This window comes from Parasteatoda tepidariorum, chromosome 3, assembly GCF_982258835.1.
Source record: "Parasteatoda tepidariorum strain Cologne lab strain chromosome 3, Ptep-v5.0, whole genome shotgun sequence".
In the NCBI taxonomy this organism is placed as follows: domain Eukaryota; kingdom Metazoa; phylum Arthropoda; class Arachnida; order Araneae; family Theridiidae; genus Parasteatoda; species Parasteatoda tepidariorum.
This window is the reverse complement of record NC_141757.1, coordinates 98,101,458-98,163,910: the sequence shown is the minus strand read 5'-3', so window position 1 is coordinate 98,163,910 and position 62,453 is coordinate 98,101,458. Positions and strand designations below refer to the sequence as shown.

Below are 62,453 nucleotides of genomic sequence, written 5' to 3'. Positions count from 1 at the left end.
AGAATTATAAACCGTTAAAATTGCGTATTATAATAGAAAGTGAGAATCCAATTATTAGATCAAATATGTATATATATAAGTTCAAAATGACGATAAAACAAAGGAAAATTACAGACATATGAAAAAAAGGGGGGGAAAGAAAAATAATAAAGAATAACAAACAACTGGGAGGAAAGAAGAAAAAAAATCCGGAAAATAAAAGATATAATCTCTTTATCAGCCCACACGATTATATTCGCAAAAAAGAGTGCTTTCTGATATTGTATCAATGTAGCCGAAGTAAAATATATTAATACAATAGCGTGAGGAGCACTCAAAAATATTTTTTACAAAAATTACAACAAATAAAATAGAACACAATAAATAAAAATAACACGTAAAAACAGAAAATAAAAGAAAAGAAAAAACCGAATAAAACAAAATCTATAAAGTGAGTAGCGAATTCAAATGTACTTACATGAACGGGAAATTTTTCAAGAATGATTTAAAAAATATTTTCGAAACAAGATTGCCAGATTGCAGAATATGAAAACAAAAGTGCAAATTGAGCGTAACTAGTGGAGTTTTGTTTTAAAGTGCCGTTCTTACTGCATTGCTGAAGTGCGTTTGATTTGTTAGTTACCAAGGATGGACCCGAAATGGATGTGCGCAAGGTAATATTATACTGGATAATTTTAAAAATTGATCATAAATAGTTTTAGAAGATAGATGTTTATTTAAGAAAAAATATAAAATAGAAAAGAGAAACATAAATTGCCTGTTTTACAAATAATTTTAGCCGCGGATTTGCACGATATGGATTAGCACATAGAAAAATTATTTAAATTATCAAGGAAAAAAATTTTAATAGATAATTTTAACACGGATTTGCCCGAAATGGATTTGCACATGGAAAAATTAACAAAGAAAAAAATTTTAGTAGATAATATTAGCCACGGATTCGCCCGAAATGGATTTGCACATGGAAAAATTTTATAAATTAATAAAGAAATTTTTAGCAAACAATTTTACCCACGGATTTGCCCGAAATGGATTTGCACATGGAAAAACTGTATAGATTAACAAAGGAAATAATTTAGTAAAGGAATTTTTAGTAAATAATTCTAACCACGGATTTGCCCGAAATGGATTTGCACATGGAAAAATTATACAAATTAACAAAGAAATTATTTAGTAAATAATTTTGGCAATGTATTTACACATGGAAAAATCATAAAAATTAACAAAAAAATTATTGTAAATATATCCACAATAATATACGATTAATTCAATGATTTTATAAAAAATTTTATTACTTCAGTTGGGTATCCATTGTTTTTTATCAAATTTTGAAAGAGTTTATCGATTTGTTTTTTGGATAAATAAATATTACTACATATTCTTTTAATTCTGTTCATTTCATTAAAAGTGGTATTTAAATAGATGCACCTAGAAACATTAGAATTCCAAGTAACTAGTTTATTAATATTAAAATCATTTCTTTTATCGTATAAACCAACATAGCAGATATTTTCAACTTTCATAATACCCAAATCCAAAAAATTGAAATTAATATTATCATCATGATTACGAAGTAAGATTAATTCTTCAGGGTATATATCACTCAATAAAATAGTATAATCTTGGAGATTAAAGTTAATTAAGTCATCAATATATCTAAAAACAAATTTAATACTAAGAGTATAATTTTTTTCATAATAATGCAAAAATAAGTTAGCTAAGAGAGATGAATAATTAGATCCCTGTGGTATTCCATTAATTTGAAGAAAAATATCCCTTCCATTGTACTTCCATCCCTTCCATCCCTTCCATAATTACTAAAAAGACAAAAATTAATCAGAATTTCCCAATAATCAAAATCGCAACAAAGTATATTTTTAAAATCATAGTAATAATTCAAAAGGACATCTTTTAGTTTAGAAAGGGGAATGCTATTGAAAAGATGCTGGAAATCAAAAGTCGCAATAGAATTAATTTTATTATGTTTAATGAAATCTAAAATCGGTTGATTATTAGTGATAATCCAAGAGAAACCTTCTTTAGTAATATAGTTAATAATCTTATTTAAGTAGTTAGAGAAAATGATGCCAGGTTTAGTTAAATAAGTATTAGACCCACATGTGATAGTTCTAAATTTTACTGGAATTTTATGAAATTTAGGACTGATAGTTAAGTAAGGAAATTGTATATTGCTAATTTTAATTTTTAATCTCTTGTGAAAAGCTAAATTTTTTTTAATTACAATATTATTATTGAAATTACTAAGTTCAAAATTTTTACTATTTTTTAATTCCGTATTTAAAAGTTCAGCATAGAATTTTTCACAGAATATAGCATAATTATTGTTAGCTTTGTCTATGGGAGTAATTACAAAATTTTTTTGAAGTTGCTTAATTGATTGAACAATATTAGAAAAATTTGTTGAATTGTTATTCTTATTTAAATTATCCTTATTATTGAAAATAAAGTTTTTAAAGTAATAATAAACTCGCAATTTCCATTCTGTTAGCATACCTAAAGGTAAAGAGAATCTATTTGATATCTTTAAACAAGAACTATTGAGATCATTAAGAAAGTATTTTAGAATCTTTTTGATTGATATATGGTAAATGGGTCTAAATTTTATGCCTTTTATCATTAAATTCCTAAGTTCCAAGTTTTCTATAATATTTAAATTACCAGTAATAATATGTTTATGATGTTTATCAACAAAATCAAAATATTTATCCTCCTCACAGTGACATTCATAATCGGATATATTAATACTCCCTAAATTTTTGCTTATATCATTATAGTTAAATATGGTTCTACCAAGAGATTTGTTATATTTAAAACTTTTAATTATGTTAAAATCTTTTAATGGAAATAAAGTTTTAAAATTTTCAAAAATGTTGCGAAATTTGATCTTATCGAAAATAGGATTTTGAAAGTCAATAACGAAATATAAATTATCTAAACTTTTCTTTTTATTAGGCAAAATTTTGCTAATTTTGGCTTTTATAAGATCGAAACAAAGAATTTTGAAATCTATTGCGGATATAATCGTGTGAGCTGAGGAAAAGATTATATCTTTTTTTTCCGGTTTTTTTTAATAAAATTTCATTCTTTGTTTCTTTTTTTTTAAATATATATATATATATATATATATATATATATATATATATATATATATATATATATATATATATATATATATATATATATATATATATATATATAAACTATTGTTTGTTATTTATTTACTTATTATTCCTCCCCCCCCCCTTTCTTTTTATATGTCTATAATTTTTCTTTGTTTTATTCTTCATTTTGAACTTATCTAATGAGTTCTGTTTACTTGCAGCTTAAGCGCAATAAATGAAACTCATTGTTTTTCTTAACTTTCTTCGTGTTTTCTTGTATTTATATATATATATATTATTATTATTATTATTATTATTATTATTATTATTATTATTATTAATACTAATAATATTCTTTTTCATTATTATCCTTATTCATTTTACTTCAATCTCCAGTAATTTCTACTAACACAATATTTTTTTTTATATCATGGGCAAAATTGTAAGTCACTCAACCGAAATTTTAAGAAGCAAGCAAAAAAACTTTTGTGATAACAACCAAAAAAATAGCTTAGCAAAGCTTATTATATGCAGGGTGTTCCTTAATCACTACTCTTAACGTATACTTTTTTACATCCTTTTCAAAGAAGAAAAAACATACACTCATTAGGAGCCGCAAATTAATATTCAAATGAGAAAATGCGTTCGAAATTTAACGAATCAATTCAGAGAAAGACGGGACTGAAAACATAAAAACCTTGTTTGCTTGCTGGGGGAACAGAGGAGTTTAAAGGTGGTTATTAGGCGACACCTTTGAGTTTGATTAGGCAAAAAACTGAATTTAATCTTTTTTTTCACTTCACTTTCCTCACTGGTGATTCCACAGCTTAAATATTAATCTGTGACCCCTAAAATACACTTTTTAATTTAATTTTCGGTAAGTATTCTAAAAATTTATATTACCGGTGATGACTACTATAATAAATTGCTTTTTTTTTATTTCGCTTTCCTCACTGTTGATTCGATAGATTTCCAAAGCATTTTTGCTCCATTCTAGATAAAATATTAATTTGCGATGTCTAATATGCATACTTTTTAAATTAATTAATGATAAGTATTCTAAAAACTTATTTTACGGACGAAAATTATTAAACTATCTGAAAATATTCCTTCTACTTCTGAATTCCGAAACACATTTTTTCCCTTGCTTTTTAAAGAATCCAAAATAAAAATAACAAAATGAATTAAAACTAAGAGATCACAAGAATAATTCCTGTAAAAAAAAATACAACGAAGATCTTTTTTAACTATATTTAGCGGGTTTTTTTTTACATATATAGTTATATATATAATACTACATAACTTTATAGAAAACTTGTCAGATATTTAGAAACTTCGATATGCCAGAAGCTTATTAATGCTGAAATTTTCAAACATATGAACATAAAATCTATAAGCATGTCATGTTTTATACAAAAGAAAATAAGAAATTACGAATTTTCACATTTTGGTCACATGGCCCTAAAAAGGAGAAACTTCGTTAATTCGATTTATATGCTAATACTTTCACAAAGAAACTAAATGTATTTAAAATCTTTGCTTGAATAATACATACTTTAAAGTTGAAAAGTATAATATATGAAGAATAAATTCGTGATAACCAAAATTTTTAAACAATAAAATTTATAATATTCATACATTGGTTCACCAAACTGAGTTTATTGCTAATTTAATTAGTAAAATGGTAACTTTTCCCTTAAAAATAAAAAAATATTTAAATTCAATACGTAATGTAATTAGTATTTTATTTTAATACTAATGGACTTTAAACAACTAAAGTGTATTACTATTTTTAATTTATTTTTTAAATTTTTATTATCTATTTTACTGACACAGTTACAAACAAGGAAATATTACCTGAAACAAATCTTTTGCTTTTATTGTTGTTGTAGTTCATTTACGCACTAGAGCTGCACAATGGGCTATTGGCGACGGACTGCGAAACATCCTTGAGGATGATCTGAAGACATGCCATCACTATTTATTTTAATCCCCTGCAGAGGGGATGGCACCCCCGCTTCGGTAGCCCGACGACCTGCATGCGAAGTCGAGCACTTTACGGTAGAGCAGTTTAACGAGGACCCATACCGCACACCGTTGGTCCCTATGCAGACTTATCCTAGTGGTCACCCACCCGCACACTGACCGCAGCCAATGATGCTTGACTTCGGTGATCTGCTGGGAACCGCGTCTTAACAATCAGTTCACTGCGGTATTTGCTTTTATTCATAAGTATATTATGATCATCAGGTATTTATTAAAATTACATACATTTTACTGGCTTGTGTGCTCAGTTTAGTTTATAATCTATAAACCTTTATCAAGTACAAGAACAGATAGAACAATTCAGAGAAGGTCATCACGAAGATCCAGGGTAAAGGCGGGATTCGAATCTGCCACCTCCACGCTTCGCACAGCGTTTGGAGGGCGATACCGCTCAACTATGGAGAGATTAGACATAAAATATAAAACAATGGCTTTAAAATTTCTAAAAAGTAACAAAGAACTCGAAAATTGAAGCAATGGCTCAGGAGATAGATCGTTCGCCTTCCTTAAAGGTTACCAAAGTTCGAGTACCTACGACGATTGGTCCATACGAGTTCTACTCCCTGGTTGCACCTAACACAACGCTGGCATAAAATATCCTCAGTGGTAGATGGATCATGGGTTCACATCCTTTTACAATCGGATCGTGGGAGGTTTTAGTGGTTTTCCTCTCGTGTTCTCCACCTAATTGAATACCGGATAATCGAATAACCCATTTAAACAAAATTTAAAGCAACCAAATTAGTTTATATGAAACCAACGTTAAATTTATTCGTTTAAGCGATTATTTATAACTATCAGTCTCGCGTAATTAAATGAGAAAAAATGCAGGTAAACTTTTTTTTAAGAAAATGTTTCACCAGCTAGAATGGAAATTGCGTTTTGCAAGTAAGAGAAGACGATGTGCGGTCCCCTCAATAGGGACTTCCTAATCCAAATAAGTCAAAGGGTTGTTTAAATTTTTTAAATCCTGTTAACAGTTATATAGCATGCAAGGAGCAGTGGTGGTTTAGGAGACAGAACGTTAAACTCCCAACGGAAGTGGACCAGGTTCGAATCTCAGCGGTCGGTTAAAGATTGATGCGAATTCTGCTCCCGGCTCTCGCCGACCACTGTGCTGACGTACAAATATCCTCAATGGTAGACGAGTTAAAGTCCCCTTGCCGTCAGACTAACCGTGGGAGGCTTTCGTGGTTGTCTTCTCCATGTAACACTGGTTAGTTCCATCAGAAAGTCTTCCATGAAAGCTAGTTTGCCCAATGCTCAACCCAGGAGTTCCCTTGTCTTCTGAATTTGGTTCAAAATTCAGGGTATATGCTACATATTAGATTTTCAAAATCATGACTATTTCCATGATTAATTCCAAGAATTTTTCATGACTTAACGAAGCTACTATTTTCACTGACAAAAACACAACAATAAATTTAAAAAAGCATTATAATAACATTCATAGAAATGATGGGTAAAACCAAAACTGTTATACTCTGCATCTTCATATTTATAGATTTTAAATTTAAAAAACAGAGTAAAGAAAGAGTTGAAGCAATAAAATAGCTGGCTGAAAAAAATACAAAAGCAAATAATTTTGTCTTCTTTTTTCTGCAGAATTACATTCTAAAGATACTTTTCTTGTTCATCTGAAAGAAAAGCAATACTCCTGATTTTTCTGCTATCATTTTGGAATAAAAAAATTCGCCAATGACTGACTTGCTTCAGCTAGAATTTTAAATTGATAAAATAAAAAAAAATAAATAGTAACAAAAATTCTGAAATTACAGAAGTTTAAAAGATAATTTGCTCTAGAAATGCTTTTTCTTTCATTTTTTGAAAGAACACCATAATTTTTAAAGAACACGATAAAAACATTTCATATTTTAATCAAATATTTGTTACAAATTCAGATATTTTGTTACCAATTCAGATATTCGGAACACCGTGAAATTAGGGCAGAGGGGTAAATTCCATTTTAAAAATTAGATTTTTCGGCAACCTAAATTCATGACTTTTCATGATTTTTTTTTAAAAATAGTTAAAATCATGACATTTCATGACAAATTTTGTTCATCACTGAAATTCATGATTTTTCATGACTTTCCAGGTACGCGGATACCCTGAAAATTACAGGTAATAGTAAACTCAAAATTGAGTCAGCTATTAAACGCCGGTTATAAAATAAAATTATTAAAAAATTTAATTAAAGGAATTATGTACCAATTGCAAAAATGGATATGAAGCAAAAAAAGGATGACTTCATTTGAAGTATTGGGAAATTTTGATTTAAACACTCTTTGTTCATTTTCAATACAAACAATAAATTTTCGACGTTTCTAACGGATTGCACTTCACTTACGAGTGAAAGTTCCTTATTGTTTAAAAAAGATTAGAAACTTTCCTCCAGTATCGGCACTGATTGTTGTTTTATTTACAGAACGCAAGTTGAAAGTATATAGAACTCGTAAAATAAGTTTAAAAAATATATATATAATTTTAAAGAGAAGAAAAATTATTATTAAATTAATTTTTAAGAAATATTTTAAAAAGCTGGAAAACAAAATAAGGAAAAGATATCTCGTCATCAGCTCACCCGATTAAATCCGCAAAAAAGAGAGCTTTCTAATATTGTATTAAAATAGCCAAAGCAAAATATATCAATACCATTGTTCTTTTCCATTGGCTATATTAATACATTAAAAAGCACTCTTTTTTGTGGATATATTCATGTGAGCTGCTAACAAGAATAAATCTTTTCCTTATTCTGTTTTCCGGGTTTTTAATTTCTTGTTTTAATTTTTTAAATGTAAAACCATTTTTTAAAAACTATTTTATTTATATTTTTTTCTTCTCTTTCAAATTATATATTTTTTCCATGTTTTTTTTTTTAATATTTTACACACACACAGATATATATATATATATATATATATATATATATATATATATATATATATATATATATATATATATATATATATATATATACGGTCGTTTGGTCCCTTGAAATAACTACAATATGTTTTTAATGTCGGCAAGGGAATTTGCCAGTTTAAAATACGATCTAAACGAGCATTAATGAGAAATAAGAACGGCGAACTGTGGTCCGCCTTTTTTTATACCTTACAATATCGTTTATACCTTACCTAGAGAGCTCAATGTTTACTTTACTTTTTGCACATTTTATACCCATGCACATTTTATAAAAACTTTTATACCTATGAACTCCACATTCAACAAAAATCCAATATGTTAACATCCCATTCATTAAGTTCCATTTTCATAATAATTATTTAAAATTCTTGCAATCTAAATAGCCCTCAGTGAGTTGCCCTTACACGTTCACTGCTTCACGTTGATCTCAATTTATGAATGACAAGAAACGTTATTGAATTCTGACAAGCATTAAGATTGATCGGGGCATTTAAAAATCAGTTTATTTGAAAATGAAGATGCAAGGCAGAAAACGACTAACACATTTTAGTCCCTCTAAACAAATAAACTAGCTTATGATGATTTTTTAAAGATTTCTTTTTCCATTACTTAAATACAATGGAACCAGTCTAAAGTGACCCCTTTCCAGACCAGTTGAAATGGCCACTATATAGAAATGCTCTCTATATAAAGTCTTTTTAACAATGGTTAGTACATATTATGTCCATCGGTAAATATACATACAGAAAAATTTACAATTTCAATTAAAAATTATAATAACTTATTTATTAATTTAAAATGTATGCAACATAGAAAAAGTTAACTTAAAACTTACCTTTTTTCTTTTTTAATTCAAATAAAGAATTTCCCTATTGATTGCAACTATTTTCTCTACTTTGAAGATTCCAAATCGATCATAAAAAGGTACGTTTATTCCAAGAAAATGCATTGCGTTTGATTTCATAACTTAAAACAGCATCCTTAATTAATTAGTATATTTAAGGTTAAGGCCTCAAACCATTAAGATTGAATCCTATTACATGAAAATCAAATAATTTTGATCCAAAGTTATTAATGGTCACATTTTTTTGTGCATGCATCGTACAAACAATGAAATTAACAAAGATAATCATTTTGGTACTTTTTAGTTTTGAAATATACATCTGTTAACTACACTATTAGTATTTTTCTTACACTATGTCCAACTATGTAGTTTGAAGGGAAAAAAAAAATCTGCAATAAACAACTACTTCTTTTAAGAAAATGTAGTGACTACTAACCACTTATAGTAGCGGAATTTTGATGGAGGATTCTTCATTGAAATGATATGCACATATTCTTTTAATTTTGATTATATCGATACAATATGTCATCCAAAGTGATAAATTAGAGATTATTTATAATACTTATACAAAATATTTATAAGTACCTATTATATATAATTATACATAATAGTTAAATTGAGGCCCAATCACAACTAATTAAGATCTTCATATGCAATAATTCCCATTCTAAAAAAACTCAGCTCCATATAACATTGTCATTACGTCTGCTGGTGGCCTTGTGTGAAATTTGCACCAATCAAAGTCAAAAAATTAGTTACAGTTGAATATTGTTTCGTTACTAAACTAACATTAAAAGCAGTTGCCAGTAATCATTACAAGCTGCAAGCTGGTGTTTTTTGTAGTGCGTTATACTACAAGCAACAATTAAAGAAGCAGATACAGTAATTTTGTTACATGTAGTCAGTTAATTCCAACCACTTCCATTGTAAATAGGTTACATTTTGTTGTTGGAAGGTTAAAAATGTATCTGAAAGTACAAATTTGAAGAAGAAAAAAATATAACACATTATAAAATTACAATGCCTTTTTAAGTTTAAAAAAAATTCTACGACACAAAACTAAAATAACAATAATAAGTCCCAAACAGATATTTCATACTAAAAATGACATAGTCCAAAAAAGGATTCAACAATAAATGATTTATGAAAATAACTGAGAGGAAATAACAAAACATTCAATAAAATTAAAACATTTTTTTACATATAAATTTTATTAGTGTCATACAGTTTGGATCAAACGTACAAAAATTAAAGTGTCTCGCAAATTAAAATTGGCCAGCCAAATGTCTGTTATCAAATATTTATATTTCATATAAAATGTGATTGCATGCAAGTTTAGAATGATTACTTTATAGAATCATTTTAATGTAAAGATGACATAGTGAAAATATTTCTGGCACAAAGTTATTTTGTACTTGTGTTGCAAAATTATTAACTTTCTCCAAAACTTTTCAGAGTCAACCTGAAAGAAAATTTTTAAAAATATATGAGAGAGATCCAACAATTAAATTTATTTAATTAATCAATATCTCAGCTACAGTAAAAATGCCTTAAATAGATTAGTTCATTTTTTCTAATCAATGATTTTGTGTTGCATTTGGTCTATGTTGTTTAAAAATTGCATCTAACAAATTATTAACAATAATTAGATAAAAAGTTTCATTTATAATTTTAAAAAAACTTAAGAACATAATAATAATTTTAAGTTAAATCTTACTCACCATTAAATTAATTACATGCAATGATTTTTTTTTTAATATAAATATACTTACAACAAATTGCTCAATCTAAACTTTTAGGAGCAGATTTTAAAACAAAAATCATTTTAATGTATAAAACGTTTAAAAAAAGCATGCAGTAGATAAATTTGAAACCTTTTAAATTTTTCCAGTATAGTGTGTTTTAAAAATAAAAAAAAAATAAAAATCCAAACACAGAGGTACAAACTTATACAAAATTACAAATTTATATTAATACACTGAGAATTCCCTGACTCTAATGTTGACGTTTCATTCTTATTTTAATTTTTTTTTAAGTCAAATTCTGATGCTGACCAAAAAATTAAGTCTAGGCTCTTAAAACAAAACTTTTCAAGAAGTAATATAGAGTAAAGTTTATAAAATAGAAAAATACTTAAAAAACTAAAAAAAAGTTGTGAAGGACTTCTTTATGATATTTATTTTCAACAACAATGACTTTTCTTTTAACTAAAAGTGTTGTAGCATACTAACTTCCTTTAAAAATTTCTCTCAAAACTCTTCTCAAAATTAATTTACAACAGTAACAAATAAAAATTAATTATGTATTTAATAAAAAGATCATTAAATAAAAGAATATAAAAACTTATCTAATTTAAAGATTAGGTAGCTGAACCCACCTTTTATTTATTATTTTTTGGTTTCATGAGATCAGTAAATTGTCAGAAATGCTGCCTTTTAGCAAGACATTTCTTTAACACACGATTTGTCACATTACTTTACATTTATTAAAAACTTTAATTTCTATAAACAGTTATTACTATTTTTAACACATTAAAAATACTTTCACAAAGAATATTTCAATTACCTTGCTTCATCTATTTGACTTTGTAAGCGATCCTTCATGGATACATTTTTGGCATTCTTTTTAGACTCTTCGAAATCTAAAATTTTATTTTTATATCCTGGTATGTTATTAAATATCCTAATATGCCTTCCAACTGCTACTAACAAATGCTGGCCATCCGGAGGTGAAAATAGTAGAGATCTTATAAGATCTATTCAGGGAAAGAAAAGATATTTTAAAATTGCTGCAAACTATGATAAACAAAAACTTCATTTAACTGTACACATATTTATATTGTAAAATATATTTGAAGAAACAAATAATAGAAAATAAAACTTTCAAAAACAATTTTTAAAAAAAATTCTGGTAATTTCATTTAAAGTTCTGTAAAATTTCACAGCTGCCAACTTGTTAAGACTGGGTGGCCACAAACATTCAGAAAAAAACTCCAAGACTTATGCAGACTGATTTTATCATATTTCCCTAACTTTTGTAACAGGTGGCACAGATTTTATATCATGCCATATACAGAGATGCCAACTTGCTCCGGACAGCAAATATATATTTTAAAGTGGTAGTTTATCAATTGTGATTCTTGGTTTAATAAATTCAATTTAGTAGATTTTTACTCACCATTATTTCTAAATAATTCGTAGGCTTATATAATTCACCACTTTATAGTACTTATGTCATGCTATACCTCTTAAAAAGCAAGCAAAAATAGTCAAATATTTGCAAAATTTACTTTGTAGTTATTTACCGTTTTTTTTTTTTTTTTTTTTTTTTTTTTTTTTTTTTTAAACATTATTTTGACTTGTCCGGAGCAGTTGGCATCTCTGCATATAGATTTTTTCAACATAATACATAATCAAAACACTAATTTGAGCCATTAGAGAAAATTTATTTTTTAAGATTTTTTTAGGAAAGACTTTCTTTTAATTATTACTAGACCAATGTTTTTTTTTTTTTTTTTTTTTTGGAAATATATGGAAAAAATATAAAATATAATTATTTAAGAGTTTTTAGGTACCCTAAACATAAAATAATTATATCATTGTACTCAACATTTAGTTCAATTTTCTGATTGATAAAATTTCTAGACTTTTTCCTGTTCTCCCTGATTTCTCCCTGATAGAACTATAAGAAAAAGTACACAAAAATACTTTTATTATGTATACATAATAGCCCAATAAAAAAAATAAGTTTCCGAATCAGCAGAAAAAAAATTTTCTTTAGTAAAAAAATAATAGTGATTTCTCTGTACAAGTAATGAGAGGAGCATTGATGCTTGTGCATTGATTTCAACTTGGATAGGTGGAGTTGCTCACTTTAAAAATGAAACAGAGTTTTATTTATTTATTTTTTTAAAGATTTCAAAAATTTTCGGCGTTAGACAAAGATATTAACAATTTATAAAAATTAATTAATGTAAGATTACCTCTTAAAAACAGCTATAAATTTTTTAAAAAAAGAGAATGGTTATTTTTCAAACAAAAAAATTTATTTTTTCATTAAAATAAAATGGACAACAAAACATGATATTCAAGAGTTATATACTCCATATGGTATTACCGAATTTAAAAATAAATAAAAATATCTCACAGCATGGTAGAAAAAAAGCATAATCACACTTTTTATGGAACTGATATTTAGACGTGAAACAGTTCCTTATTATTGTTCCCAAATAGGTATTTACAGGTTTCTGGAATTAATTGGATTACATTAAAAATAAATATCCTGTAGAATGGTAAAAAAAGAATAGTTGTACTTTTTTTTTTAAATTGACATTTTTACATGAAACAGTTCATTTACAGGTATTAACACTTTATCACCCATATGGAAGATGGTGTTTTATAGTAAAAATTGTAGTGTTGCTACAACTCTCTTATTACAGCCTGACTTTTACTGACACATTACTTACTATTTTTACATTTATTTTCTTAGACTGTACTGCTAGATATATAAAAACCTAGTTGTATAGTTTCCTTTTTATAGGTATCAGCCTGCCTATTTCTGCCCTGACTGTCTGAGATAACCTCTTTGTTAATAAAATAAGCAGTACCGGTCTGCCAAATTTTGGGTAAGGACATTGAACCTAAGAGGAGGAAAAAAACAGCGGAGAGGATCTGAGGGCTAAGACCTAGAGAGAGCTGAGATGAATTTTATTGAAAAGAAGCTGTTTTGATACAAATTCTGAAGAAAATATACATCAACCCTGAAACTATTGCTGCAGCAGGACTGAATAAGCGATATATATATATATACTCAGAAGACCTGATATCTATTAATAACCTGATATCTACAAATGATTTCTTAGCTCCACAAGTGAAGTCAAGCACATGTGAAAGATAAGTTACTATAATTCAATTGACTCTAATTCTAGCAGTGCATTCCTTTTCTTTAAGTGAACACTCTAAATTTGCATGTCACATATTGATTTATTTTTGTTAAACTTGTTATGCCTTATTATGCCACATGGTCAATTGATTGTAATGAGTGTATCATGATAGATAGGTTAATTAACATTAAAATTACAACATTAACATAAAAAGAAAATTTTCTCCCTTGTGATCCTTATTTCTGGGCATATTTTTTTATCTTGCTGTATTTTTACGTGTTGGTGACGATTTGGGATAGGCCATAGTTGTTGAATACATTAGTACTTAAGTGTAGCCATGTTTAACTTGCTACCACATTCACATCAAAAATTTCAATAAACAATTATTCCACTATACTTTACCCGAATTGTCACCACAAAATTGCTCTTCAAGAAATTTTGAAAATTTCATTTTGAAATGTGACAAATTGCACCAAGTTTTTCAAATGCATCTTAGCACACAAACAATCGCTATATTATAACACATATAAATCAAAATAAAAATGCAAAAATTCAGAATAAACAATGCAATTTCATATAATTAAAAATCTTGCCTGGATGAATATCTTTAAGCTCAGCTTGAAGTTCTCCAGTAACACCAGAATATATAAGAACATCAGATGATGTAATTGAGGCAAGGGCAATTGTTCTTCCGTCAGGGGAAAGGGCAATAACACATTTTGAATTTATTCCATGCTGGCAAGTTTTTAATAGGTATGGCTCTTGACCTTTGCTGTATTCAACTATAAAACATTGATATGCCACATTTAATATAACTCAGAGACATTGGAATCAAATTGAAATTATTACATCCAAGATTAAATTTTAAAGAGAAATGTACATAAAACAATAAATAGCAAAATACAATGAAATCTAATAAAACTCATCCAAATAGTGGCAATGATTTCTGAAAATTTATACATAATTTAAGAAAGTCATGAAATTAATTATTATATTAATCTTCTAACACCTCTTTTTTTTTTTTTTTTTTTTTTTTTTAAGTTGCAGATATTTTGATATCCAAATGCATTTTTTAAGACAATTGAAATATGCTGATTTAAAATACATGTCTTTTATCTGGATCAGATGTACTTCTGCAACCATTTATAGTTCATTAAAATTGTTTACCATTATATTAGTACTTATGAACATAATAGATAAAAATTTAGAGAGTTTAAGTCACATGACAAATATACAGAGTTGACATTTTGTTTAGAAGAAACCTATTTCTTCCAAGACAGGAAAAATGGAAAAAAAACAAAGAAAAAAAAGAAACTAGGCAAAATGTGAGAAACTAAAAATGACCAACTGCAATGAATTGTATCATAATAGCCTAAATTTAAACTAATTCATTTTAATATCAAACTAGAGAGCATTTTCACATCAATTCTATTTCAAAAAATAACTATTTTCTCAGTTTTTTTTAAATTTAATGCAGACTTTTAAAACCTAAATATTACATTATTTAAGAGTTAGTTTAAGTATTCGTACTTAGCAGACTTTTTATTATTTAACAGCATGTTTATTACTTAACAGAATTTAGTCTTTAATTATAATAATTAGTAAGCTATTTTGCAACGGAGAATTAGTAGCGTGTATTGTGATTAATAGTATGTATATTTAGTAAAATATGCATATCAATAAAATTTTGTAATAATACTTTAACAGTTTTTTTTTTTTTTTACATTGTTACAAAATTACGATTTACTATAATCATTTATGTAAAAAAATGAAGAGCTACAGTTATTTTAAATACTAAAAAAATTCATTAAAGGTGTTGCCTTTTATTTTTCACTTTTAAAAATGACATTTTAACTAACTCAAAGATTAATGTTAAATATTAAATCTCGATTGCAATTGTACACTGTTTAAAAAAAAAAATACTTTAATGTTTGATATATTTGTTTGAAAAAGAGTTTCTCCCACACAGGTTGAAAGAAACCTCTTTTCTAACTGGAAGGTTCTTACCACGGTTTTTTTATTACTGTGGATATAAGTAGATTCTGCACTTATATTACATAAAAAAATATCTAGTTTAAGATATAACAAACATAAAATCTATACACACTGAAAATAGGTAGAGGGCAGTGTTGACATTATACCTGAAGCAGAAGTTAAAATTATGTTACATAACTTGATAATAGAAAATTAAATTGAGTTCAATTTATCAATGGTTTTAGACTTTAAAATACAGTGACACAATAAAAAAATATAAGTATATTTAGAGACTATTATTAGAGTCACTTATATATTTAGAGACACTAAAAAAAATTGTTTATATGTATATATAGAGAGAAATGGACTAGTGTTTTGAAAATTTGGATGAATTTAAATTATTCAGAATAAAAGGCTTTTTCTTTTTATAATAATTTAAAATGTTTCAAAAATATGAAAGCAGAATAACTTTACTTTAAACAGACTGTTTAAATTGACAGTGTTCATTACTTTTTATTTTTAATATAATTGTACAAAATATATTGCATAAAAGAAAGCTAAAAAAAGATTAAAAATTAATTTTAATTTTCTTAAAAAGATTAAAAATATAATTTATAATAAAAGTAAATACATAAGTTGCTCAGAGGCACGTGGATCAAGAAGAAAAAAGTTACACAAAAAAAATAATTATCTATACAGATAATTTTGAGTTTAAAAAAAAAAAACAGTAGACTAATAAAGAATAAATATATATACTTAAAATCTAAAAAATCAACAATTTGGAATTTAATTTTTGAAACATAATTAGATCTGAGGTAACTAAATTTTTCAAAAATTAGCTGTGTGCATAACTAATTTCTAAAAAATAATTAATCGCGTAGTAACTGATTTTTGAAAATAGTGAAGTGTGTTGTAACTGATGTTTGAAAACTGTTTTGTGAGTTAGTTATCATTAATTTATTTAGTTTTGAAATATTAGAGATAAGACTCAAGATAAACTTAAACATCGCATATTTAAAAAAGTTGTATTTTAAAAATTCAATTTCTCAGAAAACTATTCAAAAAATTTCATTCAAATTTTGTACTTTGGCATGCAAAATTACATTCTGTAAAATTATGCCAAAAATTCTATGCATTACAATTCAAAAAATTTTTTCCACTAGTATTAAATAAAATAAAAAATAATAAATATTTATTAAAAGTTATATTTTTATGGAATTAACTTTAGAGAAACGAATTTTAAAATTGTGTGCAAATGCTCAAATCAATTTGCTTAAAAATATCTCGAATTATGGTAAAATAAGCAAAAAATAAAATTAGGGGTCCAAACTCTTCACTGCTCTTTTAAGCAAACTATTTGAACAGTACTTTCAAGATTGTGGCTATCTCCCATATTGAGTCAGAAATTCGAATCTGTCGGAAAAAAGGTGTATTTATTCTGAGAAAGTATGTTTCATAACTTAAAATATCGCTTGCACTAATTAATTATCATATTTGAGGTGAATCATTAAAATTGAGCACTAGAAAACATGAAGATCCGATCATTAAATCAAAAGTTATTCAGGTAATTCATTTTTTGTTTTGCCCACTATACCATTAAAAAAATTACTGACAAATGCAGTTTATGATGCTGGTAAAAAGTATCCTTCATTACGTCTAAAAAAATTATGTATCTTAACTTACTATTAGTATCCCACAATTTCCAAGTTCCATCTTTAGAAGTTGTAACCATTCTATAAAATAAAAACTTAAATTTAAAATCAAGGGAAAAAATTTTCAAAACTATCGAATTGTATCATTAAAAATATTATGTTCCATTAAAAAAAATATAACAATATGATGAGAATACAACAATGTTATCATCTATCAGTATTATCATCCATCAGTTATCAGTATTATAGGGTAATTTAAATAAATCTAATACACACTTTTAAAAAATAAATGCTCTAATTGTTAAGTTAAATTTAAATTATAACCAAATAGTTAACAAGCCAGTATTGTTTCTAAAATAAATATTAAAAATTATGCTATCTTTTATAATTTGATAATTAAAAATTTTTCATTAGAATCTTATTTTAGGAATCTGCTCTACAATACTCTGGTAATCATGTTGCAAAAATTCAGTTTAAGGATAAAAGAATCCTATGCTACTTAGTATACATAGATTTTGATTATAGACAATGTCAAAATACAAAGCAGCTGCAGCATTGGAAAGAATATGTTGAAAAACATAGTTTCTAACAAAACATAATTAAAGTTAGGACAGTCTTATCTACTGCTACTCTATTTTAATTTCTGCAACTTTTCTATAACTTCTGATTACAGAAAACATTTTAGATCATTACTTTATATAGAACAATCGATTACAAATCGATTTTAATAAATGTTCTGTGTGATGTCATTCTCTTTTTTTCAGATAAATTTACACTTTCGAGAGAGAAAAATATGGGATTTCTGGGAAAAATATGAGAATTTTCAAAAAAAAAAGTCTATTTAATTTAATATTTATGGTTTAACATAAATAGCATTACTAGAAATACTTTATAATTCATCTCCAATAGTAAATTCTTTCAAGCGCAATGCTTCTCAAAAAAAAAAATGAGGTACATATCGAATTTAAGAGTTAACACACTCTACCCGAAGATGCAACTCCTTGAAACTACAAGAGTGAACATTTTTCTCATTATATTAGTTAAATATGACATATGATGTGGTTACAACAGTAACAGCAGTAACAAAAGCTAGATTTAATGAACACTGGAATCTTTTTGTTTAAATCTTCATAATCCAATAAAAATTTAAAACACTGTAAGGTAAGATTGAAATCTATCCTGTGGATAAATGAGTGATATCTATCATGACACCTTAGCTTTTGCTCTAGGGATATTTCTGAAATGATATGTGTTCATGTCAACTATCATCGCCAAGGCAGTAAAGGGCTTTTGAACTTACAAAAAAATTTTCATAAAACATGTTGTTTGCCGGAAACAACTATCAGGGTTCCTACACTATTTTGAGAAAACAATATCCTGACTTTTGCAAGTTTTTCCTGACCTTTTACAATAAAATTCTTGATCTGCGGTTTCCCACTCTAACAAAACTTTTAACATTGCAGTTTCAATTAGTAATAATACGCTACTTAGTCATAAGTATCATAGATTGAATAGGATAAACACTTATATATTAAAGTGGAATTGCGTAATAGCACTTCATATCACAAATTATAATTTCAGAAAACTTGTGAAACATATTTTTAATTATCATGATTAGATTAAACTTTTAGTCTGTTTTTGTAGTTAGATTTGAAAACTATTTAAATAAAAAGATCAAGAAAATCTGCTGGATTATGGAAAGATTATTTTATTTAATGTTAAGTGGAACCAAATGCATGAGTGTCGTCAGGATATAAAGGATTAATCAAATCTGCGAGATATGTATCAGTATCCTCAAATAATATTTACTCTTAAAACATACTAGAACATTTGTTACATTAAAATATTAATTTTTAAAAATCACAATTTCACTTAAAACTGACTTTTCTATTAAAAGATAATATTGAAATATAAAGGGGAAAAAAGTCAAGAAAAGTTAATTACATACAAAAAAATTCAGATAGAAAAATTATGCAACAATAAAATCAAAAATATCTGGGTTTTCTAGAAATTTCAGCTTTTTTATTCTTTTGTTTTTCTTTTTTTTTGAGGGGGTGGCTTCTAATGAATGTCTCCATCTTGTTCTAGATCCTTTTACAGCATCTATCATTTTTTCATAAATGTCTATGTTTTTTATTCCATTTATAAATGAAACATAACCATACACACGCCTTTGTGAAATAATAGAGTCTTCATTGAGGTTTTCGACCAATAAGCCTTTATTGATTTGAAAAACCCCCTTCGACTGTTGCGTTACCATGAGAGAGGATAAGAAAAAATTTTATAACCCCCCACAAATTTTCAAATTTTTTTTCTCCGTGCAAATATTTCGAAAAAAAATTATCTAATCTCTTTTGCTGTGGATTAAACTCGAAGAAACTCTCTTGCTCTTCTTTTTTTTTTTTGGCAGCATGACAAAACAGTAAAAATTCCTTTTTTGATTTTTCTGCTGTAGTTTCAGCTACTATTGTCTGTAAACCAGTTACTTACACAAAGAGCAATAAACCTAGCAACCCTATCAAAAATTCCTTATCATTGGATAAACAGGAGAAAAATTGCTAACAGGACAGGTTCTACCAGGGAAAGACGAATGTTATTATGAGAAATTACATATTTTGAATTACGGAATTTTTCCTTGAAACTTTTTTGCCTGTCAGTCTTTGAATGAACTATAGTTTTTTTTTTTATTTTCCTAACTTTATGAATATGTAAGAAAAATCCAGACTTTTTCCTGACTTTATGAATATGTAAGAAAAATCCTGACTTTTTAGCTTAATTTTAGAATAGCCTGACTTTTGCAGGTTTTGCAAGTTTTCCTGACCGTGTAGGAACCCTGACTATGAGCTATACCTTTCGAGTTAGTCCCCCTCTGAGCAATTGTGCTTTTTTTTTGTTTTTCAAGTTTCTTATGGAACACTGCCTAGTTATTGGTATCTTTTTTTTTTCTTTTTAAACTTTTAATTTAGTGTCATTGTTGGAATATGTACTGATACAGAAATCTTAGGAATACAGAAATAAATTTAAGTATTCTAAACTCAAGCTCTAATTGCTGTAAAAAATTTTGAAGTAAAAGATTTCACATAGAGCTAAAAAAAAAATTTTATAAATATATTTGAAGATAAAAGATTTTTGATTAAAGAAAAAGTAATACAAATCACTAAAACAAATTTTAAAAAAATAAACATTTTCACCTTGATGAATCATTTGAAAAACAGAAATGAAAAACTCCTGATGTGTGACCTTTTAACTCAAATGCACGTTTAACCTCTTTAAATTCTCCAGTTTTTGAAAAGCTCACTTCCCAGACTCTAACATCAGGAGTAAAACCTATAAAATACAAAAATTTGAAAATAAATTTTCAAATTTTGAAGCATAACACACAAAACAAAATATGACAGGCACAAAAAAAAATTACATTGTTAGATGCATCTTTGAAAACTATTTACTTATCACACACATTTAGCTATACTGCATATAAATTAAGAAAAAAAATTCAATTCAAAACAAAATTTTAAAAAAGAAAATTATAATTGATAGTGAACACTTGACTGTCGTACATAAAAAACATTTTTTCAAGAAATTTTGTGATTGATTATAGTGAACTTATAGATGGGACTACAGGCAGTTAGCAGAGATCGGCTATATTACTGTTCCATAAAAGAACATAAATTTTAAAAAAAGAACTAATCTAAAGAAGAAATACATCTCTAATTAGAATTCTAAAGCATTGAAGAAAAAAATACTAATTAAAATGTAATTAAATCATAAAAGAAAATACCAGAAGAAGCAACAAATCTTCCACACGGTGAAACGCAAGCATAATAATTACTGATGTGTAATGTATCAACAGTAGCAAGTATTTGACCTGTAATAGAGGTAAAATTAATTATATCATTATAAAAAAAATTTAGATACATACGTAAATTTTTAAAATAAATATTCTTAAATTTTCACATTACAAACATTCCTAAAATTAACAATAATTGTTTCAAAATATATTTTTTATTTTGTAGTTTAAATAAAAAATAATTAAGTCACGTATGTTATGTTGAAATTATGTTGCATAACTATAAAAAAAATATTATAAGTTGGAATAACACTGTTCTTCTTTAGAAGAATCAGTACAAATATAAATTTGTTCATGAACTCAACGCAGTCTAAAAGACTATTTATTGCAAAAGTAAGAAATAATTTAGCATAAATACAGCAAAACTTGCATTAAATAATACCATAAAAAATAAGTACTGTAAGCTTCAAACTATACAGTCTTATGTGAAGGAAATAAATATAGATGGGATAATAAAAAAGGCAAATAAATTAGAGTTCCACATCCTGATCTTTTACCATGTAATGTAATTAAGGTACATGTTGCCCTAGGTGAGATAAATTAATGCAAACTAATTAATGCAAAAAACATTAATAAAGAAAAAATAAATTTTTTACTAATCAGACATGCCACAGCAGTTCAGGAAAAATCAGAACTTATCAGATAGTAACAAAATTTCAGATAAAGATTTTCGAAATAACAAATAAAATTATTTAGAATAATTACAATTTGAAGGAAATATTATATAGGTACAAAAATTAGGGTTTTTTTATAAACACTTTGCGTTTATCCCTTTCAAATTATAAGATTCTTATGCCAGTTGTTTCAAAATGCCATTATTTACTACAATCTCAATTGAAATTATTTATTACTAAGAGTCAATATTTTTTTGAAAATCAGAATTAGGTTTAATTTCTTTAATTAAAGTGTTTCACTAATTTTTAATTCATCAAAACATTTTTTTTTTTTAAATTTATTTGTGCATGACCCTACAGTTTACATTTTTCAAAATTTCTGCATAAATTGAATTGTTAATTGAAATAAACTGAATAAAGAAAACAATTCATATATTTTAAAACCTTCCTCATACAAGATTTTATTTCATCTTCGAAAAATAGAAAATACAACAAGCAATTCACCATAATGAAATTTAATAATTAGAAAGCTTTACTTTTTTATTTTATTTATGTTTATCTATAGCATTATTCATGAGTCACCAAAATTATGAAACATATTGTTTAGAATAAATGAGATACATCAATCACTTTTGTGTGATTTGTGAATGGTTTCCTAGTTCAACATATCAAATTTATACAATCTCAAAATAGTAACATTTATGATGGAAATCAGATGAAAAAGGTGGAATTCTATGGATTTACGGAAAAGTGGCACATCTGATTAATAACAACACAAATGTAAAAATTAATCACTAGAAAAAGTCAAACTATACAATTTTAATCAACAGCTCTTCCCCCCCTCCCAAAACAAGTCTTTATTAACGACCAGTTTCTAATTCCTAAATTTTTACTTCGCCAGATAATTGCAAGCCACACAGGCAGGAGCCTACTGTAATTTTTTTTTCCAAATTTCTAAAGATGTATGACTCTTTTTCTTTAAAAAATAATTCTTAATTTTCAGAAGATATCCGCCCTTTAGACTTAATGGAAGAATTACTAATTTTTCAAACCCCCGCATAAAGACAAAATTAAAGGTAATGGCAAGTGGCCAGTTTTAAACGAGTAAAAATAAACTGTTGATGATAATAATGCAAGGCCTGTCTTTTGAAGCATTTCTCAAAACATGGTAAGCATTACAAAGTTCATTTTTAATGTGAAGAAAAATTCTGAGAAACAAGCGTGAAATAGTGAGTTTCAGAGTATAATAAAATATTCATAATAATTTTATATTTATTAAAAAAATTATTATAATATTAAAATATTAAAATACACATAGTGTAAATTTTGATGGAAAAATGGCAATGGAGTTGCAAATAGCAGACTTTTTAATTGCTATAATTTATATTTACTTGCTCTATGATCAATGACAATTATTAATTTTGCCCTATATCTCTACAACCAAAGCAATTTTATTTTTAGCTACTTTTTAGAAAACATACTAAAATCAGTCAATAGCAGTCTTTTAATAAATGTTTATACAAAAGTAGACACAAGCTTATAAATAACTACATATCAACATATAATAAGTTTGTTATCAAATGATAACTTTCATTACCTTTTAAGTCCCAAATATTAATTGTAGTATCACTGGAACAACTCATTATAAAATGACCATTACAAGCAATGCCTATATTGATAATGTCAACCTTATGTGCAGTTGGGAATGTTAAAATCAATTCAAAATTGCCAAGTGTGCCATCACTCTTTTTTCCCCCTTTATAAACTTGAACAGTATTGGCAGTTGCAACAGATGCAACAAAAGCTTTGGAATCAGGGCTCCACTTGATGCGAGTTGCATAGTCAAATTCAATGTTGGCTCGAACAGATCTGAAATAATTACACAATTTTAATAAAAGCAACAATTTAACTTTAAAAGAATTTCAGGGCTCTCAGTAAATTTAGACCAAAATACTAGGTAGTTAGGGACCTTAATAATTAACAAATTAGGGATTTTTTAAGGGACCAGAAAAACACAAGCATTCAAAAAAAAAAAAATATGTTAAATAACAGATAAAATAAACACCTATCTTGTTTAATTAGAAAAAAATATTTTCTGAAAGTTTAGTTTCTTTAAGAATGAGAATAAATTTAATAAAAAACTATGCCTTTTAGTACAGCCATGTACACCTTCATCAGTAGAATAAAATGATAAGAACAGCTAACAGAGACTATGCACTTTGACAGAATGCCTCAACTACAGTTAAAAAAGTGAAAACTTTTAAAAATGACAGTTAAGAAGCTAAAAATTAGTAATTTTTAAATATTTGATAAATGTGGTGCAGCTATGAGATCAATAAGTATTAAATTTTTGTTTTTGATGATATGAATTAGAAATTTGGGTCAAAATATAAAATACATTTGCGAATAATCAATGATGCTGAAAAATTGAATCTATGGGGATCAGTCCAACAGTGTTCGGCAAGAGATGTGCATTTTAACCTATGATTTCCAATATAATTTTGGTGTTCTTTTAGTGCATATTTAGTACACAGATTAGTTAGCTTAAATTTGAGTGCACATTTAGTATATACAATGTAGGAAAGGCCACATTCTAATGAAATTTATGAATGCCTCAATCGTTTAAAAAGTTTATAGATTACTTTAAATTTGTAAATGTAATTTGTTGGCTTGCACAAAGATTTCTTGGAATTCGCATCTTGTAAAAACTTTTGATATTTAAAAACTGATTCTTGGAAAAACTCAAAGCTTAACAGATTTAACAGGTTCAGATTTGGCCCATTGAACTCATTCAGACACCTTGTTAACTATTAAATGAAATAATCTTGGGAGAAATTTATTTCATACTTATTGCAATTCATTTCATACTTCAATAGACCGACAACTAATCTTCCGTTCATCTAACTGTAATACCGTTTTGATGGCGACTTAGAAAATTATTACAATAGCATTCTTCTTGTGACACGTTGTACTCACTTTGATTGTATTTTGTAAAATATCTAGAGTATTGTAGGTCATGGTTAAAGAGCTAAATGTTTTCCATACACCATATTTTTTAAAAAGTACCTAACATTTTTATGATAAAAGAAGAAAGGATCTATGGAAAAAAAAATTCACTTTATAAGCAATTTGAGCATTCTATAAAAAGTATAATGAAGGAGCTAGGTTTGGTATTTTTTAGTATTGAGGAGAATATCAGGAAAAACACAAATAAACAAATTACATGTAATAAAAATTTAATAATGTTTTATAAAGCTTCCACAAAATTATCAAATAAAATTTTTTTAATATTTTAGAAAATATAGTTATCATGCAAAGCCTAATTATCAAAGAGATAATCAAGTCATTAAATGTGAGAGTTGAAAAAAAACATGTTTTCATTCTTTTTTTTCTTTTTTTTACAGAAACAAAATTTAATTTTAGTCAGTTTATAAAAATCAAATTTCTGTTTGTAAGCAAATTATATCTGTGACACTCTATAAGAAGAAGAATAGGTATAATTTTAAAAAGACAAAAAAAAAAAGGGAAAAAAAACTTTTCTAAAAAGTAAATAAATACATTCATACCTATGATTTTTCTCAGTAAAAGTTTTCACAGTCCATAACATCACAGCTCGATCTACAATAATAGTTATTTAGCATTCTAGTTCAAATAAAATTATATCTTTAATATACAAAAACTAATTTAATCATCATGTCTAACAGACACAATTCAAATTACTTTAATGTTGTTCATAGATGAAGTTTTAAACTTAGTTCATTCATGATAGGAAAAAAAATATATTATCTGCAGTATTTTTTCTATTAGAACACACAGAAATTAACACATTAAGATGACTTAAAATAATGTATATAAACATATTAAGTATAAAGAGCAAAAACTACCTAAACTATTGAAAACTATCTTTGGTTAACTAATTTTACAAATATGAACAAAAATTTTCCAATTCTCTTGAAAAGTTTTTAAGACATGGTAAAACAAGTAAAAAGCAAATTTAACATTAAGAGACATTGCAGAGCATACAAAGTACTAACATTACTTTGCATGCTATTAAAACACAAAGATTAAAACTATCATATCAAAACAGGAATATTTTAAGAAAGTTTAGGTCGGATCCAGAAAAATCTTTTTTTTTCTCAAAGCATTTGGATTTAACAATAACAGGTTAAATAAATAATTCCAAGAAACTGAAGCCGTAAAATATTACTTGATAAAAAACTTCATTAGCTCCAAAAATATACAAATTGGAAATAACAATTGACGAGTTTCAACTGTTATTTCCAATACTCTACTGTTTTAATCAAATATTAACAGGTCATTTTTAATTACATTTCATTAATTATAACATTTCATTCATTCATAATAACATTTCATTAGGTTAAATGTTTTTGACATTGTGGTTAGGACTAGTAGATAAACCAATGTATCAATAAATATCAATTTAATGCACATATCGGCAAGCCGATACAGTGACTTTAATTTTAGACGGTGCATCAGAAATTTGATTTAAACAGCCTATATAAGACAATGCTCCCGATTTAACAATACAACAATTTAACATGCAAGGATCCTCGCCTAATCTAATGCTGTCACCGCAATGATGAAGTCAATCTTGATTTCGTCTAGCTGCGAAGATGTTGCCAACGTCTAGCTAAGAAAACGATGATTGTTTCGTGATGTTGAATGACAAAGAGTGAATTGAATCAAAATTCCTGGTTTCGCACGGAGGATCACCATTGAAATATAGAACGTAATGCATAGTTTCTTTATCCGCCATTTTTGTCTTTGGGATTTTACGTTTCTTGAAGATTATTTCAGAGGGACTATTTTGCGATCTAAAACTAAACTAAACTAAACTCAGCGGCGCAACAGCCCTAGAGGGGCAAGGCCTACTGTGCCCATCTCAGTTTTCTTGACCTTGGGCTCTGGGGTGCAGAAGCAGATGTTCCGGTCAGGTGGTCAGTCGAACGCGGAACCCCCAGTGTTTAGTTCCCATGCATGCTTGGTACTCATTTATCGACCCACTGAAGGGATGAAAGGCTGAGTCAACCTTGCCCGGCCCGAGGATCGAACCAGGGACCTGCGGCACGACAGCGTGAAGCGTTACCGCTCAGCCAACGGGCGTCATTGTGCATTTTATTTCGTCAGAATTTAACTTTTCGTAATAACGTTTTTTGTTAATAATTTTTAGTATACCTACTGTTACTTTGTGATCAATGAGAAATCACTTTTATCTTAAATTTTCGTTTTTTCTTTTTAAATTTTTTTAATGCACATAAGTATAATAATTTGATAGAATTTGATTTAAACCAATAAATCTTCAATCATTTTTAATTATAAAAAATTAAAATAGATCCTATATTTATTTAATTAGACTTCATTTTTGAGAAAATTAAAACAAAGTTTTGGTTATTTAATTTTATTTTTAATTTGGCTATTACTTAAAACGATTAAATTTTTTTAATTAAATAAAAACATGAGCAATGTTTTGACGCTTTTCAACTTTTCTTTTACGTTTCTTGACGTTTCTTTACATTGATTTTACGTTTCTTGAAGAAGATTATTTCAGAGGGACTATTTTGCGATCACTGTGCATTTTATTTCGTCAGAATTTAACTTTTCGTAAATAATTTAATGTTTTTTGTTAATAATTTTTAGTATACCTACTGTTACTTTGTGATCGATGAGAAATCACTTTTATCTTAAATTTTCGTTTTTTCTTTTTCAATTTTTTTTCATGCACATAAGTATAATAATTTGATAGAATTCGATTTAAACCAATAAATCTTCAATCATTTTCAATTATAAAAAATTAAAATAGAGCCCATATTTATTTAATTAGGCTTCATTTTTGAAAAAATTAAAACAAAGTTTTAGTTATTTTATTTTATTTTTAATTTGGCTATTACTTAAAAGGACTAAATTTTTTTTAATTAAATAAAAACATAAGCAATGTTTTGATGCTTTCAATAATTTAACAATAATGCTATTAAATATAGTTTTTTGGTTGATTTTTCTTAAAATTCTTCCAATATGTGCTTAAAAGAATTTTAAGAATCATATAAATAGAAAATGTTCGATAATTTGTTAGATAGTCAGTATTGCTTTTAAACCAATAAATCTTTAGTCAATTTTATTTTCAAAAAGAAAATAATAATAAATAAATAATAAACTAACATTTATTTTTACATTTATTAAGACCATTTGACCATTAGTCTATACAACTTTATTATTTTAAATAAATAAATAAAAGAAGGCCAAACGATGGTCCAAAAGCATGTTTCTTTCAACAAATAATTTTAAAAAAATTTTATATAAGTAAACATTTCTCTAGTTAGTTCTTCATTTTTTTTTTAATTTTCTATTTTTCTTTTTTTTTTTTTTAAATTTTTAATGCTTGTATGCAAAATATTTTGTTACAATTTTATTATTATTTTTGAACCAATAAATTTTACGGTGTTTTTAATTTTAAAAAAAATAAACAAAATAAAACCTGCATTTGTTTTTACTTTAAGACATCGGTCTTAAGTCAATCCATCTTTATTATTTTAATTGAAAAAAATCAAGCAGTGCTATTGATGTTATAGAAGCATTTTTTTTAGAATTAACATTTCCTTTTGTTACAGATTTTTTTTTTTTACTGATTTAAAGATTTCTGATTAATAATTTTCAATACACATCTACATTGCAGCATAAAATTTCTTGCATCACCCAGTCTTAATTGGGGTTAGAGGCATTTATAGACCCATGTTGCATACTACTGTATATAAATTGATAAATAAATTAAATAAAAACTTTTTTAAAAAAGAACATGAATGATTTTCTACAAAGTTAGAGTAAAGAAATATTTACAAATTTACCAGTAGCACAAGATCCCAAGTACTTTCCATTCGAGCTAAAATCAAGGTCTGAAATTTCTCCACTATGTCCTTTTAAGTTAGTGAGTAACCACTTGTGAGTATAAGTATCTTTAACTTCTTTTTTCTTCAACGGTGCCAATTTTTTCTGTTTTGATGACGCTTTCTGTTCTTGCTCAACATGAGTAGCTTGTGAGTCGTTTTCTATAAAAAGATTTTCTATATAAATATTTAAAAGATAAACCATAAAAAAAAAAATTTATTATATTCGACTTTTTTCTATGTAAAAGGAAAAAGTGTAAATTAAAATTAAAAATGTAAAATATAATATTGATCGAAATATTAAAATTTTCTGCTAGCAAGTAACTTTATAATCTTTCAAAACTTACACCTGCCATACTGCTTGAAAGTGAATTATAAAAAAATTTTAAAAAACTGCATGCAAACATACTGCATGCAATCCTCAATACAAAAGTATCTGTGAAGTCTTAATTCTTTAATAACACCATTTTATTAAAAAAAAAAAACAGCTAGAACATTTTTAAATATCCCTGATATGTATGAAAAATAATAAATAAATGAGGAAGATATCAAATTATCATGGATGCAGTGGAAAGAGTATCAACAGTGCGCACTCACTAGTTTTAATTAAAATCTCATTTCTTGGTCAATTATGCAGTTTTTTTCTAATACTCTTGAATTTTTATAATAATGTTTTTTTTTTAATTTATAAGGGAAAAAATTAGTACACTTTGTATTGTGTTCAAAAATTTTGTAACACTTAATGGATTTCAAACAAATGATGAATTTTAAAAAATTTATGAATTTTTATGCCAATTGAAAAAAATTTGTTTTAATTGATGCTTCTACGCATTTTTTCTTTAATAAAAAACATAAAATTATGGAATTTTCAACATATCCTTACTAAAAATGGCCCGGGCTTTTCTGGTAGGCCGATTTCAAAGAATCCGGAAGTTTTGTGAAAATTTACTGTACTAGATCAATATATCCTTGGTGCGATCATAGGGTCAGGCAAGGTTGACTCAGCTTTTCATCCCTTTAGCGGGTCAATAAAATGAGTACCAAGCATGCTTGGGAACTAAACACTTGGGGTTCCGCGTTCGGCTGACCACCTAACCGGAAAATCTGCTCCTGCACCCCAGAGCCCAAGGTCAAGAAAACTGAGATGAGCAAAATAGGCCTTGACCCTCTATGGGCTGTCGCGCCAATGAGTTTAGATCAATAGATTTTACTTCACAGTTGCAATTTAGTAAACTTCAAGTCAAATAATTGCAATTTCACAAATCCCGCAGTTGTGTGCATAAACTAATCCTACAATCTCATAAAGGACTTAGGAATAAAAATTAAAAACGTTTCAGGAAAAACCCGATGAAACCATGGTTAGCTGGGCTTTACACAAGCTGGTAAAAACATTTAAATTTCTTATAAGGGAATAAATTTAAATCTACAATATATACTGCTATACTATATATAATATAGCAGTATATATTGTAAATTTAAATAGATTTACAATAGATTTCTAGATTTTTAATTATTTTAAAATTTCCTTTTAAGTATCATGAAAAACAAGATAAAAATAGAATTTATTGACATATAGCTCATGATTATAAATTAGTATTGTCTATACTGAATCATACAAAAAGAAAGCAGTACTTTTGTGTTCGTCATATACTTATAAGAAACTATTTATGTCAGTAAACAAATCTGTACATTTATTAAAATTGAGAAATACATTAACATCATGAAATCACAAACAAGATATCAAGGAAATTCATTGATATCAAGTTCATGATCATGAAATAAAGTTCAGTACTTCAGCATAAATTAAATTTCTTCCACATCTACAAAAATATTTATGTTATTTAATTTTCTTGCAGAAAAATTGAGGACTGCAATAACTTGAAGAATGAAGAGTATATTTCAAAAAATCGCACGATTATTATTTTGATGCAAGATGAATATCGTGCAACTTTGAATATCGTGACTTTTGAAAATCTCAAGACTTACCAGCATGATTATCTTCTTCTTCAGGATTTTCCCCTTGTTTGTCCCGATTAATGTAAAATAAATATCCAGCGAGAACAGTTAACAAGCCTAAAATAAATGGCAGTGCTTCTGCCAAATCATTATAATTCATAATTGAAAAAAACACGAGAGAAAAAAATTCAGATCTAAATTATAAATTCGAGTATTAGTAACTTATGCACAAAAACAAAAACGCCGCTGACAGGCTGCCGTGTCCAAAATGATCGAACCAAATAAACAATGAGATGAGTTGTTCTCACTGTCTTGAGGAGCTAATTTATAAAGCCTATTCTCACTATCTGCGAGCGATACGCAAATGCAAATTTTGAGATGCAATTTTCTCCGGAAATTGAAATTCACCAATGAGATTATCCACTCACGACTCATCTCAACTTAGATCTCAGTGAAACGGAAAATGAGAACCCTGATTAGTGACTCGCTAATAAAAACATGCTTTTCTGTCAAGAACGCTGGAATGAGCGTGAATCACATGCAATATGAATGATCCTTTAAACGGTCGTCTCAAATTTAATTTTCTTTTGTTGTTGTTATTGTTATTCATTTACGTCGCACTAGAGCTGCACAATGGGCTTTTGGTGACGGTCTGGAAAACATTCCTGAATGTGATCCGAAGACATGACAACACAATTTTGATCCTCTGCTGAGGGAATGGCTATCCCCGCTTTGGTAGCCTAAAGACCTGCACGTAAAGTAGAGCACTTTACGGTAAAACAGTTTAACGAGGACCAATATCGCACACCCTCGGTCCCCACGTAAACTAACCCAAGTGATCACCCACCATCACACTGACCACAGCCAGTGATGCTTGACTTCTGTGATCTTCTGGGAACCGTGTCTTAACGATCAGTCCACTGAGGGACAATTTTCCTTTCCATTAAAGCCATTTATAAAATGCATGTAGCAAAGCAGAGAAATATGATTTGATTTGATTTGATTTGTTCATTTACGTCGCACTAGAGCTGCACAATGGGCTATTGGCGACAGTCTGGGAAACATCCCTGAGGATGAACCGAAGACATGCCATCACAATTTTGATCCTCTGCAGAGGGGATGGCTATCCCCACTTCGGTAGCCCAACGACCTCTACGTGAAGTCGAGCACTTTACGGTAAAACAGTTTAACGAGGACACATACCGCACACCCTCGGTCCCTACGCAGACTAATCCAAGTGGTCACCCACCCGCACACTGACAGCAGCCAGTGATGCTTGACTTCGGTGATCTGCTGGGAATCGTGTCTTAACGATCAGTGCACTGCGAGACGCATTATTCAGATATCAGCAAGGTTCTTAGTAGAAGCAGCCAAACGACTAACACATCAAGATTACGTTACGTTAGTGATTGTAAAGCACGCATGCATAGCACTGCAGATTTACTTAGTACCACTGCTGATTTACTGACTGCTTATTTACTTAGGAATGATGGCACTGCTTGAACACATTCTTATTGGAAAAAAATTATCTTCGCATATGGATGGTTGACCGAGTAAAGTTAACCGCAGATGGTGCTAGGAGTTATAATTCGTCACAAAACTTCCGTGTTACTACTTCCATGGGATTTTTACGCCTAAACTTGAGGAAACGCACCCTCCAAGGTCATTATGTTTGTAGTGTACAATATAACGCGTTCTTCCAATCTAACTTTCAACGAAACAAACAAAAAATTAATTCGGAAGACCCAGCAAGCTTGCTTTCATGCTACCGAAAAATTAACCAACTTCGCTATTTTTCACAAATATAGCCAAATAAGGGATAACATTCAAAATATGGCTATCCTTACCCTTAATTTATGCTATGATATTAATTTTGCTTAATTGGTTTTAGGCACACGACCTGTTGGAATTTATAAATTACAGAAAACTCTTATGAATGGTAAAATTACGCATAAATTTAAACACAAATTACAATTATAAAACTGCATAGAATATTAAACCTGTTCACACATTGCCTCGTAAGCATAATATAAGCGGAGGGACACACCGGAAGTTTTCTAAATTTCTTCCGGTTTTAGGCAGCTTGTTATGGATGGGTGATCGTGTAAAGATAAGGGTGGTGGCGCTAGTAGTAAAATTGCTCTTTCAAGACTTCCGGGTTACTGCTTCCTATATATTTTTACGCCGCAGATTGAAAAAACGCGCCATCATATTATTGCATCATATCTTTTGCAGTATTTCATATGTACCGAGTTCTTTCTTTCAGCCTTTAAATTTCAGCATTATCATATTAATATTATAATCATTAGAATATTTTCTAATTAGGCTAACTGAAAAAGATATTTTTAAAGATATTTTTGGCGACATTTTATTCAAATGTAGCCAAAAAAGGGATAAAATACAAAACATGGCAAACCTTAAGAATTATTCACAATGAGATATTAACTTTCCAAAATTTTTTTTTTGGCCTTACGACCTCTGAGAATCAATACATTTCTGAAAGCTCTTATGAATGGTACAATTATGTTTAGATTTGAACCCAAATTACAATAACAAAACTGCATAGAATATTAGGTTTGCTCGCACATCGCCTCGTAGTCATAACATAAGCGGAGGGATACACTGGAAATTTTCTAAATTTCTTCCGGTTTAAGGACGCTTGTTATTGTTTACATTAGACCACCCATCCATTGTTTACACTCAGTCAAGGGGCCTCCCTGGCCGAGCGGTATCGCCGGTCCAAACGCTCTGTTAAGCGTGGAGGTAGCGGGTTCGAATCCCGCCGTAACCCTGGATGTATTCTTTGTGATGTCTTTCTCTTAATTGTTCTATCTGTATTTTCTACTTGACAATGACTTATAAGCCTATATATTGAGCACACAAGTCAGCAAATGAATGTAGTTTCAAAAAATCAAATCACTCAGTCAACCATCCATCGTATGGGATTGACTGAGTCAGAACACCTCCAAGAAGAGAAAAGGCCTTCGCACAGATATTTAACAGCCTGAAGGAACGAAGATAAACTAAGTAATAGGGTAAGGCCGGAGATGACAAAGGCCCCTAGATTCTACTTTTCCCCCTCTTTTTTTAAAGTTTTATTCGGAGCTGGGGCCCTCACAAGGCGAAAATGCATTTCTTTTCTTTTTTACATTGTCGGACATAATAAATATAAATAAATGACTGAATAAAACAAAAAACTGCGTTGTCACTAGTTGGGAATATATCATCTTTCAAGCAATTTGAGTATTAATACATTATTTATAAATAAGCAATTTTTTAGTTTAAAAGGTAAAAAAGTTTTTTTTTGCCCCATCATTCGATCATCAGACTATTCAATATTTGTTTCCAAGGATCAGAATTTCCTTTTATTTTACTTTAAAATTGTACAAATGATATACACTGGTTATCATAAATTAAGGAAAATTCACAAAAATCGCGATAACTCAAGAAATTACACATGGAATTTTATGAAACTTACCCACAATATACAACACATAGTAAGGTATTAAACAACATAAAAAGAAATTATCAGACATTAATAGTAGTATAGAAATTAGCACATGTATAAAATAAACAAATTGGAAGTATCGGTTTGCAATAGAAAAAGTACCTTTAATATGGAATATGATTGCCTCTAGAAGCAATACAGCACAAACAGCGATGTGTGATGCTTTCAATTATGCGGTCTATCAGTTCAATAGGAAGTGAGAGCCATTGCTCTTGTAAAGCAGTTGCAAGCGTGGCAAGGGTCTGAGGGGGCGGATTGATGGCAGATACACGCCTCCCTAGAGCATCCCAAACGTGCTCGATAGGATTCAAGTCCGGGGATCGAGCTGGCCACTCCATGCGAGTAATTGTTTCCTGTTGAAGATAATCATCAACAATGCGAGCTCTGTGTGGTCTTGCATTATCGTCCTGTAACAGGAAGCAATCACCAATTGCCCCGGCATATGGGCGCACATAAGCATCAAGGATGTTGTCTCGATAAACCTGAGCATTCACGGTTCCCCTTGGAAAGACATGGAGGTATGTGCGCCCTCCTAAGGATATGCCTCCCCAAACACAGACACTGCCTCTTCCGTATGCATCTCTTTCACGGATGTTTGATGGATGATAACGGGTCCCAGGTTCTCTCCATATCAAATAACGTCTACTGTCACTTTCTAGACTAAACCTGGACTCATCCGTAAAGAGAACAGGCCTCCATTGATCTGACGTCCAGTGGACATGTTGTCGGGCCCACTGCAAACGGTCTCTCCTATGGCGTGATGTGAGCGGCACGCAAATGGCTGGTCGTCTCGCATACAGACCACCTTCGTGGAGCCTTCTGCGCACAGTTGACGTTGACACCAACCTTCCGGTGGCTGCAGCAAGAGAGGATCTAAGATGTGTCGGAGTAGCGGTTCTATTCCTGCGTGCACTTAATGTCAAATATCGGTCATCGGCACTGGTCGTAACAGTTGGCCGTCCTTGACTGAACCTCCTAGATGCCGAATCTGTGGTTTGAAATTGCCTCCAAAGTCTATGAACCACAGATGGACTCACATTTAGCCATCTGGCCACTTCTGATTGACTCTGCCCTGCCTCTAGTCTCCCGATGGCTCTCCATCGTAGTTCTTCAGGCAAATGATGCCTAGAGGTCATTATTACGAATTGGCTATCTCAGATTTTCAATGTCGCAATCACAGTAAAATTTGTGTGCTTTCTCTCAAACTTGGACTTTTATGCTCCAGGCAGATGACGTAAGCCGAGTGCAGCGCCACTAATTTGCATATTGCAATTTTACTCAGCTACTCTTAGTGGACAACATATGCAAATTTTGCACGGTTTGGCTTACTTTTGAAAGAGTTATCGCTATTTTTGTGATTTTTCCTTAATTTATGATAACCAGTGTATTTAATGCTTTCATGTGATATGCAGCAGTTTTAAACAGCACTTTAAAATATCCAAAAAAAGGACAGAAATTGTCAGTTCAAAAAAAAATTAACTAATACTTTTGAATAAGAATTTAAATAACTACACACATTTGTTTTGCTATCTCATTCTATATAGCATTATTTAGAGTAGACAGCTGCGTGTGGGTGTGATGATGACGTAATAAAAGAGGCATACAAAAAAAAGCAAATTTCATTTCAGTTAAAATCCTCAATATTATGTTTTTAAACTCCTCGAAAATGTAGTAAAAGGGGTATACAAATTAACTGTCGCAAACAAATTAATATTAAGTAAGAACGAACCAAAAATATGATATCGAAATATACTAGAAGGTGTTTCTAAAATTCTGAAATCTATCAGGCTTTAATTTTTTTTTTCTGTCACAAACTTTATCAGTAATTAAAAATAATAAACTCGTCAGATTTCAATACTGGTTCTGTTTTTACGTTGATTAAATGTTAAACATTAATAAATATTTGTCTTTTAAAACATTTCATTCTATAATTAGATAATTATTCTACAATTGTGATTATCTAAAACTAATTGATATAAAGCTTTAGCGTGTTCCATTGATATGTTGAAAGCTCGTTTTGGCGGGGTGCCTGGGACAGTTGCTCTTCCACATCCTAGCCACTATACACCATCAAGAGCAGAGCTAATACTTAAAACTCGTATGAGATTTATTCTCTCTGATATTCAATAGACCCTTAAATAAATCCTTAAAAATATAAGCCAAAAATTTACATAAATAATGACAATTTTTTTGCACTAAAATTTAAAAAATGTACTTAAAATAATTAAAAAGAAAACAAAAATAATGAAGAAATATTTTCAATATAAACATCAATTAAATAATATCAGCTTCCGAAATGTTCTTTTTATTTTTACAAACAGTATTAATATAACGGTCCTCACCTGCTCCAGGGACTGCTGGATTGGGTTCAAAATGACAAGGCCACGGAGTTGAATATTAGTAGTTGTAAACTCGAAATTGGGTCGACTGTGCGATGACTGTTATAAAATAAATTAATAAATTTGGCCGGGATAGCTTGGTTGATAGGGCGTTGAACTCGTGTTCGTGAGAATGGGAGTTTGAATCCAGCTGGCAGAAGCATACCCATGTATAAAATGGTGACTGGTGCATGTTAAATCTGTCGAGGTCACAAAGTCCTTCAAGTTATCATAACAAATAAATACCTCTGGGTACTAATCTAGCAGTTCCCTTGTCTTCTGGATTGGATTCAAAATGACAAGGCCACGGAGTTGAATATTAGTAATCGTAAACTCGAAATTGGGTCGGCTGTGCAATGACTGTTATGAAATAAACTAATAAATGTGGCCGGGATAGCCTGGTTGATAGGGCGTAAACTCAAAATTGAGTCGGTTATTCAACGGCTGTAATAAAAAAAATAAAACTAATAATCAAATTGTATTTTCTTGTTTTCTTTCTAACTCTTTGCATATTTTCTACGCAGATTCAAAATTTCATGTTTCTAAGTCTCATAGATTTTGTAACGTAAAGAAAATACAATTGAGAAAAAAATTCGAGAAAAAATCATTAAAAATTGCAAATAAAATATATATTCAAAATGAATCTAAAAAAAAATAAACTCTGTTAAATATATAGTGGCCCAGCACGCCAAATTTTTACTCTGTGCTTAAAATGTGTATCTTTTGTAACTTTTTAAACCTCGTTCAAAAAATATGTGCAAGAAAAGAAAGGTTCTACATAATAGTCTGATCACAATTAATATATTTAACAATAAAGTAATATTATCTAATTTTTTAATAATATAATGTTAATACTCAACAATAAAAAATAGTGACAGTTTACTTTAGGTGTATAGGGATGGAATTGAACTTATAAGGACCCCATCATTTCCAGTAGCCTAGGGCCCCACCAAGCTTAAATCCGGCCCTGTAGTAGGGGCAAATAAAGAAACCTAAATAGCACAAAACTATCTAATCACCGCAAACATCCACGAAAGTTCATGTGTTTACCCGATGAACGTCATCAATACACTCATATTTATTTGATCCAGTTCATCAGATATCTGACTTATCTTTTACGTAAATGGGATATGGATAATTTGATCCTTAGCTACTCCCAGGCATGGAAGTATCATAGTACCACAGGAATTATTCCTGATCTGCTGGAAGACGCTTAACAAACAGTCCGTTTGTCCTCTGTAATTCACATTTTTATGCCCTCAATGGAAGTAAAAGTGTAAAAACCAGAGCCAGATTAAAAAATTTTAATTTAGTTTAAACTTTCTCTGAAACTTTTCAGTTACACTTGAGCAAATCAGATTTTTTTTTTTATTTAAAACTATAAGAAAACTGGATGTTAAAGATGATTTATAAAATTCTTTTGACTCCTAACTACTCAGCCAATGCAAAAAAATAAAAAATCGTCCCATTTGCTAAATTTTTGAAATCAAAACATGGTTTTAAATGTTCATTTTAAGCATAAATGTGATGCAATTAGTATTTAAATTTTTTTTAAATATTGAATTTTCTTTTAGTTAATAATCTGAACATAAAAATAAATATTCGCAATTTGAGTAAAATCAGTGAAAATCACTCATATAATGATATTTAATAATTGATTGTTGTTGTTGTTAATTTACGTCGCACTAGAGCTGCACAATGGGCTATTGGCGGCGGTCTGGGAAGCATCCCGGAGGATGATCCGAAGACATGCCATCATAATTTTGATCCTCTGTGGAGGGGATGGTACCCCCGCTTCGGTAGCCCGACGACCTGCGCGCGAAGTCGAGCACTTTACGGTAGCACAGTTTAATGAGGACCAATACCGCACACCCTCGGTCCCTACGCAGACTGATCCAAGTGGTCACCCACCCGCACACTGACCGTAGCCAGTGACGCTTGACTTCGGTGATCTGCTGGGAACCGTGCCTTAACGATCAGTCCACTGCGGGACGCCTAATGCTTCAAAAGTATAATTTGAAGGAATCTTTGATGCCATATGGCTGTACCATTTGATTTACCATTCTAGCCATGGCAAGAAGTAGGTGTAGATATTTTGTACCAGAATTGTGAATACTATTTAGTTTTGATGTACTAAAAATGAACAAAAGAATTGTAAATTTACAGAAGTAAAAAAGCTGACTAAGAAAGAAGATATATTATTTTAATTTTATTTAGAGTTTAGCTCCAAAAGCAAAACAATGCTTATTTTTTCATTCTCTCAGTGAGAAAAAATTATACTTCTGAAAGGAATTGATTTTAATATTTTTAAAGAAGGGTTAAGAAAGGCATTATTGTTTCTATTTGTTAATTTTTAATTCAGTTAAGGACTGACATATACATAAATACATTCATCATTTAATAGTAATAATTAGTATTTAATAAATTATAATTATAGTATTAATAAATTACCATCACAGTTGAAGTATTTAAAACATGCTTCAACTAATATTATTACTTCTACTGCCAGGTCTGAAAAAAATCTCGGATTTTTTCAAAAAAGCCCAACTCAGGTGGGTGGGTGTTGCAGGATACAATCCAGAGTTATTTTTTTACTGGGGGAGGGGAGAATATGAGCGATTTTATAGTATACAATTTTATTACTAAATATATAACAGCATACAGTATTCTTCTTCTTGCTTGAGCTTGTCAGATATGTGGCACCTCTGCACATGTTGCATTTTGTACCATACTCCAAGCCCAATTTTTCCTAGTTCCATTGTCTCGGGTCGCCTACTTTATTAATATAGTCTGACAGTCCCTTAATGGAATTAAGGTGAAGCTCTTTAGGATATGGATTGCCTAAGGTAGTGAGGCGCGTAAGGGCGAGGGCATCACATTCGTATAGGATGTGATGTGCTGATTCTACCTCTTCACGGCATTTCCGACATATTGGTTCTTGTTCGAAAAGTCCCAATCTATGTAGATGTTTCCTGAAATGATAATGCCCAGTGATGAAGCCTACAATTGTTTGAATCTTCAATCTTGGGAGCCTAAGAATTTCAGAAGCAATTTTTGCAGAAGGGCTGCTGATCATGCTTTTAGCATGTTTTTGTCCAGGAGAATTGCGCCAAACTTTGTTCATCTCCTGTTTTTCCCATTTTAGGACAGCCTTCTTTGTAGTCTTCATATTGATTCCACAGAAGGGTTCTGTTCCTATTGGATTGAAAGAGGATCCCTGTTTTGCGAGTTCATCAGCTCTTTCATTACCATCAATTCCCATATGCCCTGGTACCCAAATAAGAATGATTTTATTCCTTTTTGCCAGTTCTATTAGGAGATTCTTGCATTCCAAAACAATTTTTGATTTTACTTGAAATGAGTAAAGAGCCATCAAGGCTGCTTGACTGTCGCTGAAAATAAGAATCCGCTTGCCATGGTAGCCTTTCTTAATATTTATCTGCAGACAGTTTACAATAGCAAGTACCTCCGCCTGAAAGACAGTAGCATACTCCCCAAGACCTTCAAAAAGGTTGAATCTTGGTGACAAGCCACAGACACCCAGTCCTGAGAGGTTACCTTTCTTTGATCCATCGGTATACCAGATTAGATCATCATTTTTTGTATCGATCGTGTTGTTATCCCATTCTTCTCTGGTAGGAAAAACTACTTCAAATGGTCTTTCAAACACGTACTTTCTCTCCATGCAGTCAGAAGGCATAAGGAGAGTTGGATGGTAAATTTTCTTAGTAATACTGGTATGACCTCCAGAAGAGGGCTTGTCATACCATTGATATTGCAATTTCATTCTATATGCAGTCATTCTGGCAGAGCTGCACATGAAGATATCTAAAGGAGTCAGGTCCAGAATTGCCTCAAGTGCTCTGGTAGGGGCCGTGGACATTGCACCTGTGATACACAAGCAGGCCAGTCTTGCATACAGTATTAATAATGGAAGATAAGTTAAACATAAAAATTAATTTCAAAAAGCTAACAAACAAATTAAAACATTCAACAGCTTTTATATAATTTTTTATTAGAAAAGATATAGCCAAAAAAGGTTCTCAATTTCAAATAAATAATTTAATTTAATGTAAACTTCGTTGTTGTTGTTGTTGTTAATTTACGTCGCACTAGAGCTGCACAATGGGCTATTGGCGACGGTCTGGGAAACATCCCGCAGGATGATCCGAAGACATGCCATCACAATTTTGATCCTCTGTGGAGGGGATGGCACCCCCGCTTCGGTAGCCCGACAACCTGCGCGCGAAGTCGAGCACTTTACGGTAGCACAGTTTAACGAGGACCAATACCGCACACCCTCGGTCCCTACGCAGACTGATCCAAGTGGTCACCCACCCGCACACTGACCGGAGCCATGTAAACTTCGTCATATAGATATTTTAAAATATAATTTATAAGTACATAAAAGGCGGTGCTTCCATAAAAATACTCAATAATCTTTCCGATTCCTTTTTTTTCTCTCCAGTTTTTACAATTCAGACAATTATCACAACTATACACAAAATGAGATGGTTTTCAATATTTACTTATCAGTTACACTTCAAATTAGAAAAGTAACACAGAACCAGTTCAGATAGTTAGCCCCCTTTGAAAAACCTGATGTTCCCAACCACCTAAAAATTCCTGTTCTTTTGTACTTCATTCTCTCATTCACCTCTCCCCTATTTAGAAAACGGGGTTACAAAAGAACACAAACAAATTTTTAGGAGGCTGGAAACATTAAGAATAACAAAAGACTTACTCAACTAGTTTAACCACTTTTTAAAGTAATCGTATCCATGTTTTAAAGTAACTAGACAACCATCATTAGTTGGATAGTTTTTCTTTCTTTTATTATAATTAAATATCAGAGATTCGTTAATATATAATGAGAAATAAATATTTAATCAATAGTACTATTTTGAATTTCTTGACTACTTTATTCTTTCTTAAATTATACAAAACAATGTGGCCTAAAATGATAGAAAAGAAGCTCCTGAGTGGATGGTAGTATCCAAATTAGAAAGTGATCCAAGGAAAGTGAAATGTAACCATTGTGGAGTATACAATACATATAAAGTAGTACATGTGAAGAGTAATACATATAAAAATTGAGAGAATTAGATCACATCTGAACAAAAGTTCAAAGAAAGAATTACCCAGTACTTCATATAACTGTTCAATATTAACAAACTTTGAAGATCCGCCGACAATAACTCACAACTCTGCACCAAAATTGAAACGCAAAGAATTATGCAAGATTTCACAATAAAAACAACCGACAGTCAAAAGTCGATTTTAGATATAAAAATAACTAGATTTTCGTATGCCAATAACATAACATTTAATACAGCAAGCACGAAAGAGTATAAAGAAATGTTACAAGCAAGATTATAAAGAAATGTTACAAGCAAGATTATAAAAAAAAATTTTATAGCAACATGCATCTATTCTGGAAAAATATCATTTTTATTCAATGCGACAAATTGTGCAGCTAACATAAAAACTGCACAATATTGTGTAAATCTTGCCACAGAGTAAAATAAAATATTGTTATGAGAATTTTGGAATCATTCTTTTCACTATATGCACAGATAACGCAAACAAGATGATAAAAGTATGATAGTTGTTGCAAGATAAAAAATAAAGACCTGCTAACCAAAGGATACTCCGACCCAAATCTTAATCTTATTGAAGAGGAAATCAGTAAATAAGACATTTTCACAAATATTTTAGTATCAAATAAATTAAGTAAAAAATAGAATGAAATAGCTAGTAAAGAACTCTCAGTCCAATTATGTTTCCTCATTGATTACAAAGTATCACATTGAAATTCAGGTAGGTTCATGCAAAAAGAGCTTGCAGCTATGAAAATGTTCTTTTGCAAATTCAATCTTAAAAATCAAATCTATCTGAAGCAGTTGAGTATTCGATGAATTGAAAAGACAATGAGAGTCCAGGTAAAAAAATTCTTGAAAAGAGGTGCAATCAAGCTTCAACTCCTTTCCATTTCTTAGCTAATATTCTGAATCCAAAATACAATGAAAAAGACTACCTGAAGACATGAGGAAAGACGCTGCGGTTTAGGTTTCTCAGAAAAATGCTAATTCCAGTTTTGTGTCCCAGAATAAAAAATCCAAGTGTGTATCTACTTTCATCATTTAATGAAAATGTAATGGAACATTTCAGTTTCCCCAAATGGTGGGGTATCGTGGGTGAAAGCCAGCTCAAGTGGGAAGGGGGAAAAAAATTGTCAATTTTATGGTTGAGTTAGCTGGCTGTCCAGCAAGCTCGGCAGCTAATTAACACATATTTTCTGCATGTGGACTTGTTTGGTTCAAACTGAGAAACAGTTTAGGTCTCAAAAAAGTTAGAAAAACTTGTTAAAGTTTATGCACAATTAAAGAATGAATCAAAACTAGAAGAGAGTATTATAGAACTTTAAATGTATCATTCATTTTATTTTTACTTTCCCCGGTGCATCATTAATTACAGGATTAAAATTTCAATCATTAATTACAGAATTATGTATAAAGTGTTCCATTTCTGCTATGTATCTATATATAGATATATTTTAAAAAATATTTCAAAAATGCATTAAAATTTTTTTTGGTCAAACTTTTATAATGTAATCAAGATTATTTTGTTTAAAAATGGTTGAATAATTTTAGAAAATATTTTTTAAAAAAATGAGTGAAATTATAATAACTGTAGTAATAAAAAGGTTGGCAAGCCAACTTTTTTGTTAATTCCTTAAAAAAAAAAAAAAAACTTTTTTTGGCCTAGAGCATATTATAATCCCCTAACTTTATTAAAAACTTATATTTTTATCATTTTTTAATAATAAACATTACTATTTTTCAAGTATCTCATTAAAAAAAATAAGAAATTTCTGGCACAATTTTTTTTTCTTGTCATAACCTGAAGACTTAAAGAGAATGTCCCATACAGTTAAAAGGAACGATTCTTTGAGAGACAAACAATTTTTTTGAAAAAGTTTTATTTCCTTACTCGTATTTTCTCTTTATTCAAAGCAAAATATAGTTAGCAAAACTTTGTGTTTGTGGTATTTTAAGTACTTTTATTTGTGAATTTTAATACAACTTACAGATACTTTTGGCTGAGTTTTAAAACAATTTACATGAAAAGGTACAGCTATAATTCTTATATTAATTTGATTAAAAAATATTAAGGTATGACACCACACTTTTTTTAAAAATGAGACATTTAAATAAACATTCTATTTTTCACAAATGTTTACATAAATTTTTTGAAAAAACGCAAAACCTCAGTGTAAGAAGATGAAATTTCACTATCAACAACTGGACGCACCAGCTAAATAAACTTGTTTATTTAAATTGGATTTCAACGAAAATGCTTAATAGCACACATTTAAAATTGCCTCTGTGTGACTATTTTAATACATAAACTACAGAATTAAGGTTCTTCTTTAGTTGTGAACAAAAGTATTCTAGTTCATTTTTTTTTTTTTTTTTTTTTGTGTGGATATATTTGGAAGATATATCCATAGCCGGAATAAGGATTTATTACAAGCATTACACAAATTTTAGCCTGAACACAAACAAGATATTGCGTATTGAGATTGTTTTTCTCTTTGAATATTATTTCACATACACTACTTCAGAGATATTTCTTACCTGAATGAAAAAGAATGTTAATTTAACTGTGCTTTCAGCATGGATATTTTATCACGCATGCTGCATGAATAAGGCTACTCTTTTCCACGAAAAGAGAAAATTATCGAAACTATATTTTGGAATATTGTACTGTCACCTACAGTACAAAGCTTAGTATTATCACTGATATGAACTAGTGAATGTATATTTAATGAGTGTATTTTCTCTTAGAATGTTTTGTCACATACACTGCATAAATATAGCTTTTCCCTAGTATGAAAAATAGAATGTTTATTTAAATGGGATTCTATGTAAATGTTTCACCACATACAATACATGAATAAGGCTTTTTAGTGCAAACAAGGTAGTATTTAAAATATTTTTCTCTCTGAATGTGTTATTACATAGATTGCATGAATAAGGCTTCACTCTAATATGAATAAAACAGTGTCTCCTTAAATTGGACTTATTTGTAAATAATGTATCTCATGTATCACGTTCATCAATAGTCTTTCTTTTTAGTGAACAAGAGATACTTATTTAAATAGGATTTGTGTGAATGTTTCACAATGTATTCTGGCTAAATATAAGTATGAACAGTATAATGTGACCTTAAATTGCTTTTCGTAGTGAATGTTTAGTGACATACTTCCCATGAATAAGGTTTCGCACCAGTGTGAACACGAGAGTGATTCTTTAAACTAGAGTTTTGTGAGATACACTGCATGAATATGGCTTCTCTCCAGTATGAAAAATAGAATGTTTATTTAAATGCGATTCTATGTACAGTGAAACCTCCGTTAAGCGGACATTCATGGGACCAAAAAATTTGTCCGATTATGAGAGTTGTCCGTTTACGGGAAGGATACCCTAATAACGAAATTTAACACCGTAAATTGTTTTGAATATTCTTAAAGATTTAGAAATTATTAAATAATATCTACAAGGATACTCTAAATATCTACAAGAATATTTATTTAAACAATAAGAAAGATAAAAAAGAATATATAAAGAAGTTTGATATAAATACATAATTCTGGATGTAGCTACAGATAAATAAATATAATTTCCCTATTAGCATAGATACTCAAGTTACACATATGATACCAAATAGGAGCGTACTGTCCTCAGTCCGTTTCAATTATTAGGTTCACATCCCCTTAAACCTACTTATCATTTGATAGGGAACATGGTTAATACCTTCTTGGAAAATAAACCTCCTATGATTCACAGGAAAAAAAAGTAATGCATACCTGTAAGTCATGAGGACCTATGGAGATGATTATTCACAATTGATCAGCTATCAAGTGTCTGAATAAATGTTTCATTTATATAAACATCTCAAAGATTATACTTCTGTTTTCTTTTTTTTTACCCCAGTTGTGTTAAATACAGTCTTCAAATTGATAAGAAAATTAAAGAAATTTTCAATGGGGAAGAAGCATTGAGAAAAGCAATTTCAACTTGAGGGGTCTCATAACCTGTGTGGTCCAGATGAAAAGATCAAAAGATGCCGATGTCAGAATTATTTCAGGAGTGCAGTACCATTTTCTCTCCTTTCTTTACAAAGATAAGGCAAGGTGACAGGAGAAAGATTGATTTTTCGCTGGTGAAATAGCTTAACAATATTTTTAGTTATGAATAAGGCAAAAAGTTTTATTTACATGCTTTAAAAATGGTGAAAAGTTGAGTTTTTTTAGCTTGCAATTTATTTAGAAAAAGTAGTGTCCGGTTTGTAGAGATAAAAAAACAACGTTTCAGGACCAAAATGACTGTCCGCGTCCGGTTACGGGAGTGTCCGCTTTGCGGAGAATGTACGTAATGGTTTATTCATAGAAGATTCCCGGGGAATGAAAAATATGTCCGTATTGAGAGGCGTCCGTTTTGCAGGAGTGTCCATAACAGGAGGTTTCACTGTATATGTTTCACCACATACACTACACGAATAAGGTTTTCAGAGCACACAAGGTAGTATTTATTTAAAATATTTTTCTCTCTGAATATATTACATAGATTACATGAATAAGGCTTCACTCTAATATGAACAAAACAGTGTCTCCTTAAATTGGACTTATTTGTAAATGATGTATCACATACACTACACCAATAGTTTTTCTCTTTAGTGAACAAGAGAAATTAGTATTGGATTGGATAAATGGGATTGGTGTAAATGTTTTATCATGTACTCTAGCTAAATATAAGTATGAACAGTATAATGTGACCTTAAATTGCTTTTCGTAGGGAATGTTTAATCACTTACTTCACATGAATAAGATTTCTCACCTGTGTGAACACGAGAGTGATACTTTAAACTAGCACTCTGTGCAAATGTTTTGTCACATACACTGCATGAATACGGCCTCTCTCCAGTGTGAATAAAAGAATGAGTTCTTAAATTGCCTCTCTGAGTGAATGTTTTATTACATACATTGCAAGAGTAAGGTTTCTCTCCAGTATGAACAATAGAATGTGTCATTAAATAGGATTTAATTTTAAACGTTTTACCACACACACTGCATGAATAAGGCTTCTCTTTGGTATGAACTAAACAGTGTTCATTCAATCGGAATTTAATTTTAAATGTTTTATTACACACACTGCATGAAAATGGCCTATCTTCACTATGAACAAAAGAGTGTCTAGCTAAAGTGGTTCTGTTACTGAATGTTTTGTTACATACACTGCATGAATAAGGCTTCTCACCAGTGTGTAGGAGATAGTGCTCAGTTAAATTCTGTTTGTTTACAAATGTTTTATTACATACACTGCATGAATAGGGCTTCTCTCCAGTATGAATAAGATAGTGACCATCTAAATGTCTTTTACGGGTGAAGGCTTTATCACATACAGTGCATGAATAAGTTTTCTTACCAGTATGAACAAGACCATGACTAGTTAAACAACTTTTTGATTTGAATGTTTTATTACATACACTGCATGAATAAGGCCTCTCAACAGTATGGACAAGAGAATGGCTAGTTAAACTTCTTTTCAAACTGAATTGTTTAAAACATACACTGCATGAATATGGCTTCTTACCAATATGAACATAGTTGTGAACAGTTAAATTGCTTTTCAATCTGAATGTTTTAAAACATACACTGCACGAATAAGGTTTTTCTCCAGTGTGAACAAGATAGTGCTTATTTAATCTAGTTTTCCGAGTGAATGCTTTATCACATACACTACATGAATAAGACTTCTCCTTTGAAATTACAATATCTTGTTTATATGAACTACTTTTATTTGGAAATGTTTTATCGCACATAGCAAATGCTAACAACTTCTTCTTCTGGTATGCTTATTAAAAGGGGATTTGTCTTATAAATATTTTTTTTAACATTTATAACATTGAAGGAATTTTGTTTTAGGATGTTTATTTAAATGGCTTTCTTGCATGTCTGTATTATCACTTCCACCACAATCAACCACAGGATAATTTTAAAAGCAATTTAAAGTTAAAGTGTTTTTATATGCTCAGCATGAATCCACAACGGTAATGCATATTCGAACAATTTTTATGCACAGAACTGTCCTGTTGATAATTGTTATCTTTTTATTTTATTTTACATAATCTAAGAGAAAGTTTCATAGCGCACACTGCGCATAAGTCTTCTCTCAATTAAATAAGTTTTACGACACTTATTGCACTAATAATACTCATTATAAAAACTTATAAACACTGCACAAATAATAATTTTTTTAAATATAAACATATGGCTTAACCAATGGGGTCTCTATCTTTTAAGGAATTGGTAACTAATTTTAAACCATAGTTTCTACTACAGAATGGCAACAAGGAAATGATAACGTCGGATCAATGGGCTTTTCGCATTGTGATTGGCTGTTGACTATCACTCATGGTTGCAAGAATTTGGGAAGTTATCGCGTTTATTGTGAATTAAAATAAAAATTTCAATAATTTTGTGCACGCCTGTCTGTGTTCTCGCGTAATCTCGTATTTGGTGTGATGAAACAATTGGTTCATTGATGGATTGTGTTTACATTTATTTCGTAAACAGACACTGGAAAAGAGGAGATTTGTGTTTAAAAAGGTAGTGTATAGCGTGAGGATGCCTGTGAATCCTCAGGAAACAGGATGATCCCTCAAGGCATGTTTTCAAGCATGCGCAGTATACTAATCATAATGAGTAACGCCTCCTCCCTGTCCTTCCTAGTCAGATGACTACGCGATAGAAAATGGCGAGAAATGGCATTTCAAAAATGTGACTACTTCAAATTTATCCAAAACTAATCAAGGATTACATAAAGGGTATGTGACTATACTTTATTCAAAATATTTATTATCTGCCTTTTCACTAGAAATTTATACCTCCTTAAGAGTTGAATGATCATTTCTTTAAAATATTTGACTAACGAAAATCTTTATTTGATGTCAAAATGTGCAATGACTGGTGGATTACCAGAGGAAAACCGAATAAAGAATGATTTTTAAATTTAAATATGTTTATGCAATCCTTTGTAATAGTATTTAACGAGCATTTAATAATATATAAAGAAAAGGCAGCAATAAATATATAGAATAAAATATATTTACTACTCATAATACTGTGTTCCCTTTTGTTCACTCATTGACTCAATAGAATATTCATAAGATTGCCATAAATGACATAAGAAAAATAAATAAAAAAACATTTCATCAAAGCAATATATTATTTAAGCAATAATGAACTTCTACTCACTGTTATAAAAAAATACTTTATTTTCTTATAAAAAACATTAAATTTTCAGAGTTTATTTCTTATTCCCAAAAATTCGCTTGAAATTAAATATTTATATATAAAAATATAGGTTTTTTTTTTCATTAATTTTACTTCATAAAACTTTAAAATATGCAAATTGATGTCTTTAAAATTTTTACTTTAAACTTCAATTTTTTTTATTGCTATTACAATTAAGGTGACGTTCCCATTCTTTATTACTAAAAGCATTCCGAAAACAAAGAATCCAAATAAATATTTAAAAAAAATACCTTTCAATTTTACCTTAATCTAAAAATATAACTTCTTAAGAGACATTTGAAATTTTAATTCAAGTACTTAAAAATGTTTCAATCTTCATAATGCATTTGTTTTTTACTCAAATTTATCAATTTCATTTCATATTTTGTTTTTATACTCTTTCATTCAGTTGATAACAAAATATGTCACAATATAAAGATTTAGTTGAATTAAATCATAAAACAGAGTCTTTGCTAGTGTGGATTATATATTTTTTATTCTGTTAATAGATGGCTGCACCAGTTATTTAAAATAAATAATAATAGTTTCTTTTTAGTTAGTGGAGACGTATATCGCCAAAAGATGGCACTGAGAAACATTGGAATTTTACTTTTTGTCTCTGGACTGTCAATCTAGTGGGAGGGGAGGGGATGTTTGACGGATGCTCCTAAATTAGTGGGAATAGTTTTTTCTTCTTTTTTTTTTCTCTCCGTTTTTCCCTCTTACTCCTTTCGGAACACTTAGCAAGGATATAAGAATGATTTCTCGTACTTTTTGTATCTAAATTTTTAAGATGTCTCATTTCACATGTTTCTGTCCTTAGATTTTTGCTATGATTTTTCATTAATAAAAGCACTAGCATATTATCTTTTGGTTATAAAATTAATAGATAATGATGTAAAGGATCATTAACTGGAAAATGAACCTTTTATTAATAAAATTATTCTTTATGTTTGTTATACTTTTTTAATTAACATGCATGAGAATTAGTCCACCCACAGCAAATGTTTGTTTCACATCAGTGTATCATAAATATTCATCGTAGAGTTAAAACCTTTGTTTATTTTATTTAAGAAAATATTTCACAATTTTCTCCTATTGAAAACATTTGATGTTGCACGTAGTACTTTCATTTTTTATTTATTCGTTATTATTATTATTATATTTTCCTTTTTTTTTTTTTTTTTTTTTTTTTTTTTTTTTTTTTGCATTCTTTCTTCTACTGAAATTCGATGAGTCACGAAAAAAATTTCTTAAAATAGTCTATAGTGATTTTATTTCCATAATTTTACTTTTTACTATTATAATAATGCAAACTGAGAAAAAAATCTGATTTAGGAACTTTGGATAAATGTTTTGCTTACTCTTTTCATTATCTATAGTACTCATTGTAACTTTAACAGTAAAACATATTTCAAACTGTTAAAAAAATTTTATATTATAACGTTTTATTTATTTATTATTTTTTTATATATATAAAAATCAACTGCACATATAATATTGAAACTTGAAATGTGGTTCTTGCTTGAAATATGGATAATTCAGAGATGCTCTCTGTTTCCCTAATTCCCCATCAAGAGAGAAATCATTAACCCTCTGGCGCTGGCGAAGCTGTAGTGATGCCAGCCGACGCCACTTTCCGTCATTATTAACAAATCCAGAGCCGTTTTTAAGGATGGGCCTGGCCCAAGGCATGTGGCAAATGATTGAATTAATACGTTCTTGTAGAAGGGGACTCGAAACTTAATTTCTAAAGGGGTGGTATGTTTTACTCAATTACTGCACCAGCTATACAATTCTTGGAAAGGGGATTTTTGTATGCCAGCCAACAACAGTAGAACAATACAAATGTTTCTTTCTATACATACATACTAGAACATACTTTATGTTTCTTTTTATTTTTAAAAAATTAAAATTTTTATATGACAGAAAATTTGAATTATGTGTTTCTAATAATACTTGTTTTCTTAAATGTATTGACCACACCTGTTTTTTGAGAAGCAAGTTTAAAATAACGAAATTAGTAAATTGATATTTTTCTATTATATAAAAATAATACAAAATTATTATTTATACAATTAAAATAATTATTATGAATATGTAATTATAAATTTAAAATTTTTAAATTTAGCGAATAAAAAAATATTAACGATAATTCTAAATTTATATTGCAAAAATTCATTTATGAAATCAAAATTCATAGCTACTAATAAATATATTATTATTAAATAAAAAAAAATTCCTTTACGATGACATTGTTTGCTTAGAAAATATATTATTATTATTGTTAAATGAAATTCTCCCTAGTGTAAATTCAAAGAATAATAATGAAGGAATTATGAGACTGAAACACTAAAAAAAAATTTAAAACAAATACTTCCATGTAAATAGATGGTATAACAGGTGAATGAAAAACTAGTTTTTGTAAGAAAATTATGAAGTAATTTTGTATTGTAAACAACAAAAATTCTATCCCAACCTATCCTTTATAAAAAATTAAAGCTTCAATCTTGATTCAAATTCTTCATTTTTTTTTTTTTTTTTTAATTTTCCCACGAAAAATCATCTAGCTTCTCTTTCTCACTCTCTCTACTTTTAACTGAAAAAGATAATTTGGAGTTCAGTAGTACAATTAGTTTTTAAATTTTCATTTTCAATGTGAAAAAAGTGCTTGAACGAAATACTTGAGTAGTGCTTCGAAAACAAAAGGTTTCAGGGCATTGAGCTATTATCCCTTTATATTTTCTTCTTCATACACTTCTTTTTTTTTTTTGATTTAAAAAAGATTTAATTATTTGTCAATCATGAGCATTGAATATGATGTCTGGCAGGAAATGAATTTTAATGATGTGACAGAAGACTCTCAAAAACCATGAAAAGTACTGTTACCTTAAACTTTCAATACTAATTATGTATTAACGCTTTTATAATAATGTATTTGTTTTTCAACCTTAAAGTAAAATAATTTTTTAAAAATGATTTAAGCTAAAAAATTTTTATACTAAAATTAATCATAAAGGACTCCCAAATAACGACAAGCCCAGGGCCCCGAAAAACATAAAAACGGCTCTGAACAAATCAATGACGACAGTCGAACAGCGGCGCTGCCTCACCGATCCAGACTTTACTTATGTTCCCTTATAAAGACTTTACTAATAGATGTTTACAGCTAATCTTTTGTTACTTAATTGCTAGCATGTTATCTTGTTATAAATATGTTTTTTGTTGGTTTTTAAATACACTTTTTAAGTTATGATTCTTCATTTGTCGTCAAAGATGCACACAGTTTAAAAGAAAGAGCGACGTCCCTTTTATATATTTTTTCAGACAGTTTAATTACTAATAGAAACATGGTTTTTTTATTTTTTAAATACATAAGAAACCGTCTAATAGTTACTAAAAAAATCTGTTAGATTATCGGAATTATATTTCTATTAAAATCCAAAAAAAAGTAGTTTGAAAAAATGTTTTTTTATTTACATTCAAAAATTTATCAATAATTAATTTTGAAAATTAAAGAAATTTACATGTTGAATTACTTATGTTCCCTTATGTTTAAATGATTACAAATAAGTGCAAATTTGGAAAGGCATTGTTTGGAAGTGCGCCGTCAGTCCATGCTTCGCAATGGACACTTGTATCCTTATCTACATTTAGTTTTCTCTATTTCATAACCATAAATTATTATAATTCAAAATATTAAGTTTTTTACTTATTTTGACTTTAATTATTACGAAATAATAAAAAATATTTTGAATGAAAATTCTGCGTCAAAGGGTTTAACCTTCTACTCTTCACCTGACTGTTATCTGCCGTGGAATATTATCTCTTTTGCATTTCTGTATTTCTTTTGTTATCTATTTTGTATTGCTTACAAAATTAAATGATATCTTTGGAAAGTTCCAGCAAAATATTTTTTTTCAATTTCATTATTATTCTTTAATAACTGGTTTGTTCAAATGTAATTTAAAATTCCTATTGTAAATGAAATCTGCAAATTTAAATATAGAACACCAATGTTTATATAACGAAAAAACGTTTATTGAAACTGTATTAAAAAAGTTATTTTATTTAGCTCTTTTAAAGTATGTGAATAAGCACAATAAATTAGTCAGCTAAAATGCTTGTTAATTATGGTGTAAGCAAAATATTGATTGCACAGCAAAGATATTGCTTGTATTCAGTATTGTCACCTGGAAGAGTCATTCCACAGTATTTTCAGTTAGGGGTTGAATAAATTCAAATTAATGCAGCGAAAAAGCGAGAAAATTATTACTCTCATGATCATTATCTCCACTATTTTCATTTTATGATCAATAAAAAGCAAGGTCACAGAAAGGGATGTTTTATAATGTATTACATTCTCCTTTTTTCCTGACAACCTTAAATATTTCTATAAAAATTTTAAATAACTACTAACTATTGCTTTTTAATTAAATTGTGATTAACTATTACTCTATTATTTTTCAATAATTACTATTACTTAAAAAATTGCATATAATTTTACTTATTAACTGCTTTTTTAAATAACTTTTACTCCACTTAGGCTCCATCATTAAATTCATGCTTGTTTTGTAGAAGGGAAATATGAAGACTGAGTCGCAACGAACATTATGGATCTATATCCATGACCATAATGTCCTCGCAATTAGGCCGTTATCTGGTAAAAAATAATATTGCTCTCGGTTTTTTTTCTTTTTCTTGTTTACATGATATGTTACACGATGTACTAAAAACTGAACTCAGTGGCGCGACAGCCCATAGAGGAATATCTAACTCTTCTTCATGTCAAAAGCAATTAACTATGGTATAGTACATAGGTTCTCAACCTTTTTAACGCTGTCGCCCCCATAAGGAGCAAAAAAAAAGTTTAAGCGCCCCTTTTGTGAAAATTCAGTTATTTGGAGCATAGGGTGAGCTGAATTATAAGAGGTAACATTTTTAAGCAATATTCTTACGCGTTAACATTGTTTGGTTTTTTAAAAAAAAATAGTGTGAACGTTAACTCGATACTTTTCTCCCGACAGGTAATCTATTTATTATAATCAAAATAAATACGGTAATGAGAAAACAAACAAAGAAATCTATGCTAAAAAGAGTTATTTAAACTTAATTAGATAATCAAAAAAACATCAAAAATAATTTTTTACACTGAAACGTGGTATCAACCAAGCAATCAAGTAACTATGTCAGTGGGATGATTTTACTTGATGGTTCAGAGCTAGTTTCTTAACATTCGGTTCAATATTTTCAGTGAGGTGAAGACGCAAGTCCGATCGTTGCACGATTTCGAGTCGATTTCTCTTTTTTGTGACTAGATCCGTCACAGCACAGTCCAGGGTAGAGACGACTTATGTTATCTTGAAGCCAAAATTCTGTGAGACGATCACCATTCTGGAAGCTAGCCTTCAAAGTTTCATAAGTTGAAAGTTCGACCAATTCCTCCTGAATATGAACCTCTGCTGCTTCAATATTCACGTAAGGGTTCATAACCCATTGAGGGACTTCCAGGGTCAACACATCTTTAAAACGATTAGAAAAGCCCATGTAAAAAGACTCAAGATGTTGACAATATTCCTGTATATCACCAGAGGAAATTTCACCATTCTTTTTAAGATCCGATAAGATCGGAAATTGGCTAAACTCATTCCTACCAAAATTCTGCTTCCACAAAATGAGTTTTTTTAGAAAGGCAGAAATAACTGATTTTGAAGTGATCAAATTGAGTTCGTTGCCTTGAAATTTTAAATTAACACCATTAAATTTTGCAAATAAATCCGTCATGTAGGCAACGTCTATCTTAAATTCTAGCAATCTGTCTCTCAGAGCTACATCTTTGTCTTCCAGGAACTCAAGCACAGAGTCGAAAAGATTTCAAAACCTATTGAGACAGGTCATAGCTGTCTGAATAATCGATCGTTAAGAGCATTACTGCGAATTTTGTTCACAGCAGAGATAACGTATTGCAGTGACTGATGCAAGCGGTCACTGAGATTTTTTCCAACTAAATGCTGTCTGTGAATCACGCAGTGAACAGCTAAAATATCTGGTACTTGGCCAAAGAATACCTGAGGAGGCCTTTTCATTTCAATTCCAACCTTCAGTAAGGATAGGTTCGAATAGGGACGAAAAATATTGCACCTCCAAAACCCGTTTCACTGTCTCCCCTACATTTTTTGTGGGGGTGCGTGTGTTAAGTAACCCGAAACTAATCACTGTCACAGAAGGGGAATTGCAACCTGCGGGGGTCAACTAGCTTTCAAAAGATATCAGAAGAAACTCACTCTTCATCTTATATTATGCTTTTTCTCTTTCTAAGATAAACTTAAAAAAAAATTTTTTTAACTCTAAAACGACTTTATTTATTTTCAAAATAGTTTTATCATTTTATTTAACATGCACTTTTTCTAATTATATCTTGAATTGTTTATTATTTTGATTTGATTATTTAGAGAACTAATAATGACCAGAGTATTTAAATTTATAAAATTTTACTATGTAGTCATATGAAAGTAATTCATATAAAGTAACTACATTAAAAATAAATTTACATTTTCTCTATAGATCAAATAAAGTTTGTTAATTTTTTTAAAATTGATTTGCTAATTTTTAAAACTTTTTATGTTAAAGTAAAACCTTGAGTTCAAGATTATATTTTTTTATTACGTATTTAATTTTCTTCCTTCAATTACAATTCAAATACAAATATTTTTCACAATCTTTTTTTAATTTTAATTAATTTTTTTAAAGATTGTTACACCGTTTTGAAACTAATTAAATTCTACCACTTTAAAAAACTATGTTAACATTTAATCCATTGTTTAAGCAAATATGGTTGCTTACTATGTAAATTTGATTTAGACCTAAATATTTGAATTTCGCAATTTGAATGAACTAAATTAACCTTCACTAAAAACTCATTTCATTTTAATTATTACTTTTGCTAACTACAATTATTATTGTGTAAATAACTTCGAACTAGAATTATGATTCGATCTTAAAAAATAAACACCGGGATTATTTGTTATTTGTCGCAAACAAATTGAAACATCAAAATTGAAAATTATTCGATTTAATTATCACAAAATTTTAAATCATATTAAGACAGATCTAAATTCCGATTATATCACTTAACTTATTCAAATAATTTAGCTCGGATACATTTTAAACTTCACCCACAAACTCATATTCATCATTTTTACTTACATTATTTCTACTCAGTTATAGTTACTTTAAAAACTTATCGCCAAAGATATTATTTAACAATAATACAAAAGAAATTCCTTATTGATCTAAAGCAGTTATTTAGTATAAATTTATTAAACTGCATATTTTGAAAGCGCAGTTTTATATGAAGTTTATTTTAAAGGAATAAAGGAAAACATAACTTATTAAAAAGCGAAAATATTTTATTTATCAGCTTTTGCTTGTTAAAAGGTATTTATATTTTATCAAATAATTTTTATCAAGTAATATCTTGTGATTACTTTATATAATAAAGGAACTTTATTTTTAATTTTAAGCCTTTAACTTAAAATTATTATAACCCTAATAACAAAGAATGATGGTAAAAGTGGGTAATGAACGCATTTTATTTGTAAATGTCGTAAATAAAAGGACAAATAAATAACTTACAAAAGTATAACTTATTTCTAAGAAATTCCTTAAGAACTATCTTTGAATAAATTATAACATTTTCGACTAATAAGCTGAAGTGACAGTTTAAATTTATTTTTCTAATAGATCATTTCGATGGAATCATTAAAAACAACACAATAAAACAATTCTATGTTATTTTACATTTTAGTACATAGATTTGTGAGACTGCTCACTGTAATTAATATAAAGATTTATCAAAATAATCGAAATTAATTTATAAAAAAGTACGATAACGAAATTTTTGAAAGAAAAGGCATTTATTGGTTTTCATTAAAACTTACAACATAACAACAGATTGAGACAAGTTTACTTTACAAAATTTTATTAAATACAAAAATACAGAAAATTATGGTTATCTGGGATATATATTCATATAGATGGCATGCTGGCTAACCCTGGGAGGTTTTCGTGTTTTTCCTCTTTATGTAATGCTAATGGCGGTTAGTTTTCTTATATTTTAATTAACTATAATTACACTAATTAAAGTTTGCAGTATAGAAATTTCTACTAAAACTCTTCTCCATGAATGGCAAAAGAGGGTCAGGGAAGAGAAATTAAAATAACACATTGATTGCATACTTTGTTCTAGCAAAAAATTATGAATAAAAATTACATTATACACTTTTAATATGAATTCGAAAAATTTCTCATTATTAAATACATAAGATATTACATAATTACTACTCTTAATATATATTTTTAGAATATTGCGAAAAAAAGTTTTAAAAAGTGTATTAATTAGGAATTACAGATTAGGGAATCAACTAAGGAATTAGGTCTGAAAACATCAAAACCAGTTTGACTGTCTGAAGTAACAAAGAGTAACCTAACTCTAAGTATTACAGCTTATTTTCATTTTTTAATTTATCGTGATGAAATTTCGTGGTGTTTATAATAATCACATTTCTCATTCTTTCTATTTCATCTGGCAATCAAACTGGTTTCAATATTTTCAGTGTTGCGTTCCTAAGCATCGATTCATTATATTTTGATACCGTTTGTATTTTTCTCTCGTGAATATTAATTATGACCACTAATGTTCTTTTACTTCCTTTTTTTTTTTTAAGGAATTTTACAATACATGCGTGTATTTTCATATTTTTCTTCATTTGCTGATTAAAATGAAAATTTCATAATACTTTAGTGTTCTTGTGTATTTACATTAAAGCCCTAAAAACAGGGTTAAGTGCTTGTTCATGTTTGGATGATGCGTGGTCTTGTGTACTAGCTATTTTTTTTTTCCTTACCGTGAAAAAACATACTATCCCAGCTATTGGAGTAATTAAAACTATTTACGGAAAAAAAAATTGGAACCTTTTAAATTTTTTTAATGTAAATGTTTTTTTAAACCTACAAATGAGTGTACGATATATTTTTTTTTAAAAAAAAAAAGGAAAACGGCGGTTTTGTGATGCTTCATAGTATATTGGAAGATCTTTACGTCATTTATTCGATTTTAATTAATCTCACTTTATTCAGCAGCTAATTTTTTTTATTCTGAAACATCTTTAAAAAAGAAGAAACAAAGTTTAAAAAAAGGGGAATAATGTATTTAAAAAACAAATTACATTCTCAAAATGAATAAAAAAAAGAAAATTATTACTACTAAATAAATAAAATGTATATAGAATGAACGAATTATCAGCAAATATAATTTTCATAATAAATTACAAGCTTATAACTAAAAAGAAAGCTATCGGTTTTTAAAGCGTTCCCCATATCAGTTCTTCAGAAGGACAGAGAGAGAAAAAGATTTTCAAAGGGGAGCAAGACCTCCCACCGAGAAGATTAGTGAACTTGGGGGTGGAAGTTGCCTTCCTCCCTTACTCAAAGGTGGAAAGTGACTTGTGTTTCAAAGGCAATATTACAAAAAGTAATAAAGATAAAAAAAATTAACCTACATTTTCGTGGATAGGAAAGATTGAAAAAATTATTAGTATTTTTTTTTAATTGATCACTCCGATTCTTGAACAAGAAAAATCGATTCAAAGTACGACAAGCCCGCCATAGACTTTACATGTTAAAAGCAGAATTGAGGAGTCTGCTTGGTGCAACATTTTTCTCCCGGCAACCACGATTCATGACCCTGATTTTCTGCTCTTTTGAGCGCGCCCCGTGTTCTTTGTTCGCCAAGATCTGGTACCTCCCTCTTCAAAAAGGCGATAAACCCACCATGTCGACCCACCATTGCTGGAGCTCCATCAGTGGCAAGACATAATATTCGTAAAAGTAATGTTTTTCTCTTTAAAATAATCTTTGACAGTGTTAAAAATTGATTCTCCTTTGGTATCTATAATCAAGCTTCGTGCAAAGAGCCTATCTAGGAAAAATTCTCCTTCCTCAACAAACCGGACATACGCCAACAATAAAGCCTCATTACTTGGCAAAGTTGATTCATCAACTAAAAGGAAAATTCATTCGATATCAAAAGTTTGCATAAGGAATCCTCAACGTCTTCCGCCATCTCATCAATTCGTCGCCGCACTGTATCGTTGCTTAATGGGATATTTTTTATTACATAGATGCGGCTGGATGATGTAAAACTGTTTCTAAGACTTCCTTAATAGATGGAAGTATCAACTCTTCGCCTATGGTATGAGCCTTGGCCAGATTTGGCAATTAATTTTGATATATTATAAGAGGCTATCAGACCGTCGTCGCATTTTTGGGACGAGGTTGCTAGTAAGCAGGGTTGGCAAGTTTTTGACACATGACGGTTTTTACCGGTTATTACCATGGTTTTTACCGTCATGTCAAAAACCCCTCTGTCAAAAACCCATAGTTTGGATAAAACTGTATTTTTATTTGGGTTTAACCGCTTATAATTTAAAATTAATTCATTTTTTTGGCAATAAAATTTAAAACAAAGTTGCTAAAAGATATTTAAGAACAGATTTCTGCATTTTCCCCAACATGATTATATCAAAACATACTATTTGAAGTAAAATATTAGGATACTAATCAAAATTTTCAACATTTCCAAGCATCATTTTGTTTGGCATATTACGTTACTGAAGAATGTCAAGATTGATTACTTTCATTCATAAAATCTTGCTGTGAGAAACACGTGTACACATAAAAAGAAAGCCTCATAAAAAAAAAAAAACTTTTCTTATCATTTTTGTTTTCAATATTTTACACAGAAATGAGACATGAAAAAGCCTGGGAAATCCTTTTAGAGTTTCCTTGCAACATTGCACTAACCTTTTGTTATCATTATCCTCAATGATCTCGAATCCTCATTATTCTTGAATTTCAGACTCATTCATACTAAACTCAGAAATCGACTGGGCAATGAAAAATGTTCAAAATTAGTCACTTGCTATCGTATGCTTCGGCACAGTGACCCCGACTACTGAACATATAATTTTGTTTGTAATTAAGTTTTGTTTAATGTGCTTTTTCAACTGAATAAAAGCTTTTAACTTGACAAAATAGCAGTAATTCTTGAAATAGAGTTTGTTAGTAGTTAGAAGTTTTGTTTAGCTTATTTCTAATATTTAAGAAATGCCAAATTTTAAATTCTTCATTTTAGTTCCTGAATTTATTAATAGTTCCAAGCTTTTTTGTTTGTTTGTTTATTTATAACAATTAAGAAGAGCAAAATTTTGAATCCTTTGCAAATCAAGCTATAATGATAAAAGTAAGTATCACTATTTTCAATAAGTATATTACAATATTTCTGTATGAATGTATATCCTTCCATAAGAATACGTGTATGTAGTTGCAAAATCAATAGCAATCATTTACAACATTAATTTATAAAGGCAATTATGTGAAAATAATATATTGTCCACCATATGCCATAAATAAAAGAAAACAGTAGGTTTTTGACAGTTTTTACCGGTAAAAACACGGTTTTTACCACTGTCATGTCAAAAACCAGTTTTTGACGGCAAAAACCCAACCCTGCTAGACCGAAGGTGCCTTCAGAAACTTGTCCTTGATGTTCTTTAAAAATGACAAGTCTTTATTCTGTTTGTCAGGGTGAATTTTTTGCAAATGCTCCTGCAAACGAGAGGGTTTCATGGCCTCATTCGATAAAACTTTGTTACAAAGTAAACACATAGGTAGTTGAGAGTTCGACGGTGATTAAACAAATCCAAACTTCCAGTAAGTGGTATTGTATTGACGACACTTCTTTTTGTTAAATGACATTGTTGGCGGCAACAAAATGCAAACGATGAAAAAAAAATAACTATTTCTTAAAATTAATGAAGAATATACTATGAAAAACTAATTCACACACGTACCTGGCCAAAGAAATAATGAAATCGAATTGAAACCTGGGAAAAAACTGAAAGGAGTGAATGAAAACGATCATAAGAAATACTGATCAAATCAAACATTCTTACTAAAAGAGCATGCACTTCAATTTCGCCAAATGGCTTGAATGAGTCAGAGCTATAGGAGACAGTCTTAGAAAATCCGATAACAGTAACGGCAGCTGTCTGCCAAAATCTTAATTGTGAATTAATAACCCCCCTAATATTTTTGAGGATCCTAATAAAGCAAAAATGGAATACACTCGAATTTTAAAAAAATAATAATAATTTCCTCTCGTTCTAATAATGATTTTACTCTAGAAAAAAAACTAAACAGCATAGCACTTTCGATTTAAAGTTATTAAGCGAATATGAATATCAAATTGACGCCTATCCGTCCAATAGTTCAAAACACAGTAGTCACCCCGCACTAAAATCTAAAAATAGATCTAATGAATATGTAACTCTCGAAGGTCTGTGCCAGTCTAAATTTGATGAAAATAAAACCGCAAATTTATTGCTCGATAGTAAAAAAAAAAAAAAGTTTTATTCAAAATAAATAAGCCGTTCCCAGAAATAAGAAATTTATGAATCAAATTTTCGCCAAACGACTTAAATGAGTTAGAACCATACGCCAAATGGTTTGAAAAAGTCAGAGGCAAAAATAAATGACTCATGCGCTGTGCAATACTGTTTCGAAACGGAGAAAAGGTGTCGTACAAGTTCGTCTTATTGCTGGTGCAAATGATGTATCGAATATTCTTATTTTTTCATTTAATATTAATTTAAGATTTATTTTACTTATTAAATTAATCTTAATTTAATAATTTCATTTGGGAGTTTCAAACTTAAATTTGAATGACTAACCATGCTCATTGCCCCCCTACCGCCCATAACATATCCAACGCCCCCCTACAGCCCAAAACAAGTTCCCTGCCCCTCAGCATACTCCCACCGCCCCCGTAGAGAAACAAGGGTATAGGAAAATTTGCCCATTTTAGTGAAATATATCAGGAATATTCTGAAAGTGTTATTGATGCGGAAATAAGTTTTATAAGAGTTATTTTAACTCTAAATTTATTTTTTTATTTGCTTTGAACGTGAAAATATTAGATGTAAAATGATGAATTTTTGAAGCCACGAATTCGAATGGTTCAAATTTGAATTTCTGCTTGTATAAATTCTAAAATATTAAAAAATTAAATACTATAAAAAATTTTAAATATGAAATTTCTTAAAATAATCGTATGTTCATAATTAAATTAAATATTGCATAACATAAAATTCCGAAAACCGCATTATACGTCAAAACATAAATGATCAACGTCGATGGATAGACAATTGCAGTGTCTGCCTGAAAAAGGCAAATTACGTTTCAGCTTATGTAATGCTATTTAATTAGAATTTTTGGTAACGGTTGGCGTCATTCGTTTCGCTTTTTCTTTTTTAGAATTTATCTGTTCCTGATCTTTGATTTTAAATTATTTTAAAAAATAGTTATTTAAAAGTTAAAAAATATTT

General features: G+C 29.2%; 2 protein-coding genes across 2 annotated transcripts; both read right to left on the bottom strand.

The window, feature by feature from the left end:
• Window positions 1-10,057: 10,057 nt before the first annotated feature.
• LOC107444951 (transducin beta-like protein 2) lies at window positions 10,058-31,126 on the bottom strand. The gene is made up of 10 exons (XM_016059236.5): window positions 30,792-31,126; window positions 28,767-28,967; window positions 25,473-25,524; window positions 23,504-23,775; window positions 21,224-21,310; window positions 20,637-20,772; window positions 17,477-17,526; window positions 14,413-14,601; window positions 11,503-11,692; window positions 10,058-10,399 (listed from the first exon to the last, which is right to left on the bottom strand). The coding sequence occupies exons 1-10, from the start codon at window positions 30,919-30,921 to the stop codon at window positions 10,369-10,371; spliced, it is 1,338 nt and encodes a 445-aa protein (XP_015914722.1). The 5' UTR covers window positions 30,922-31,126; the 3' UTR covers window positions 10,058-10,368.
• Window positions 31,127-39,396: 8,270 nt separating this feature from the next.
• On the bottom strand, window positions 39,397-40,530 carry LOC122268991 (uncharacterized). The gene has a single exon (XM_043040199.2). It carries the CDS (start codon window positions 40,528-40,530, stop codon window positions 39,397-39,399), a length of 1,134 nt encoding a protein of 377 aa, XP_042896133.2.
• Between the last annotated feature and the right edge of the window lie 21,923 nt (window positions 40,531-62,453).

Bases quoted from the DNA above. Each gene is read 5' to 3' on its own strand.
- LOC107444951 (XM_016059236.5), bottom strand. From the start codon at position 30,921: ATGAATTATAATGATTTGGCAGAAGCACTGCCATTTATTTTAGGCTTG. The intron at 17,527-20,636 runs GTGAAAATGTTT...TTTATTTTATAG, and splicing joins TTTTCAAATGATTCATCAAG to AATGGTTACAACTTCTAAAG. The intron at 10,400-11,502 runs GTAATTGAAATA...ATTTTCTTTCAG, and splicing joins AGTCAAATAGATGAAGCAAG to GTTGACTCTGAAAAGTTTTG.
- LOC122268991 (XM_043040199.2), bottom strand. From the start codon at position 40,530: ATGTCCACGGCCCCTACCAGAGCACTTGAGGCAATTCTGGACCTGACT.